Source organism: Myodes glareolus, chromosome 15, assembly GCF_982192425.1.
Source record: "Myodes glareolus chromosome 15, mMyoGla1.1, whole genome shotgun sequence".
NCBI classification, from domain to species: domain Eukaryota; kingdom Metazoa; phylum Chordata; class Mammalia; order Rodentia; family Cricetidae; genus Myodes; species Myodes glareolus.
This window is the reverse complement of record NC_142040.1, coordinates 76,921,605-76,993,693: the sequence shown is the minus strand read 5'-3', so window position 1 is coordinate 76,993,693 and position 72,089 is coordinate 76,921,605.

The following is a 72,089-nucleotide window of genomic DNA, read 5'->3' as shown; positions in this document are numbered from 1 at the left end:
TGCAGCAGAGTTCCTGCTCAAAGACTGGGAGACACATCGCTTCTGTGACTCCAATACCATTTCTGTCCTCGGCTGATTACCAAGCTAAATGGACAGTCTTCAGTGACCACACATAAAGACTGCAGATTTACAAAATTTGTTATGTAAAGTTAATCAACTGCCAGACAGCTTTAAAACACTATGAGCAACCCTGCCAGTAGGGGATCTAATCTCTAAAGTCTTCACATTAAAATATTTTAAATGTCTGGTCTGCTACAATGTCAAGCTAAAAGACAGAAAGATAAATGAAGAACTGTGGTCCAAACGTGGAACTAAAAATTTGTGTCTGGAATCTGTGCTGAGAGATCCAAATAATAATATGACAGCTCAATCACCCTGTTTTGGTTCTTGTTTTGAGACAAGGTCTCTTTATATAATCTTGACTCTCCTGGAACTCACTAGGTAGACAAGGCTGGCCTTGAACTCAGATATATCCCAGAGTGCTGCTTCCCAAGTGCAGGGGTTGAAGGTGTGACAATCATCTCAGCCATCACAATGATAGGTGCAAGCAATTTTGGAAGCTGTTTTTCAAGTATTGGGATAGGTAGAACTACATGTCAAATTTACTAAAAGAAAATTCTCTCACCAAGTAGAGAATATAAAATTATATATAAATTGCATAAAACTATAGAAATTATGAAGTTGAAAAGGAAGAACTATGACTCGGATGAAAAACTTGCTCAATAGAAGATCTGAGTGCTAATGCATGAATTTGAAGAAATGTTGACTGATATTTTCCAGGGCAAGAAAGGGTGTGATGGACAGTTAACAAAGCCTCAGAGACACACGAGTCTTCTGTGTTCCACTGGATATGCAAACACCATTTGACTCCATTAGACATAAAGGATGTATAGACTCCATCAGACATGCAGACAACCATGGGTGCTATTGGACACACAGAAATCCATGGGTTCTATTAAACATACAGAAACCTAAAGATTCTATCAAATGTTCAGAGACCTGTAGACTCCATCAAATATGCAGAGACTTGTGGGTTCATCAGACATGAGAGACTTGTGGGATTCATCAGACATGAGAGACCTATGGGCTCCATCAGACATGTAAACATGTACCATGTCATGTATAGAAGGAGCAGAGAGAGAAAATGAAGATAAAAGAGTAATGTACAAGCTGCTCTAAGAAGCTCCAGTATGAAACCAATTCCCTTTGGATCTACCTACTCTTTCCCTTGGGATTCTTTCCAGTCTCCTATGCAGCCCTGGTAGAAGACCAGCTCCTAATTGGTTCAGTTCCCTTGAGATTCTCCCAAGATATCTATCCATTTCACTACTGAGCCTTGGGAACTCCAGCCCAATGTCCCATACTCATACCAAAAGACACAACTGACAACCTAACTCCACAAGCCCAGGCAACACCACAAAAAGCATCAGCAATAAACAAGACATGGTGTCTGGCTCCTTATACCCACCTTTATCATCAACCACGTGCTGTGGTCTCAAGAAGAATAATTTTGATGAAATTCAAGATATAGATTTTTCTAAATTATAAACATGTTCAATGAGTTCACAAACTTTAAAGAAGACACAAATAAACACCTGAATAAACTTAAGGAGATCAATAATATACTCTTGATTCAAGCCCAAGAAAATATACAAGTCTGCAAGAAATAATGGTGCGATTTCAGGATACAGAAGTTGAATTCAATAAGGTGATACAACCACCAGAAAAAGTTCACATTGAATTAAATATTGAAATAAAAATTCAATAACCTTAATAAAAAGCTCAATGAAAAGCCTCATCAATATGGATTTCATAGAAGACAGAAAACCAGGACTTGAAGATGTGGTAGATGAATTGAATCATCCACCAAGATAAAATGATAAATTTACAAAAAAATATGAACTGAATATGCAGAAACTTTGGGAAAATATGAAAAGACCGAATCTACAAAGTAGGAGCATGGAAGAAGGAAAATAAATTCTAGATCAAAAACATAGAGAATATTTTCAATAAAATCATAGCATCAATTTCCCCAAATGTAGAAAAAGATAGGCAGAAGATTTCTTCATATATAAGAATGCTATTAAATATCAAATCAACAAGATGAGCAAAGAAATTCACCATGGAATAGTAGAATTAAAACATTAAAAATAAAAAATAAAGAAAATGTATTGAAAGCTGCAAGAGAAAAAGGCCAAGTCACATACAAAGGTAAACCTACCAGAATAAAAGCTGATTGTTGATAAACACATTTAAACCAAGAAGGGCTTAGAAAGATTTATTCTAAATTCTGAAAGATTACAACTGCCAGATCAGACCATTAGACACACACACACACACACACACACACACACACACACACACAAATCTTTTGTAATTGAAAGGTTAATAAAAACCTTTCACAATAAAAACTGACAACGGAATTTATGACCATTAAGTCATCTCTAGAGATGATATAGAAGAAATACTTTAGGCTGGAAAGAAGGATAAACACACACATGAAGCTATAGGAGAAAAACACCAGGACAGTTAACCAAAAGAGGTGCTTGAGACACCACAAAGTCAATAAAACGACAGGAATTAATACACATCTGTTAGTAATAATTCTATTAATGATTTCAGTGCCCCGATTTAAAAGATAAAACAGACCAGAAGATTGAATCAGAAAACTGGATACAATCTTTTTGCTACCTCCATCAAGCACTTTCCATAAGAAAGATATCTTGGCAGAAAGGATAGAAAAAGAAGTATTCTAAACCAATGGAACAAGGAAATAGCCATCCCAATATTCTAATTATCTGACAAAATAGACTGTAACATAACAATTATCAGAAAAGGTAAGGAATGTCACTTCATACTCATTAAGAGAACAATCCACTAAAAGTTATTACAATTCTAAACATGTGCACCAAACTCGGGTGCACAGAATTTTAGCAAACACTTCTAGCTGTAAATCATTGATCAACCCCATACAGTCATGGTAGGGGACTTCAATACCCACTCCTACCAACAGAGAAGCCATTAATGCACAATATAAACAGAGGAATATTGGAGTTAAGTGACATCATAAGTCAAATCGTCAGAACCAACAGACATATGTTCTACAGAGCATTCCATCTGAACACTAAAGAATACATAATCTCTGCATTTTACGGAATTTCCATCAAAATTGCACATTAGGACACAAAGTAACACATAAGAAAGTTGAAAAAGTGTGCTGTTTTCTGTTTTTATAGCAATGAATTAAAATTGCATATTAACAGCAAGAAAAATCACAGAAAGTGTACAAAGAGATGGAGCTTGAAAAACACACTACCAAATGATCAGTGGCCACAAAAGAAATCAAGACTGAAATAAGAAAATACCTAGGATTGAATGAGATGAAAACACAGCATACCCAAACTGATGAAGCACATTGAAGGCAACCCTAAGTGGAAGGTTTTCAGTCCTAAGTGTCTATGTTCAAAAAAAAAAAAAAATAGCTTGAGACATGGAGAAACAAGAATGAGCCAAATCCAAGGGCTTTAGGCGGAAAGAAATAATTAAAATTAATTAAATAGAAACAAACACACAAAAATGCAAAGAATCGATGAAATGGAGAGATGGTTCTTGTAAAAGATTAACAGTTGACAACCATTACTCAAATCAACCAAAATTAAAGAGAGAAGATTCAAATCAATAAAACAAGAAATGATAAAGGAGAAAGCAAAGATGAAGGAAAAGGGCTCAAATTATTTTTTTAAAAAAAAGAACAAAAACATCCACTACAAGTAGATCCTTTCTCATTTGTAATTAAATGAATAATAATGAATGACAGCTCATAATTAAAAAATTGGAGAATGAGTTAAAGCAAAAGGTGTATCAGTTTCCAAACTTATGTTCCATCTTCAGTATACAAAAGGCAAACTGAGAGCCACTAGGAGAGAAGTAACACATTCAAAACTCGTATTTGGAAACTGTGGCATTTGCCACACAAGCCAATGGAACAATCAGAGGAAACATTCAGTTCCGCTCTCAGATACCTGAGTCCATCAACACGCCCTCACATGCAGCACTGCAGGTAGGAACTGCAGAAAATGCATTCTCTCCAGGAACCACAGGACAGCCACCAAGCTAGGATGCATGCAGGACTGTGAAGCACACAGCTGGTGCCCAAGACTGTGTGGTGAACAGTGCACACCCTCTGAGTGCAATGGAAATCCGAGCCAACAAACGGAGCTGAGAATCCCCACTGAGGCCCAACGTGAACAACACAGCCAGGAAGAGCTGCCACGGTAGGAACTTCACACAGCACCTGGAAGCCAGCTTGAAGTAAAGCGGAGCCATCAGGTAAAGAAGTGGACTGACTATGTCGCTGACGCATCAGAAGTCTTGTCTAGAGAAAACTCACATTGTTAATCATGAAAGAAATGGAGGCATGATAAAAAAAAAAAATAGGAGTTAAAAGGATGAAAAGCAGCTTAGCAACAAAATATAAAGCGTTGTCATGAAACACTGGCTTGAATACACCAAAGCAATTAATAAACATGGTAGGATCTAAGGAGGGGCTTGGCAGTAAAGTAATTCAGTAGCGAAAAAGCCAGTATTGCAGTGATCTCACTGATATTAAAGATAATTAGAAGTATTTCAGACAACATTGGTAAACAAGTGCAAAAATTAAAAGGAATGATTAAGTTACAAGAAAATACAACCTTCTAAAAGTAGGAAAAATAGAGGATTCTAATAATCTTGAATTTACCATGAAATTAAAAACACAATGAAAACCAACAATGCACCCCAGGTCCCAGTAACCGTTGTCTGGGAATCTATTAACATAGGAAATATGAAATTCCACATGGAGTATGGTTGATTTCAAGAGGAGCTGACTGTAGTTACCATCTGAACGGAGAGCGATACATTACACCCCTCCAACAAAATAAAGGAGAAAATTTGTATGGACTCTTACAATGTGGGAGATATGGAAAAATTTAGCCCCTCTTTGAGGGACACTCTGCCAGGAACCTTCATAAAACTGGCAAATAAAGCTAATATACTGATATCCGTCTGCTCTTGGGGCACATGGGAGCACATACAAGCAATGGAGTGACATGTGAAAGAAGTAGAAAGTCCTTAATGATATGGTTACATGTGTAAAGAGTTAAAGAATCCCCAGCCAGATTATTAAACACAGAATCAGCCTGAGCACAAAAGATCGCCATCCAGGACCAAGTGTGTTCCTGCATACCGACAGCAGACATTTGTAACAAGCAAGACTGGCACACATATGCCTGTACTTGAGTGTTTAGGACACAGAAAGACAGCAACATAGCACAAGATGCTTGTTGCGGACATGTTTCAACAGAGGACTCTTGCCAAACATGCGAATACACCCGCCAAACATTTGTTTTCAAACTGGCAAGAACCGGACCAGGCTGGATAGATGTGGACTGATTGTGTACCTCAGCAGAGGGGCAAGGACACAGGCGGGGCAGGGATGCCTGGAGGGCCAGGATACTTGAAGAAAATTTGATGTGTGATCCAAGAGGGTACAGAGACACCTGGAAGTAGTCGGGGTACTTGGAGGCGGTGACAATTGGTGGGCCAGGGATTCCTGGGGGCTGTGATAAGGAGAGAGACTGCTCAGGGACAGGGACAGGGACACAGAGGGGCAGGAATGCCCGATGAGGCAGAGATGCTTGAGGACAGTAATGACACATAGTGGGAAGGGACAGCTGGTCTAGATCCTCAGGGGAGGGGCAATCTGGCTCCAAGTTCAGCACCCATGTTCTAGCATCAAACATTTCCACGACGCCTTTGTTAGAGAAACTCTCCTCCTGGGGACCATGCCTGCCTTAGCATCCATGGAGGAACCCTGATTCTTGTTTTTTAGAGAATCACAGCATCTTTTTATTTTCCCCTTTATCAAAATGCTCCGAATATCAAACATCTCAGGAGCATCCCAGTCTTCACACTTCAGGCAGACTGGGAGCGTTGGCTGCTATCCTGCGCCGTGGGCCCAGCCTGCCCTGTTGGGCTGAATGCTCACTTTGGTGCTAAAGTGCTTAGACGGCAGCTTAGCATTTCATTAAACTCTTCCATTATGTTGGGTTCGGCCAGAACAACGAAAACATTTCCAGGCAACTTGCTACGTGAACAATCAGGTGAGATGGCAGCCCGACCATTACTTATCAACTTGCCATTAAAGTTTCAGAGGGTGTTATTAATTATTGAGGGATTAATGTTGAGACCCAGCTGTGCGCCCCAGTTCCTTGCAGGCACACGGTGTGGATACCTTACAGCAGGATGTGGTATGCACGGTTTTCCCAGTTCTTCTTGCTACTTCAGTTTCTGGTGAAGAAAGGAAAGGAACCAAATTGCTTGTGGTGAAAATAGTGTTAGGAGGAAACAATGAAAATGCCTATAAACATTTCACTTACCAGGGAAGAACTACTTGGAAAAACAGGGAGGGTCTTGACTCGGCACAACTGTGTCCTTAACCCCAGCCCTGTGAATGCCTAACAACACTATTTGGATGGACATTGTAGCCAGCAACTCTCTCTCCCACTGCAGCTTCCCCCAAAGGGAGTGTCCCTCCCTTAGTAATCCTCTCTCAGCTGTGCTCACAAGAGCACTCCGCAACATCCCCAGCAACAAGACTTCAGACGTGACATTTGGCTTTTTACTTTCATTCTGACGGATGCTCCTCAATGCCTCTTGCCATCATTGGCTTCAAACTCCCTTCGTGGCTGACAGAGATGGGAAGTGCTTAGGCAGAAGTGAAGAGTGCCAGCATGCACTTGCCCTTTCTCATGCGGGCGAGGCCCCAGTCTCAGACACACACCAGCATCCCAGAGGCACAACTGCTTGACCCGAGATTGACTTTTAGCTTCTGTACTGGGTGGAGGGAGACACGGGTGAGAGCAAAAGTTGCCCTTGAGGGCTGCAGCCTGTGTCTGTGGTCGCCTCTCATTGCACCATTGCCCCCTATTGCCCACTGCCACAGCAGTCACCAGAATGTAAGAACAGATTACATTCGGACCTCGAGTATGGCTGACCTTAATCTCTGCGTCTCTGTGCCGTGATACGGAGGGCTCAAATGCCAGCATGTGAACATCGTTACCATTTTTAACGATGAATCACATCACATTAATATTTCAAACTCGCGCTCAGGTTGAAAATACAGTAACAGTGGCTCATGAACCTAATTGGTTTTGTTCAATAGGAGACAAAGGAGGATAAGATTGCCTACTCTGTCCTTGCAGTACCTGTGTGTGTCTCTAAGGTGGCCACCCCAGCGGGATGTCGCCTGCCACTGCTCTTCACTGATGGAAATCCATCTAACCACTGGTGGACTGGATGTAGGGTGAATTGCAGAAGGATGGTTGGCCGGTCATGGAGATGGCAGGCTGGAAGGAGGAATGATGTCACTGTGCCTCATCCATCCACTGTTGGGTCAGGAAAGGGAACAAGACAGCGGGTCTCTCTGCTTGATCATATACTGCCAAGGCCACCTGATACCGTTAAAAACCAATACATCTGCATCAGCCTAGCTCAGGCTGCTGACTGTGCAAGAAGTGGGGCATGTGTGTGTGTGTGCATGTGCGTGCAAATGTGTGTGTGTTCATGTTTGTGTGCACATATGTGTTTATCAAGGGTAGAAACAGGGTCACTCGCCTCTACATTGGCAAATGTTTCAAGGATGTACCTATCAGAAATCAACATCAATATAGGTACATGCAACCCAGCCCACAGAATGACTGCTGGCTTGATGTCTGCTTCTGAGTTTCACTTTACAGCCACGCTAGAAGTTAGTAGGCAGAGGCTGTAGGGTACAGGCTGCTGATGCCCACAGGCAAATCACAGAGCCCACAGAGCCTTTGTCTTCCTCTAGGTTTGACTGGGTAAGGGTTTACTGCAAAGGCCAGGACCTGTACAGACACGCAAAGTACTAAGCATCCAATGACAAATCGAGTAGGTGTCTTGAGGAGCTGATGGCATCGGAACTTGCTGGGTATGGCCCTTTGGAAGAAGATGCATATTTTTCTAAGAAAGTGGTGGCTTAATGGCACTGGAATGAATCAAAAGTCTGAAAAATAGGTAGAGGCTTTGTAGAATCACAGGGGATTCAAATAAAGAGAGAGACAGTTGGGAAGAATCTGCACAGTGCTCTTGTGTACAGGAGTCAGTAAGAAGAGTCAGCACACACTTGAGCTGCTGGTGACTTTGCAATGATGTTGGGTAGCTGCGGGGCCCTGCCTCACATGGGTAGCAGAGGATGAATAGAAAGTGTGCTTTGGGGTCAGTCCTGGACTCCTGTACCCACATGTATGATGGTTGTCAGGAAGTCATATGTGCTTCATGTGTAGGTGGTAAGTGGATTCAGGAAACCAAAAAGTCAGCCCTTTAAAAGTAGCTAGAATTCCCACACCACAGATCTGTGTAATTTCAGCCTCTTGTACATTACTTACAGAGCTGACCTTCGCATGTAGAATGTTGATATGTATACTTGCGTGTGAATGCATGCCTAAGACCACAATGAGACCAAATACTGTCATAGCAAACCACAGGGTTCATGCAGTTACTTCATAGGAATCAACCAATGTGAGAGTAACAATAGTAAGCATGTGTGGCATCTCCTATGGGAGCATGCCCATATAGGCCATGACTGTGTGTGCATAGCATGTGTGTCAGAGTGAGGATGCATGCAAGTGGCCTCCAAGTTCATGCACACAAATATTCATGTACACAGATGGTTTTGCAGACATTCATATGTTGAATGCCTAGGTTATGCTGTACCATGCATACATGTGGGAATGGGGGGTCTGCCTGCAGACAAGCAAGCTTGTGTCATGCAATCATGTATACAAATATGTGTCTGTTTGAGTATGCATTTTTATGCATGTATGTACATTGACATGTGCCTATGTGTGCACCTGTGTTGGTGACTGTCTGAGTGAATTCCAGACATGAATACACACTGAATAGTAGACCACGTGAGTGCCCATACTACTGTGTATATAGACACATTTCTGAAGGCATGCTTTCTCACGGACACATGTTTATTAGTGAAGAATGTGAAAATGCCTGTATGATCACACTTGTGTGTGTGCACATGTGTTTGTGTGTGACATGGTCTGAGTGAAGGCAGATTATACCTGCATGATACCATCTGACAAGCTGCTAGATTCTCTGAGCCTCACTGCCCTTAGCTGTAAATTGGGGGTACTGAAAGCCAAATTCTCTGCTCTTGGAACTCTGAGGCTGCATTGGATAAGTACATGTATGTGTGGTCCTTACAGGAAATAAATGTCAAACACTTATTCCTTGCACTAACCACTACGGGTGTGGGCTGAACTGTGGTCCTCCAAAATTCATATGTTGAGAGTCTAACACCAATGAGATGGTATTTGGAGTTGAGGCTCTGAGAGGTAAGAAGTTGGAGAAGAGAGTGGGGCCCAGGTGATTTGATTAAAGCTTTATAAGAAGAAATAGCAGACAGCTGTTCTCTTCTTTACATGAGGATAATAAGAAAGCAGCTGTCTATATGCCAGGAGGAGAACCCTCACCAGAACCCACCCTGCTGGCCCCTGACCTGGCATCTGTCTGCATGCCAGAAGGAGAGACCTTTCCTGAATCCTCTGTGGCAGCCACTGGTATGACCATCAGCCTCCAGAACAGGACAAGCCTGAGGCACTCGCTACAGCAGCCAACACTTGGTAAGACACCATATTCTAAAATGGAGCCCAGTTATCAAAACATTGATTTCCGTTTCTCAATGTTAGTTTTACACAATGGATCAATTTATATGTCCCATAAAACATAGACCTCCACGTTATCAATTGTCTGTTAAGACATGCTCACTGGTGCAATAGTGGCACAGACACCAGTAGAATTACCAACCACATTCTGATTAGATTTAGGGCCCATTCCACCAGATAAAACCCATATGTGGCACCACTGTCAGACCGAGAAGCCAAGGCTAGACATAGGCCCTAGGGGAAAACCTACTGCTATTACTCTGTCAAATGGAAATGATATTGATCTGAATTCTAATGACTTATCATTATAACTATAAATTAATCTCTCACACCTCATCAGAGAAATCTCTATTTGCAGTAGACATTGATGAACACAGGAACCAATAAACCAGCTAAGCTGCAGAGAACAAGAGACTTCAGATCACTCAGCCCTTAGTGGAACATCTATACTACAACCCCTCCTCCCAAGGCTAGAGGATGCTGTGGACAGGAAAGACAGTAGGAGCCCGAGGTCATGTATGATACATGGAAAGAGTGTTTCTGGGCACGGCAGGACAGTCAAACATAGGAACTCACAGCCCTTGTAATAACACGCATGAGGCCTATGCAACTTCAAGCCAGATCAGATCCCAGAATGGAGAGAGGATCTGTGAGGAGGGAGCAAAATCCCTTGGTGACCACACTCCAGTGGAAGACCACAAACCAAAAATATATGGGCAGCACAAATTGAACTTCATGTGGAAAATATAAAGGACACAAAGGTGAGTGGGAAATAAAGGGGCCATGGATCTGGAAGGCCTTTGGAGAAGAGATGAATCTAAACACACTGTATGAATTCTTAAAGAATAACAACAAAAAAAGAACCACTGAGATATTTTAGCTTCAAGTTTTTAATATGAACTAAAGAGAAATGAACCCACAAAATTTGCAAAAATTTGATGACAGACTTAAGAATAAGGTCATATCAAGGTAGAAAGAGGAGTCAGAAATTGAAGGCAGGGAAATCTGAATGCCAGCAGGGTCTGCCTTCAGCAGTTTGAAGTCCAGCTCTGCAAAGGGTCTCGACAGGGTCCCGACCCTCCCCGTGATAGGCCGTTCCCTAGCGTGAAACACTCTGATGAGCAAGCCTGCTTGCGAAGCTGGGTCCGGCAGCTGTGACTGATCCGCCATTACGCAGCTGTTAAGACCCCAGTAAAAGCCTTTTTGAGAACCATTCTGTCTTTAATTAGCAGTCACGAGCTGGCCTATTAAATCTAAATTAAGCACTTATTTGAAGTGGTTAATTTGGAGATTTAACCAAACGTGGACACCTGCAAGAGAGCAATTTCAGCTTCCAGGACCTTCCAGGACCAGGCAGTTCTCAGGATCGCTGAGGTTCGAGGACCTGGCTTTACTGTGAGCTGGAGGCTTCTCTTGATGGGATGGGACTTGGCGAGTGCACGCACTCACGCACTCACATATATGCACGTGTGCAGCTGTGTGTGCTTACATAAAGGTCCTAAAAGCAAACAGCAGCAAATGCTTCTGCAAAACAAAGCACGATTTAAACACGTAAAGGTTTTAGTTAGTAAACATGCAGGCAGTTCTGCTCTTTCACGGGGAAATGTTTTAGTGGCTCTGTAACCTTAGGCAGGGTCTCAGGAGCCTTCTAAGGTTCATGAGCTTCCTGGGTCTTGTGACTCTCACTCCATCTAGAGGAAAGCCACAAGATGGGAAGTATGTCCGATACACATGCAGGAGAAAGGCTTGTATTTGCAACTCGGTGCACCCATGATTTTGCTTACCAGCCACCGATTCCAAAAATTCTTCAAAAATTACTTTTGGGTTAAGTGGTTACTCAATATCTCGCATTCTTAAAAACCTGCGATGGTAACATAATTTAACTCAGTTTAGCAGCTAACTGCACGTTGTCTGAGGTTAGGCAGGTTTCAGTCTAGGACTTTGTCCTCCGTGGACATCTGTCACTCCACTGAGGATGGGGGTGAAAGAGACTAGAAATGGATGGAAATACAGACACGGACACAGCCTACAAATGCCTATATTGACCACCCTTCTAAATCAAGGTCAGCTATCTGTCCCTGGTCTGTAGGTCACAGACGAACTCAGGTGTCCACAGGACAGCCCGCCCTGCTTGGTGGGGTGAGAGCAGGCTCTGTGTGTAGGGGCAGCGGAGAAGCGGGGTATCAGGCTGACTGAGTCTCTGGCTTCCAGAAAGTCAAGCTCGTTTACAAGTAAAAGCCAGAAAGAACTCAGAGAGGGGTGACAGGTCACAAAGAATTTTATATTTCCAGGAAATTATTTCACCTGCTGAAAATGACTACTGTCGTATAAAGAGAACATTATAATTGAAGAGTAACTGCACCAATAATTCTAATCAATAAGTAGTTATTTTAATATATAATGTATAAATATAAATATATAAATGACTACTGTCATATAAAGAGAGTATTATAACTGAAGAGTAACTGCATTAATAATCCTAATCAATAAGTAGTTATTCTTAATATATAATATTAATGTATAATATATAATATTAATATATAAACATATTATATAATATTAACATATAAATGACTACTGTCCTATAGAAGATAGTATTATAATTGAGGAGTAACTACATCAATAATCCTAATCAATAAGTGATTATTATTAATATATAAATATATAATACTAATATATGTTATATAATATATTATATAATATTAATATATAAATGACTACTGTCCTATAGATAAAGAGAGTATTATAATTGAAGAGTAACTGCATCAATAACTCTAGTCAATAAGTGGTTATTCTTAATATATATTTTCATCTAAACAGCTTCTTTTAAAGTTGAGATGAATTAACTCCTGAGTTCTGGGTCCTGCACAGGAATGATTATTTTAACCCTCTACCCAGGTAACACAGACAATAGCCTGGTTTGCACCTCAAGCCACAGGTCTAAGGGGTTCTATACCTCTGTCTACATTTACCCAGAGATATGCCCAGGGCCCTGGGGTCTGGGTTCAAGCTGTCCTTGAAGTTTCTGTTTCTTCAACTAGGAGGACAATTCACCTCCCCTTCCTGCCCAGATCCCCTTTTAAACCTCAGAGACAGATGGATTCCAGAAGCCTGGCCAAGGAGCCTCATAGGTATTTTAGTAATCCAATTTTGAGAGAGAGAGAGAGAGAGAGAGAGAGAGAGAGAGGCCAGTGTTTGAGACTGTATGACTTTGTTAACTTAAAAAATTGTTTAATATATAGCCATATTATTATAGCATAATAATATATGATTTTAATATTTGTTATATATTAAAATTATATATAATTTTTGAAATATCTATTTTTATTCTCTAATTATGTGTTTGTCTGTGTGTCTGTGTGTGAGTGTGAGCACACGAGTGAGATGCCCACAGAAGTGCTGCATCTCTTGGAGCTGGAGTTTCCAGCAGTTGTGAGCTGCCTGACAGGAGTGGCAGGAACTGAACTCAGGTAGGTCTTAACTCCTGAGCATTTTCTCTAGCCTTGACTTTATGGAGCTCCTGAATGAGTTACTAGACTTTTGCTCATTTTCTAATCACAGCAATCGCTTAAGCTTATAAACACATACACATACATATATGAACAAGCATAGTAAGTGTATACGTGAGCATATGTGTATACACGCCTACCCGGGAGACACAATTTGTTGCATGCTTTGGGACTTACTGCCATTCTATGGAAAGGTCGTGGCCACCCTCCTTAATGTCCCTCTTCTGACCTTCGAAGGACAGTGTGTCCCTTGAATAGAGAACTCACCCAGTGCCAAACTGGTAAGAGTTAATACTGCACTGGATCCTGACTATTTTAACAGCTTTCACTAAGAGAGAGTTTTACAAGAACCAGAATGAATGTCTGTTAAGCTTTCATTGCGTGCGCTCACCTGGGCTGTCATGCTGAGGAGCCCTCTTTCTGAAGACGTTCATACCAGGGTTCGTTTGTCTATCTTCTCATCTCTGCTGCCCAGTGTGATGTGAAAACCTTTAGAGAACTATTTTCCCCATTTGCACACACATCAAAATGACATAATTTGGGTTTACTGAAACAAGTAAAGTACATTATTAAAATAAATTCTGTCTGCTGACTTTCACTTTGCAATTGGCTCTTTCAGTTAGTGCTCTTACCAAAGTGACCCTAATCTGACAGGTACAATGCAATGGTGTGGAGGAGGGAGATTTGTTTTGTCTCAGAACCCAGTTGTCTAGAGGGGGTCAGACTATGGTTGCTCAGCCATGTGTGCTTGAGAAGAGCACAGGGTGCGGGGGAGGGGGGGGTCCCTGACCTGCTCATCACCAGAAACAGGAAGTGAGACAGGAAGGAGGCGGGACCAGCTATCTCCAAGGACCTGATCCCTGTGAGCTACTTCCTCTTGCTGCTGCTCCTTCCCCACAAAGAGTTCACAGTGTAACATGGAGGGAGCCTGCTTGTTTGGGCTTCTTGGTTTTGCCCAACCCCCCCAGCTGTTTAGTCCCAGAGAAAAACCACACAGAAATCTCTATAAGTTATAATGCTGATTGGCCCCTTAGGTCAGGCTTCTTACTGGCTAACTCTCACATCTTGATTAACCCATTTTTCTGATCTATGTTAGCCATGTGGCTCAGTACCTTTCTCAGTGGGGCAGCTCACATCCTGCTGCTTCGGTGATCTGGGCAGGAGTGGGAGGAATCAACTTCCTCCTCCCTAGAAGTCTCCTGCTCTTCTTGCATCATTTTCACTTCCTGTCTGGTTTTCCCACCTACACCTCCTGCCTGGCCAATCAGTGTTTATTTAAAACATGATTGACAGAATATAGACAATTCTCCCGCACCATCACAGTACTTCCCAAACAGCACCCTCAGTTGGAAACGGGCGAGGGGGGGGGGAAGGAGAGGGGGGTTCTGATGCTTGAGTCTGTGAGTGACATTATTTTATTTTTTTATTAAGATCACTTACTTATGTGTGTATGTGTACTCACATGTGGCATGATGAGTTAGGAGGAAGCTTTCTCCTTTCACCGTTTGGGCTCTGGGGATTGAACTTGAGTCAACTGCTTGGCACCAGGATAACCCAGCATCACCTAGGTAAAGGGGTGGATTTATCTAGAGCAGGTTGGCATGTGGGCGTGTATATAAGAGATTGTCTTGATTGTTACTGAAGGAGACTCAGCCCATCCTGGGTGGTGCCATTCCCTAGGCTGTGGTCTAACCCTCCAAACTGCATAAAAAAGGAACAAGCTAGCTGAGAGCCAACAAGAAAGCAAGGATGAGTTGGTTCTCTCTTGGTCATGGATGTGAGGTGACCAGCTGTTGAGTTCCTGTCTTGACTTCCCCTTGATAATGGACTATTACTTGGAGCTGGGAGCCAATAAACCCTCTCTCCTCTGACTCAGGGTGTTTGTTACAGCGGCAACAATGAAACTGGAACACAGATTAAGAACTTTAACCACCGAGACATCTGCCAGCCCTCTGTTTATTCTCTCTAGGTTGAGGCATATGCCATGTTCTTAGGAGCAGATTTAGAATAACAGTTTAACAAGAGTATCTATTAATTTATTTAATAAATAAACTTACTTAATAAATTAATTAATTTACAAGTTAACTGAGAGCAACACATTCACAATGCCTGTTACACTTGTTGGTGTGTTCATAAGTCTTCACTTAAGTTCCATGTGTATATTAGTATGGTGCCATCCTTTCTATATTTGCTTGGTTTTGTTTGTTCATTTTTCCCCTTCATAGTTACAAACACATTGCAACATCATCTTTTCTTCTGTGGGTGCTATGTATCTGCTGGTCATCATGGTAGCATGTGTTTCGTATGGATTTGTGCTAATCAATCACCCCTCCCATTAGCTCTAATGTTTAAAGTTCAGTCTTTTGAATTTCCAGATAAATTTTTGTTGTCTTTTAGTAATACTAACAATATTATTTCCCTACCTCTACTTTTCATAACTCACCTATTTTCTTACTTGATTTTGCTAGCAGATAAAAAAGTAAAATTATTAACTGTGAGTTCATCTCTTTTTTCTTAAAGTTAATAAAAACTTCTCTAACCTTAGTTGTTTGTTTTAGGTAGGAAACTTTAAAAAATGATTAAGAAGTTGAGCATGGTGTCGCTGGACTTTCAGGTCAGCATTCAGGAGGCAGAGGCAGAGTCAGAGGCAGGCAGACCTCTGTGAATTCCAGGCCAGTCCGGTCTACATAGCAAGTTCCAGTACAGCCAGGGCTATGTAGTGAAACCCTGCCTCATGCAAAAGAAAACAGCCTAATACCAATCAATAAAGAGATAAAATAATTTCCACATGTATATTACTCAGAACTTTTTTAAAAAAAAATGAGCATTTATATTGTCGTTTATGTATACATTTTTACCAATCGGTTCATTGATGTGAGGTCTTGATTTGATCCCATTCCTAGTGTGCACCCCTGCACCCCTAAATGAAATGAGCTCACGTGAATCCTCCATGAGTTGTGTTCAGTAACAGCTGTCAGGATCAGAACTGCATGATGTGTCTGTGCCATCCACTCTGAACTGACTGAAATGATAGAAAATTCTGAAGTTTTACATCAAGCTGGCTTTAAGAGATGTGGTCTGGTGGGTCACCTCCAGAAACTGCACCACATTTAGGAAATGGGGGGAGGGTGGGTGTCACTCACCTCTTCTCATCCTTTAGTCCCATCTTAGCCCACCAGGGTGTTGCAATTCATAGACCAGGTGACCTTGGGACAACAGAAACATCATCTCCGAAGCTCTGGACACAGGAAACCCTAGGTTGAGAGGCTGGCATGTTTAGCATCTGTCTGTGCAGCCTCCTCTGTCGTGGACAGTCACTGCTTCTGTCTTCAGTTGTGGAGACTGTTTGTAAGGACACCGACCCACTTGTCAGAGCCCCATCGCCAGTACACCATCCCCTCTCAAAGGGCTCACCTCTTAAAAGCTTGGGGATTTTTATATTCCTGAAATCTTACTTCTGTTTAATGATGGGGCTGAGGGTTCCAGTTATAAATTGTGGGCATAGACATGCAGACACAGCACCTCACCCTTGGACTTAGTACCTGTGTAGTGGGTCCTTAAGTCCTTAACTCCCCAGGCTTCAACATGCTCTGTACAGGGTCACTTCTCCGTGTTTAAGCATGTGGACCTTGTGTCTGCTTTACACTGTTGTCCAGGTCCCTCACACCACTGCCACAGGGTTAAGCACCTCTGTATTTCAAGATGAGTTGTCTATAGTGTAACTTAATCTTAAAAGTAGTGCTTTCTACCATTACAGAGTATAAAAACAAGAGAAAGAGAATGTTGGGTATATGTTTAATTGTATATGTTCAAGTGGATATTAACATTTAGAAAAAATCAACCAATAAGAAAATTCAGATGTTTGATACATCCAAATTTTAATTGGGGTTACTAAATTCCTTATCTATCATTTGCGTTAGAATTCCCTCAATTTTAATAGTTCCAAGACTCTTCTGACTTTTGTAAGCAAGGGGCAGGATCTGGTGGCTTCTTTTCTGATACCTCCACTTACTAACTTAGGTTGTGCTTAAGTTAAACTAAAGCAAAGGCTGGAAGGGAAAGGATGATGGTTTCTCCCTGACTGTCAGAGAGCCTCATAGGGCCAGCCTTGTCGCCTGCTTCCAGTCACATGACAAGGAGGGCATCAGAATCTCCCGGGCCTTTCCACAGTCAGTTTGAATCCCCATTCATGCAGATAAAGTATTTACCATGCAGCTTAAATACTGTCTGATGTTTTTTTCATAAATTCCCACCTCCTCAGAGTTGACCTTGCTTGGTGTTCACTGATGTTTCTGAGCCACAGGATGTCTGTGCCCTTTTCCCTTCAGAGGCCCCTTTCTGCCCAAGAGTGGCACAAGCGTGAGCCTTCAACCAGAATTGCTTAGGTGGGGATCTTCAATGCTGATTATGAAACGGGACACAGAGGCACATGCTATCCAGAACTGTTCAGTGGCTGAAGGTCAGGTGAGAGGTAGCTAAAGGATGCAGAGTGTTAGAACCAGAAGAATCAGGGTGCGTGTGTAAAAATGACTTTCTTCAATGACATGCAGTTGCGCTATGGAACTTGCACAGAGTGGGAAGGGACTCCTGAGGTCCCACCACGTCTGAGGAGTTTGAAGCAATTGAAAGATGCTGGAAGAAAAAGAGGAACAATGATGTAGCCACTGAAGATGTCCGTGTTCTGGTAAATAGCCTCTTTCCCAAACTCCTGCAGACAGCCTTTCCCCCATGGTCCTGCAAACAACCCATCTCCATGCTTCTGTAAGTGACACTAATGAACTCACTGGATTATCTAAAAATATATGGGAAGGCCTGGAAACATGGGACACAGACGGAGAAGTAGAAGGAGATCAGTGGGGGTAAGAGGGATCTCAGAGTGAAGAACAGTAGCTGAATAGTAAAAGCATGTTATCTACATCTGTGAAATGTTATAATGCAACCATCATATTTAATAGAAACTCAAAGGCAAAACAGACTTCTTAAAAAAGACATGGCACATGTGCTTCCCTATTTGGGATTTGCTACACTGCTTTTTCCCAGTCATAGGAGAACCCAGAATTCCACGGAGTCTTACACTAGTGGGTAGCACAGGCTTTGGCTTAGTGGCCTGGGCAGAGCTGAGCCGTTCTTGCTCCTGCGATCGAGTCATTCCTGTACAAAGATGGGGGAAGAAAGGACTTGTCTCTAACCAGCCAGAGGAGTAGAGCAGGTAGGAGGCCTCTGCCTTCATGACAATAAGTTGGCTTGTGCACTAGTTGAAATCTAAGTTTAAATTTAGATTAAAATCTTCTTGGAGGTGTGAAATCAGGATTGAAGGTTCGTGGGACTGCAGGGCCCCGTGTTTTTCTCAGAGCTGTAGAGCAGAGACATTGATGGATGGGAGTGAGTTAGCATGCTACCCCTCCTGGGATATTTGAATGTTAACTGAATAGCTCTGATCTGTGACTACAGGCATGCAAGCCCCTGACACCGGACTATGGGCTGGCATGATCCTCCTGTCTTTCTCCACTTGTGTCCCAGGTAAACAAGCTCCGTCACGTTAATTGTGTGTTGCCTGTAGGATTTGAAATGTATTTTGTCTTTAACCAAACATTTGTTAGAGTTTTATGTTTTAGAGGATGATACACGCAAGATACCTTCCTGTTTGCACGTGTGTGTATGCATATTCATGAAAGCTTCTGCAAGGGTACACTGGGAGTGTGTGAGAAACACACCCCAACAGAAGCTGCAGCTTTAAGTATTGTTATTTTAACCAAGCAACACACCTATAGGAAAAAATACAATATACATTATTTTTGAGACTAACAAATTTACATGCTTGGCATGACACCTGGAGCTCAGTGATTTCTTGCAGCCCCAAACAAGACTGGGACATGGACTCCACCTCTGAAACACAGCCACGCCTCCCATTTTCCCACGAGGTACCTAGCTTAGAGCAAGGGGAAGGAGGTGTACCAGTGTTCAACACAGCAAGGCTGTGTCCACGATGCATTAGTGGCCACAGCTGAAGGCAGACCTCCTCACAAATGATCCCCAGTGTGTCAGAGGCTTCTCTGCACCTGGCTGTGAAGATTCCTGCACTCTGCTTTGTCCATGCTCTGACCTGTTCCAGGCCCTGCACTTGAGCTCTTTCTCCAGATCTTAAATGGACTCTTGGTGGGGTTCCCAGGGCAGGCCCAGAAGCCTCAGAGGCCACCCCTGGCTGTGGAATCTGGAGCCACCCCTTTGAAAATAGTCATTGTATCAGTTACTTCTCACTGCTGTGGAAATGCCTGACACAGGCCGCTGAGGGAAGGAAGGGTTTGTGTGCGCCCACAGTTTGAAAACACAGTTCATGATGGAGACAGCATGGGGGCAAGAGCTTGAGGCTGCTGGTCACATTCTTCCCCGGCCAGGAAGCTGGGGCCAATTAACACTGGTGCTTGGTTGTTTTCTTCTCTTTCATTCAGTCTGGGACTCCCACTAGTAAAACAAGGCTGTCTACATTTAGGGTGTTTTCCCAACTCAATTAACCTAATTTCCCTCCCTCAGAGGCATACCCGGGCTTGTCTTCTAGGTGATTCTAATTTCTGTCAAATTGGTCTTCAGCATTAACTGTCACAGTCTCCGTCAAGTGTCGTGCTGAGCAAGAGGAAAGCAAAGCAGGAGGCATGGATCACTTCTGGGGAGAGAAATTCAATTTTTGGTGTTCTATTGTCTAGCCTGTTCTCCCCATTTCCTAGAAATATAGGGATAAAGGGGACAGATTGACGCCAAAAGATACTGCATCTGGGGGCACGAGAACAACACAGAGAGATCCTAGGGAATCCCAGCCAAGCCCAGAAAGGAGAACACTGGCAGGAACATCCGCTATGGAGACCTTTGATGACTGAATGTCTTGTTACTGCAGTGAAACCTGACTTGTCCTGACTGGTGCATCACCACACAAGACCCTGAAGATTGAGGAGGTGACATATGGAGAGCCTGGGACTGGACCTTGCTTTATAGTTCTACCAGGACAATGTCCACTTCACTCTTTTGGGATACAACATTTCCAGACTAACTGCAAATTACGCTCTGACCTCCATATCCCATGACTGGCTTGTGGGTAAGCATACGCATGTGTGTATACACAAACACACACACTGATAAACATAATGAAATATTTAATTCTTGTTAATTCCTATAAATAAAACTGGCCAACCAAATACTTTATAAGCAGTGGAAGTCTGTGGTTCAAGATCCCTGCTGGAGGTTCCAGGCATCTCTGCTCCCTACCTTGGATAAGCACCTTGTATCACAGTCCTGCTTTCTGCTCTGTGGGGTTCCTTACTTCCTGCAGCTGGGCCTTCCAGAACAGAGGAGCTAATAGCTGCTCATTTTGTGAGCATCGTTCTTAACTACTTTCAACTGTAGCCATGCTACCAGGCAGATCTGGAAGACTGGAGACACGTACCTCGCCAGTTGACACTCTAGGGCACCTGGACTTGCCCAAATGCTAGATTGTTGGCCTCTGTGATGTCACCTGCAGCCAATCTGAGAAGATGGGGCACAGGAGGAGGCATTTCATGGGTGCAGGTGTGCAGGCTCAGATGCAGAACCTGCTGATCGGTTTCTCTCCTCCAGGTAGGAGGATGTGTGCTGAGCCTGGATGCTGTAAAGAGTAACTGTGTTTGCAGGTTTGCAGTAAGAGGGATTTCTGGACCTCTCATAGTAGCCACACTGACTGGAAGCTGAAAGACCAAGGAAGTGGAGGGGGCTGTGGAGGAAAGTTTGCAAAATTAGCTCAGGTTTTATTTGAGAATATTCAAATAAATGACTCATGAAGCTTGAACAAGGCTTCCAGACATGACACCATTTCAGCATCTTTTCTTGAAGGTCTGATACATCACACAAGCTTGTATTAAACCTTCTGCATTGTGGTGACAGAGAAAAATGTGTGCTTATAGTGTGGTTATTGTAATGCAAATTGCCGAAGAGGTCAGGAGGGCCCTGGCGTTCACAAGCTCAAAGGTTCAAGCCTGTGAGCATTTCTCTCCCTCTTAAGCTTCCTAAGTACAGCTAGGCTGCTTATGATAGCCCAGGGGACCATGAGCATCTACTAAAATACTGTGTAAAATAAATGATACAACATGTGTTTCCTTTAGAAACAAATCCAAAGACACCTGGTTGGCTGTACTGATTAAAAGCAAATTTTGGAAGCTGTGGACAAGCACTAAACAAACACAGGCTGTGCCTCCCTCTGGTCCTGCCTTCCCTCTGGGCTCAGCCTTCCAGTGACAGACACCTTCTAAGGAGGAAGACTCAGCTTTAGAGAGGATGGCAAGAGAAGAGCAGCGAAAACACCATGTTCTGACTGAGACGAACCAGGAGCAAGTGCAAACTCCTGACTAGAGCGTGTTCAGGGGTTGGGGATACAGCCCTGTCTTGCTTGTTCGGCATGCATGGAGATTCAGTCCTCAGCCCTGCATAAACCAGGTCTCGGAGGCATATAATTTTAGCACTTTGGATGCGGAAGTAGAAAGATCATAAAGATAGAAGTTCAAAGTTGTTGGCCATACATCCAATTTGAGGTCAACCTAGACCAGATGAGCTCTCATTTAAATAATAATAATGGTAATAATAATAATAAACAAAAGAGAAAAATTCTAATTTTATCCCCAAACCTGACCTGCTGTGCATCCTGGCAACTTCACTATTACGCTTTGCTGTTGTCTCTTGTGTTTTTGATGTACGCGTGCAGATGCACACGTATGTGTGTAGATGTGTGCGAAGGCCAGGAGACAGCTTCCAGTGTCATTCCGGAGACACCATCGCTTTGCTTTTCGACACAGGGCTTTTCACTGGCCTAGAACTTGCCAAGCAGGCTGGGATCCTGGCCAGCAAGCTCTAAGGGTCAGCTCGTCTCTGCCTTCCCAGTCCTGAGATTACAAGTATACACCACATGCCTACGTTTTAACATGGGTTCTGGGACTGGAGGCCAGTCCCCATGCTTACAATGAGCCTTTGATAGTCTGCCTGTATTCCGATCTCTGACAATGGTTTTGAAAGTGAATCAGCAAAACTTTGCTGAACAGCATTTTCCTTCCACTCTTGTTCCTGGCATTATCACCGCCCACTCTCAGGATGGTTTAGCTAGGGATAGGGAAACTCAGGAAAAAGATAGGGAGTATTCTTTAGCAGTAGCCAGGAGGATGACCCTTGTCAGGTCAGCCTTCGTGCTGATCCCTCAGTGACTCAGAGTAGACACAGCACACCCCGCAAATCAAGGTGTCCTGTGCCTCTCCTGCTCCATGCTTGTGAGCTTGGCAGGGACCTTTTGCACTTCTCTGGAAGATATTAGAGGGAGGAAGAAAATGTGTATTTGAGAAGTATTGGCTCTGAGTTTGGGTTGGGTGTTTTTCAAGCCCAAGAAGCTTCAAATAAATAGTTTTGTAAGGTGCTTTTTCCAAAGATGGCAGTAGTCATTTCTCTGTCTCCTGGAGGTCCTTCATCCTGCACTGCATCCTTCCCCATGACTTCCTAGTGCCTAGGATATGGGCTCTTGTCAGAGCCTGCTCTGGCAGGAATCAGCAAGGGGTACCTGGGAGGGGGGCATGAGGTTATAAGAAATGGCAGATAAGAGACATGAAGACAGAAACATAGGATAGACTTGAAGGACTGAAGGTAAAAACCAAACAGCCCCGAGTTTATTTCTCAGCCAGCACATATACGAATTACAGGCAAAAGGCAGAACAAAGGGCTAACAAAGTCAGCTGACCACCTCCCTGAGCTGTCTTTGGGAGGGAACTCAGGCAGGTGCATTATCTCAATATGCATTATCTCAATACAAGAATTTAGTTAGTAGTTAGGAGCTACCAAACTAAGGAGGAGTGCCTCTGGCTGGCCCTCACCAGCCCAAATTGTAATAGAAAAATGTACCCTTTCATCAGGGCAAAAAAAAAAATGCTCTTTCTATGGACTAACACAGACGTCACTCACAGTTCTCAAGGTTACTGGAACCCAGAGCAGGCAAGCTTGAACTCAAATGACTTCTTTAAGTCAAAAATGACCCCAGATGGAAACTGAGTCACACATGGGCTCCCATTGGATCTCTCTGTTTCTATTTTTCCAAAATAAAGTATTCACCTGAAGGCACAGTTTAAGCAGTTTATCCAGTGAACTGATCTTTCTGAAGGAAAGTTAGAGTGGGCTGTTCCAAACAGAGAAGCAACCAGGGGCTTCTACGTTGTAAATTTAAAGAAGCTTTGGAGAATATTTATAAGATGGGTTCCATATTCATGGGGTAACATTACCCCTCCAGCCTCAACCTAATCATGGTAGAACTAATCTCCCTTTTAGCATATTTCTCCCACAGTTCTCCAAGAAGCTTGTAGGGAGTGGTTGAAACCACAGTACAAATTATTAGAGTAAAGCAAGGGCCTTTTGAGAATACACACCCTTCCTTAGCGATGTTCTGCAGCAAATGGGAAAGTGCACTGTGTCTTAGCTTCTAACATGCAGAGAATCAGCCAACAACAGCTACAAGGATGTAGCTGAAAGGGTGGTCTGACCACTGACAGACAGCTGAAGTTTCCTCTGGCTGTTTTGTAGCTAACTCCCTGCCTGCCCACCCTGTATCACATGCATGGAATAAGAAGAGCAGCAAGTTACTTAAAAATGTTATTAAAAATGTTATCTGAGAAGGATCCCAGCACCTCAGTGCTTCCTCACTAGTGTCTGGAGGCAGGCTTTGTGAAAACCCCACTATATATCACTTTCTCGGATCACCTTGGCAGTCTACAAAACCTCCAAAGGACCGCATCTGCCTTGCTTGCTCCCTAGTGTCAAATATTGGGTACCAACGGTCAAGCCAAATAAATCAGAGAAGGTACATTGAGGAGCCCTGTTCTTTTGTCTGTAGGGAAGCAAGAAAAGGAGAACTCAGATCAGGGGTCAAAGATACTGTTTGCTTAGGTCCTGTTGGCAGTGTTCTCTCTAGGAGCTAGCGCAACACTATATAAACAGCACGGCAGAGATAAAAACTAGCCACTCTTAACTCTGTTTACCTTCTCCTTCCTCTCCTGGTACCTGTGATGCTCATGACTGCACTGGCCGAGGCACCAGATAAGCTACACACTAGGGTTAGGATAGGGATGGGGCACAAAGACAAACTGTAGAACAAACAAGCATCACACTCTACCAATACTCCTGCTGACCGATCTGTGACAGAGCCAGAAGAGAGTCAGACCCATGTGTGAAAAGTGTATAACCATTGCCGAAGACACAAAAGGTTTCAGTAAATTAATCACCGTGTCACATAAGTCAAAGAAAATCAACAGAGACTAAGTTTTTGTTTCTTTTCTTTAATTTGGTTTATTAATATAGGATGCCAAACTCTGGCTTCTCTACAGCTTTTTAACAAGATAGCTAGCTCCAATCTAACTGCTCTTTTGTTTTAAGAAGCACTGTGGTACCCAGAAGCCTGGTGCTCGTTACAAGAAAATTTGGTCCTGACCGTTGGGTGCCTGGTCACTCTCAGCCCTATCCTCCAACCCCATTGTGATTCTTTATTTCACAGATGCTGATGAAATGCATGTCCTCCCAGAACCTGGAAATCTGAGTAGCTGAGTTCCATTCCCTCAATCTTTGGTATAGACTTACCATTTGGATGGTACATCACCACCTCTGGTTCCTCAAACCCCGAGGCTTCCCAGGAATCAGACTTTGGGGCTTGTCCCAATTCCACAAACAGCTTGGAGAGAACCTTTCTACAGATCTCACCCTCAGAATCAACACGGTGTCAACCGATGTCCTTATTCAGAAAGCCCAGTCAGTCTTTGTCTTAAAGGCAGTTCTCAACGCTCCTAACACTGTGGCCCTTTAATACAGTTCCTCATGTTTTGGTGACCACACTACCCATACAATTATTTTGTTCTTACTTCACAACAGTAGTTCTGCTACTGTTATAGATCACAATGTAAATATCTGATATCAGGTTATCTGCTATACGACCCCTATGAAAGGGATGTTGAACCTCAGGGAGTTGGGACCCACAGATTGAGAAACCCTGCTTTGTAGTAAAGCCACATCCTCATGTCTTGTTTGTGTATCTTTTAGGTAAACATTCTTTTATTTAAAAAGCACGGTCATATGGATGTGGTAGTTTGAATGTAATTGACCCCCATAATCTCATAGGAAGTGGTACTATTTGATTTGGAGGTGTGGCTTTGTTGGACTGGGTATGGCTTTGGAGGAAATAGATATGTCACGGAGAGTGTGAACTTTGAGGCTTCCTGTGCTCAGGATACCACCTGGTGTGTCAGTCAACTTCCTGCTGCCTTCTGATCGAGATGTAACTGACACCACATCTGTCTGCATGCTGCCGTGCTCCCCGTCTTGATGATAATGGACTGGACCTCTGAAAGAGTAGGTGAGCCACCACAATTAAATGTTTTCTGTATAAGAGCTCTCGGGGTCATGGTGTCTCTTCACAGCAATAAAAACCCCAACTAAGACAATGGCTTTGGTTTAAATTAAATTTGAATTTAGGAAGAATAACTAACAGAAATAAGTTTCTAAAACATTGTTCTCACACATTGGCTTAATGGGGATGTTTGAAACAACAGCAAAATTGTTACAGGAAGCTCAAAAAAAATGTTGTTCCCAAGAGAGCCAGCATCTATACGGGAGTTTGGCTTTCCTTTGGAAGCCAAGACTAGCAGGGTCCATCTGTGATTCTAGGTGAAACAGGGCTGTCTTTCCACTCAGAGACCTTCTGGATATGAATTAAGTAAAATGACAAAGGGGAAATATGCATATGTACCTTTAAGTTAGCATAATCTCTAACAAAGAGTTCTCCCTCCTTTTCATGTGCTCTCCACACAGGTGGACACATACGGATACCCCACACATGCCCACTGCCCACACATGCATGCACCCCAAACACCTACTGCCCACACATGCCTGCTGCTCACACAAGCCTACTGCCAATACTTGCCCATTTCCCACACATACATGCACCCACACATGCATGTATCCCACACATGGATGCACCCCCACACATGCATGCACCCCACACATGCATGCACCCCACATATGCATGCTCTCCACACATGTATGCACTCCACACATGGATGTGCTCCACACATACATGCACCCCACACACCACACAGAACTGAAAACTTACTCCTTCACTACCTTGGGGTTTTCACTTTCCCCAGCCAGGAGTTTCATGAAATACTTGATGATGCTCCCAACAGTTTCCCATGGGAAGTGCTCATCGAAAAGATAGGGAGAGGGGCTGTGACCTTAAGGAACATCGAGCTAGATGCCCGGCCAGGAAGCTCTGCTTGGGGATTTGCTAATATTTGGCTTTGACTGAGCTGGCACCATCACAAGACCTCAGTTTCTCTTCTAAACTTGGAGGTGGGAGAAGATTAATCGGAAAATGGGTATCAGATCATGTAGCTCTCTGCTCACCTGGCGACTTATGAAATAACTCAGTGCCCCCTGGATTTTCAATGCCAAACCATAGATGTTAACTTCTCTCTACAAAGAACACGTTTTCCTTGGTTACCTATAATAGAATGGGACTCTGATAGCGATGTCTTGTATAACAGACAAATCCAGAGTATCACTCGTAGTTTAAAAGCCCATTGTTGGGAGTGGGTATGGATGTGGATGTCCCTAAGCCCTGCTTGTCCTTAGGGCTGACCAAGCTCCTGCCAGGTGACCAGTCACCACAGACACCTGGTCACAGCTCTGTGAAACCCCATACAGAACACCGACGGTTTGCTCTTCACTCAATGCACCAGCTCCAGTGTCCCCTTTATTCGGAGGGGCTGGGATCAGTCAGCATTATTATCCAGGGCTCTGTGACCTTGGGGGTTTTCCTGTTTGAAAGCTGTCTCTGGCATATCTCAGCTGGCCTCAAATCTTCTGTGAGGTTAATTGAAAGACGGTCCCAGAGGAGCCTGTGCACGGGCTACTCCACAGGCATCCTTGCAGGAAGGAATTCAAGAAAATGGAAATGCTGTTTGTTGCAACGCCAAGACGGGAACCATCAACAGAGAGGTAGGACCCAGGGTGGAGCCCGTGCCTGCCTGGCGAAAAAGGGAAGCCAAATGAAGGGCAGCAGGCAGTTTCTGCAGAAAGTACCAGGAAGGGACCAGCACATTTTCTCAGGGCCGTGGTGTCAGTGGGAAAGGATTTAGGGCTCTGAAGCTACAGATTTAACTGCTGCAGGCTGGTGTCCTGTCGCTGGTAGGAACATCTGGGCCAGAGGTGGCCACCAAGGCACTCATGTTCCCCACAGTGAATTTGACATGGGTGGCTAATTTACTGGATTATGAAGCATGTTTTTACCATGGAGTGCTAAGTAAATCACCAAGAATTACTATTTCTGGAACACTGAAACCCAATTCATTATGTTAAATTGTGTTTCTCATGGAAAAACATGACTCCCCTTTAAACACTCACGCTCTGAGCATACACAGGTATTCCCACCAAGTGAGTGGGGCCCCCTCTCAGTCAGGTAGGCTACCTGACTCGTGCTACCTTCCTGCTGTGGAGTCTCCTCTTCTACACTCTACAGCCAAACTCCTCATTCCTTGATGAAAACCTCAGCTTTCACATTCTCTAGAAACCACTGGCACGAAAGTGAATTCTCCTTTCCCAGGATGCCACAGAAGGGTGGTGTGCCTCCTCTTTGTGGTCTTCTTGTGGGAAGGCATTGCGTGTGTGTGTGTGTGTGTGTGCGTGTGTGCGTGTGTGTGTGTGTGCGCGTGTGTGTATGCATGTGTGTGTGCGTGTGTGTGTGCACGCGTGTGTGTGCGCGCGCGTGCGTGTGTGTGCATGTGTGCGCGCGTGTGCGTGTGTGCGCACGTGTGCGTGTGTGTGTGCGTGTGTGTGTGCGCGTGTGTGCGTGCGCGTGTGTGCGCGCGTGTGCGCGCGTGTGCGTGTGTGCGCACGTGTGCGTGTGTGTGTGCGAGCGCGCGTTATCTGTTTGTACTGTTCAGGGCTTGCAGTACTCTTACCCTCTGGATGCGACCACCCTCACATGCAGCTACAGGTGAAGCCGCCGGCTCTGTGACTCCTGTTTTTGGAGATCACTCAAAATGGTTTTCCTTCCCAAGTTCTAGCTTCGTTGTGTTCTGGGTTTGTAAGTAAACATTCAGAACTACAGTCTAGGAATTGGAAATGACTCGGTAGAACACAAAATTCCCAGTAGGGGAGCTCCATGGGACAGTTCTGGAGAGCCAGAGACAGCAGTGACCCTGAGGTGACCAATAAATACTTTGGAACTGCAGACAGGGGCCACACCCACTCCAGTGGGTGGGAGAGGAGGTGGAGGGGGTAGGGTATCAGCGGCAACACCTCTAAGGATCTGCAAGAACCCTGGGGGACTGGCAATGTGTCACTGACCCTGGAGTCTCTGAGTGGGGGAAGATTCTTACTCTCAGTGTGGGGAGATCAGAAGGAGAGACCTCAGCCAGTCAAGGTACAGGTTTGGTTCAGCAATCAGGAGCAGTGGGCTGCATTCAGCTTTCTCTCCATCATTAACCCAGAGTTAAGGATAGAAAAACCTGCGTAACAACCGTAGCTCACTTTTGGGGTGCTTGTTCTTGCCAATCACTGCTCACACACAACCTAGAAACCATGGCAGATACTGCATGGGCCAATCAGAGAAGAAAACCACTAGTTGTAACCCTCAAAACAGGGGTCTTCAGACCTGCCTGTCAGTACACTGCCTGTGGCTGGAATCCAGGGAAGTTTTAGCCATCGAGGGCTGAGTGTCCTAAATGGGGAGAGTCGCGTTCCCTTGTTTCATGCTAGAGATGACATCCTGAGGCTACAGGGTGGAGGTTCTAACTCGCCAGTGGCCAGCGGAATCATGGGACAGACCTGTCTCACAGCCTTCACAGTCTGCACTTTCTCCTGGTGATCAAACTCTTCTGTGCTCCAGGACCTCATTTTGGAGGCCAGGGAGGGTAGGGATCAAGACAGGAACCATTCCATCAAGGCAGTGGAGGGAAATGGGGAGCCATCCCTACTTGTTCTCACAGACATCCTTGGCAGAGGCCCATTATCTACACCACTGAGATGAGCGTCACAGGAGGAACTGGGGCAGTGGGACAGACTCATTGAACCCATTGACCCTCAGTGGTCCTGGGGAATGTCACTTACTGCCCCGTCCAGACTTCATAGAAAAGAGGATTCCTCTTCCACCTCACAACATCTTCCATGTGGCAGCAGAGGACAGACCGAAGGCTTCTGGAAAATTCTTGAGTCTCCCTTGCTTAGTGTGACCATGGCAGAAGAGGCCATGATGCATGATCAGAGCCTGTATCAAGCACGCATCCCTGAGATTAGCCATGACAGGACCAATCTGCACAGGAAGAGAACACAGAGCATCTGTATCCCAGGATAGATACTCATCCAAAGGCACTGAAAACCAGTACTGCTGTGTCATGGGCTGATGGGTAATGTAGGTAACATGGCCTCGTACGGATTTCTCCCTCACTTGACAACACAGGGTGAATATCCTACCTCAGCACAGGCTTCTTCAGACATATGTAGCATCCACAGAACAGCGTGCTACATGCTGTCTTCGAAGACCACATAGTCAAGGCAGAGGTTTGGTAGTGTTTTACGGCGGACACTCCCTAAGCCAGCAACCTGAGCCAGAATGCAGGTCACAAAGTCCCTTGCATTCTGCTGACTCATTTTCTATGCTGCATATATGCAAAACTTTATTGAGGGCTACTTTCAACTATGCCACTGTTTGATAAACTTGGGGCATGTCTGCTCTAAGATATCTCCGTACCCGAGGTAGCATGTATACCACTGCTAAAGTTTCCTGTGTTCTTATGTGGGTTTGGGGACACAGGGGTGACTTGCCATTTATAAATACTTGGTATTTATACTCTCAGTAGTGAATATGACCAATTTCATATATTGTTTGAAATTCTCAAAGTATTAGTAAAAATAATATATTTTAAAAACTATATTGAGAAGTTAAGAGCAGATAGAACCCAACCCAGTTAACTTTAACTCAGCATCAAGCTGTATCAAGGCCACAGGCAGTTCCTCCATCTCATTTCTGACACCGGAAAATCTAGAGTTCAGCCTTATCTTCCACTGGAGAAAATAAGATGCGCTGAGGCTTGAAACTGTGCAAAGAGAATGCTGGGATCACCAGGCCCTGGAGGGTGGTAAGGTCCCTAAGCACTTCCACTTAAGTCCTGAGACCAGTCCCTGCTGACCAATGACAGACTTGTAGAGGAAATGGGTTCAAACTCCAAGATGTGCTCAGAAAATATCTCTTTCCAAAACTGACCTCAGAATTCCTGCCTAGGGCAGTGGTCAGCCACTCCAATTCTTCCGGCATTTTATGGATGACAGGCAGGAACATGTGAGCTTCTAATAAGAGGCATTTAAATTTAGCTAATTTTATGGCTCTCATCTGTAAAATAAAAATGAGAAGAGCATATTTCCTCTGCGTAATGCTATGCAAATTAATTAGCTGCGGTTAAACATACAGAAAAATAAAAACGTCAATAAAAGCATTAGCACAGTATAAATCTCCATCCCATTAGCAGAAGTTCAATCTTCACTTGGAGGGTCTCAGCTCCTTCTCCATTTGCAAATCTTTCTAGTATGTATTTGTCTTCTGTATTCAAAGCCTTGCAGTGTAAAGCTGGTAGCCAGAGAAGGGGAAGAGGTCCTGTGGGATACTCCAGTGCAGTGTTCTCAGCAGCCCTTCGCTGACCCACAGCCTCTCCCAGCAGGCCAGGTGTTTCTGGTGTTCCTCAACCAGCCATGTTGATCTTCCCATTGCTCTTGGTCTCTATCCCAGTGGATCAGAGTGGGGTGGTGGTGGGGGTCAATCTGCTCTGAAAACAATATCCTATTCTCTGATACAATTGATCACAGGATAAAGCCTGGGTTGGGGAGCTACCTGCTTCTCAACCTTGCCTCCTTCATGGGGTATGCTGGGTGGCTCTTTCTTCCTTTAAGGACAGGAGCAGTGAGAGGAGCCAGTGTCCTTACCCATCACTCACTCCCCTCTGCTCCCTCTAGTACTCAAGGCTCTGGGGCTGCAGGATTCTATCCAAGGCCCCTACTGAGCCACTGACCCACACTTAGAAGGCCCTTGTTCCTCCCTGGGACGCAGACCACATCTCTTATCTATATGGGCTTCCTGGGATCCAAGGATACCTATCGCCTGCCTGACTGTATGACTATCCCTTGCCTTGAGACCCCTTCTATGGTCTTCATACCTCCAAGTTCTTTGGGGTTTCATCAGGGACAGTGTTCCATCTGAGTGACCAGTCCACAAATCTACAAGTACAAAACCCCGACCTCACTCTGCACTCTCATCACTAATCACTGAGCATGTACCACCAAGGCCAGAACATGGGGAGTGCGGGTTGATTTGAATTGAATCAGTCAGATGATTGATCCATGGATCTCACTAGGAATGAACATCACTGCCCTTGACTGAAACACTTGGTGAAGTCCACAGTGGTCTCTGGTACAAGAAGTGTTCAGGATAGAAGAGTCTTTCACTTAATCATGAATGATATGTTACATTTACATCCAAGTTTTGGGTTTCTGTAGCCACTAACCCCTGTGGGTCTAGAAGCTATTGCCAGTAACCTACCCAGGTGGTCACCAAGCTGGGAGAGCTGGTCCTGCAGTTCCTCTTCTCTTGGATGAATTTTCCCACACTGCACTCCTGGAGTACAGCCACATAGGCAATGAGTTTGTGTACTGGGCCACATCTGAGCTCCCAGGCTTCAGGTGCTGGAAGTCTATATAGTTCCTGTATAGTGATGGGTTTTCCAAATGTAAATAGAATTCAGAAGCTATGGGGCAGCCAATGAACTCCTGTGTGTTCTGGAAGGTAATGTTGAAAGTTATGTTTCACTTCTTGGGAGGAAAGGAGAATAGCCCTGTGCATGCACACACACCCTGCACACCTCATCACAATAGTCAGGCACACAGTTGGTGGTAAATGAGGTCCAGAAAATGCCATCACGTCTGTATCCCTACCACAGGCCTTTTAAGGGAAATAGGCTGTGCCTACTCCTCACACCTCCTACCCAGGACAGTAGAACCCCCTTCATGGTACGGCATGGGGATGACACTATTCTCTGCAGCAGGAGCAGCCACGGCAGGCCCTTGCAGGGTATCCAACCGCGTGCCAGCTATGAGACAGGAAGGAAAGAATATGCCCGGGATAAAGGCGCTGTCACTCTCCACTAGGGCCGCTTCTTCGATGACAGTACCAAAGACACCATCCCTGTGAGTACAGGCTGTGTTGGGAAAACGCAACGGATCTGGCAGGCTTCTCCAGCCCAGCCCCTCTCCTAGCAGCCTCTGATGTCTTTCCAGCCTACATCTCCTGCCTGGATGAAACAGATGACTTTCTGGGCTAGCGCCCGTCGCAGCAGGCAGGAGCAGCAGTGACTGATTGGCTGAAACGCGAGGATTAATGGGTATTTATATTTCATTAAATTTTATGCTCACTGGAGAATAATGTATCACTTGCAGATATTGAAACATATGTCAACCCTATCCACTTACATATAATTCAATTTGACTTAAATGCATTGATCAAATTTTATTAAAGTCCAATATATCTTCCAAAAAAGCCTGCTAATGCCGGGATTGTCCCTTCAGCGTCGCTGATGAGAAGGGGTGATTTTGCTCTCATTCCACTTGTGCTGGTGCTGTTTTTTTTGGGGGGAAGAAACTGTTGTGGACAGAATACTCATTGCTAAGCAGCCAGGGCTGCCTGAAAAACTTGCAAGTGAGATTGTCAGGCAAATTTCTCAGCAGGGGCCCACAGTCTAATGACTCCAAAGCGGGTCAGAACACAACATCCAGACCCAAAGGGAAAGAGGTTGCTGGGAATGCCTCCTGGAAACAAGCCACACAGATGCAGGGCTTACCCACCTGTCCACGCACACACCTCATGGTGAATTGCATATTGCTGGTATTGGCCAGGAAGTGAGTACAGGGATGCTTCTATCAGGGTTGCAAGATGTGGAATACCATTACCTTGGTGTGGCTCTAGGATCCACAGTTCCCTACCTGCCTCCCTTCCCCTGAGCCTACAAAAAAAGAGAAGTACCTCTTGCTGTAGCCACAACAAACCCAGACTAGTGGTGGCAGCAGCAGTGTCTAGTGTATGGACTGCACTAGAAATTTAGTAAGATAAACTGAATAGCAAACAGCCATATTCTATTAGACACTTTTTAGTACCACAAGGGTATATACCTTCTAACTATTGTATGTGTTGGGAGTATATGCATGTATTCTTAATAGATTTCAATTGGTAGGTGTTACAATATTGCTAATTAAGTCCAGGCATGATATCATACCAGGTGCCTATAATCTCAGCACTTGGAAGGCCGAGGCAAGGGTATTACCATGGGTTTGGGGCTATCCTGGGCTACAGAGTGAGTAAGCACATTGTCGCTTAGATTGATTTGACATAAAGGGGATCTCTGGATATTTCTATAGAAATGCTTCTCATCTATGGAGAGGGACAGCAAGTCAGTAGGAGGTCTCTGCCCAGGCCCCTGCAGTGTGCTGATTGGTCACAAGGACCTGGGCTTCAGACTGGGTCCTGCCACATTGTGTGCAAACGTGCAAGGGGAAGGGGCCCTGCCATTGTGTGCAAGGGGAAGGGGCAAATTTTGTTGCCAATGAAGAGGAATCAATCCTAAAATCACCTAGCACGATTTAGCATAATACTGGGTCAATAGCTACATCTGACTCACCCGTTGTGGGTAAAGCCAGGAACAAATTCTAGGGCTGACCTGTCTGCTACCTTGTCCACTGCATACAATGGGAAGACCAGAATCCACTGGTGGGACTAAAGGCCTGAGGCAAGATATATTTACATGGGATCACGCCGAAGCAAAGGACAATTGGAGAGAGTAGATGGCATACTCAGTTCATGCCTCCTTCAGTTCCCAAACACCCGACCTCTGGCTCTGTTGCAGGTGCCAAGTACAAAGGAAGTTCTAGGCCCTTTGCCTGTTTTGACTCAGTGGTCAGCATACTAATCCTGCCATGTCCACTATGGGAAGGGGAAATGCACACTGCTCCTCAGACTGCTTACCCTTTACTGAAGGGTGGAAGTTATCAAGGTAGACCCTGTTTAGCTTCTGACTGTGCTTCTGCCCATCGGTCTTTGCCTGATTCTGTGTTTTCTGCAGAATTCTGTGGTCTCCCCTATACTTCTTCAGCGAATAACCCAGATTTCTTGACTCTTGTCATTGCCCTTCAAGACCCCAGAGTAGCCACACCATCCTCACCTATAGACATCTTCCTCCGCCTACCTGTGACTCCCTGGACTTTGAACCACTTAGGGTTACAGCTTCTACATCACTTAGTCACTAAGATTTGGTTAAGGTGGTAGGTCACTATTCTTACTGGGCAGGGTTTGCACAGCTCACTGAGGGATTCAAGGGTATATACACCATTTAGGTGTCAGGGACTCCTAACCATTTAACAAAATTAAGAAAGCCTATTTGTGACTATGGACAAGAACCTTTCATATCTCTTAGGTGTTAGGAATACAAGCTGCCTAGACTGAAATCTCCTACAAAAGTCTCCTAGAATTTCCTGGTACTAGGGAATCCTGAAAACACCACCAGAATTCAGATTCATGAGGTATCACTCAGCTTTCCTTCCTGGACAGTAGGTAGGATACGGGGAATGAAAGTCAACAGGAAAAAAAGAAAGCAAGTAAACAAAAGCTACTTGAGAACAAGTCAGTCCTGTTTGTTTCAGTTGGCTCCACCACCAACCACCAAAACAAACAGTGCAGACGCTCTGCTCAGCAAGACCTCGAGATGATAAATTATTACAGGATAGAGGGACAAATGAATGGTTGGATGGCAATACAAATGGATGGATAGAAGAATTGATGGAAGGAAGGAGAAATGGAAGAAGATGAACCGATGATGGAAGAGGGGAAGGATTGTAGATGGATGGATGGATAGGGGCTATGGATGGATAGATAGAGAGATGGGGGAAATAATAGATGGATGTATGGAAAGAAGGGTGAATGGGGGATGTGTGGATGGAGAGAAGAAAGAAGAGGCAGGGTGGATCTGAGCAAGAATGAATGAGTAGACAGACAGATTTGATAAAGGAGTGGAAGAACGGGTAGATAAGTGGATAGATGAATGGATGAATAGTTTGATGGGTGAGTGGATGGATGGATGGATGGATGGATGGCTAGATGGGCAGTGAAGAATATAACACTATGTGAAGACACTGAATATAATCTCATTTTACTCTTTGACCCATGGAGGACAATAAGAGCCTGACCTATTGTCAGGAGGGGAGGGATTGTTGAAGGCGTCGGGAAGGATGCTGGGTGCTGGCTTCAGCTCTGCTCAGAGGAAAGCCATCAGTGCACATGGCTAGCTAGGAGAAAGGGAAGGTGTATGAGGTGGGGCACACAACAGACTCCAAAATGACAAGGTGGCCACATCCTGTGCTTTTCCTTATCCCAGTATTCAAAGCAGCTTCAAATCGAGTGCTACAGGGCTGCCAGGTGATGCTGAGTGTGGGAAGGCTGTGGCAGGTCTGGGAGAGTAATCTTGTCAGTCGGGCATCTTTGATTGTGAGTGATCGCAATGTTCATCACTGCTAAGCACCAGTGAACCTGTGCTAATAATAAACAAGGTCTTCATGTAGAAAGATACAGGAAGGCAGTTCACGAGTTGATGGGCTCACACAATGAAACCCAGATGCTTCTGTGGGTGCGGGGCTGGTCCGAATGCTCCCAGGAGCTGGGGCTCAACATTCTCTGACTGCAGGACACAATGTGAGTGAGTAAGAGGGTACTGGACTGGTCTGAACCTGGTCCACGGATGACACCACCCAAATCAGTGGTGCATGAGATGTCACGCCAGCTGTCCTCAAACTTGGCACATATTCAACTAACTGGAAATTTTTTTTTTAAATGAAACGAAGTCCCCAGCTCCTGCAGCAGTAACTTCCCCACCTGGGATAGTCTGTCCAGTGCAGGTCATCAGGGTCTCCATAGCAGAGTCCTGAGGGGATCTCTGACTCATGTACCAATTCCAGGTCAATGGGATGCCAGCTAGGCGCTTTCTGTGGCAACAGAACCAAAATCATTGTGCTCTAAAATTGGACAAAAATCCCCACTCAATTCAAAGAAGCTTTATGTTACCTTTAGTCCCATATCAGAAGCCCTACCCAGAGTTCCAAGTGTTTGGCCAGCCAGTGGAATGTTATGGTTTATGAGTTGGTCTCTGGGGTTCCCCTTTCTCGCCAGTCCTATGTGAGTCCTACGAGTCACTATGTGACCTCAGCAGTGTGCACGCCCTGGCGGTGGTGCGGCTTCCTTGTCTATACGGTACTGACTGTTCACCGTCCATCAGGCCCTCTCGAGACTCAGAGAACCCAAGTGTGTGCTTTGCTTCGCAACAAGTCTTGCAGGCTTTCCCTGCATATTGATGGAGCTGATCAATACTCTTCCTTCACCCAAGTTTGAACTGTTGAAAGAGATGGAGAAGGGTGATGGAGGCTGGAATTCAGCCTCTGTGGATAGAGCTGACAGAAAATGCTAAAGCAGGGTAGGTTGCAGCCGCAAGCTTCGTCATGTGAGCCTGAAATAAGTAGCTGTCCCTACTCATCCTCAGACCGGAAAAGCTCATTATTAAGGCAGGACAACCTTAGTGGATCCAGATGGAAGCCCCCCTTGCCTGCCTGGGTTCTATCCCAAACTATATCTAGCCTTGCTGTCCCATCCAGACTCAGAGATGGACGGGTTTATGAAGGTCCTCCGACAATAAAAAACTCAAATCAATGAGGAAACCCCTGGAGAATGCAGAAGTCTATATATTGAGAATTAAATTTATTCTCTGAGTCTCTGGAGAGACAGCCAGAGCTTGGAGCAGTCTTAGTCCCTGTGTTCTGAGCCGTTTGCAGAGCGACTGCAGTCTCTGCAGGCCTCTGGGGGTGTTGCAGATAGAGCAGAATCCACCATGCACCTCCTTCTCTGAAGAGCTGCCAAAACCCCAACTAGCCTATCACAGGCTCTGCGCCCAACACAAGCAGAACACCCTGGGTGCCACAGTTCCCCTTGGAAATGTATGTAATGTAGATATTAGAGTCACTCAAGAACAACTCAGGGACCCCAGATTCATGGTCAACTGACTGGCATCTATGACGGCAGGTGAGGGCTCAATCATGACATTTATTGCTGTGAGGAGCCAGCTAGGCGTTGGCTTTCCCTGTCTGGTGGGAAACAGCCTGGCTTGCTTCACTTCCTACCAACATCTAGGAGTGTGCAGGGCCACCTGACCCCGAGCAGCTGCTCTCCCTGTTGTCAGCTCACCCTGAGCCTCTCATTGCCATTCCCATCCCAGCTCTGAGAGGAAATGGCTGTGTGAGGCTGTAGAACATTTCAGTTCTGGCCATGGGGGTTCACTGTTGTCGAGGAGGGACGTTCTGCCCATCCCTTCCCAACCCTGGGAAGACAAACTCAAAGAACTGCTGCAGGGTTCATTGCTATCCAGGAGGGATATGCTTGCACTTCCATGCTGTTTCTCCAAACAGTTTTCATCTGAAGCTACCCGGATGGATGCTGTGACATCACGAGTAGGAAGTCAAATTCACGGCAAAGCGTGACTGCGCATGACATCACCCAAGATCTTATGTTCTTTAGTAACTGGTTTACCAAAGGCTTGTTCCAGGGTCACTCGACTTACTGGAACCATGTGCCCTGAGTCTCCAGGGGGATATGGGAGTGAGATTCTCAAAAGCACTGCACTCGGTTCTGTGTCCTGGTCCTGGAGCTTTGATATAACGGTTCGATTTAAGGCACCTGTCCTGGGTTTATTTACGTACACAGGAACATGAATTCCTTCCTGAGGTGCTGATCAGAAAGGACACAGACAAGGGGCCCAGAAAAAGAACCCTTTGGCTGTGGCCTGAGTCCCTCCCGCCATCCCAAGTGGGGGCAGCATATGGTACAGCAGCTGGGGACCAGCGTGGAGCGCCGGATAACGAGGCCCCTTTGAATCATTAAGTAGCCTCACAAAGGAGTCCTTCTACCACTCTGTGCTGTATTTAAGCCTGTGAGTCAATTAATACTTAAAAGGCATAGTGGGCCTCAGCTATGGGCAGTCAAAAGGTATAACTGAAAGAGTCCCAAAGTCAGGGTGACCTGGCTGGGAAGGTGAAGTCTAGGAGCCACCCCCATGGTCAAGTCAGATAGCTTCTGCCCACCGTAAGCCGCAGAATGTTTCTCTTCAGACAACCAAGGGATCCAAATACACAGAGCCCAGCCCGGGGCTCTAGAGACTTGGGTGGTAATGAAACAGTCCAAGTCATAGGATGCTCATGCTCCATCTGAAAACACGGGCAGCAAGGGTGCACTGGTGGTGATGGTGAGGAAGAACAGGGCATCGTGTGCAGGGCCCAGTTGTTCCTTCCCATCGCAGGCAGAATCATGCAGCTAAGGATGATTCTTTTGGAGTGGACAGAAGCATGGGTAGTGCCAAGCTCTTCCTAACCTCCCCCACATCCGCAGGACACAGGGATCAGGTGTGAAGTGAGCACTTTGATTTGCGTGGAGTGAACCTGGCTGAGACTATATCTTGCACACCTGCAGCCTTCCTCCAGCTCTACTGGCCGAGACCAAGGTCTTAGCATTCACCACAGGCAGTTTTTGTGTTACACCCTCATTACTGCAAGTGTCAATAGTTGGGTTTCAGTCAAATATCTGTCGGGCTTATGTAAGAACCAGAGGTGTGTCCTGGCTCCTTTCCTCTTCGCTCCCATACTCTTCTCAAAATCTTGGTCCCACAGTCACAGTCCACATCACAGCCAACCCCACCACAAGGATGCACACTCACGTGCACAGGGACATGTCTACTCACAAGCACATATACTCACATGCATGGGGGCATACCTACATACACACACACACACACATGCACAAGCACATAATCCCCCCACATAAGCACACACACACATGCATAGGTACACACACATACATGCACATACTCACTTGCACAGAAACACACCTACATACTCACATGAACAGACAAGACACCCACACACAAACAAGTACACACAAGTATATGCAAGCACATATCCCCCAAACACACGAGCACACACATGCACATACGTGGGGATATACCTACACACACACACACGCATACACAAACATATGGACAGGCACATACCCACATGCACAAGCACATACTCTCCCACACACAAGCACACACACATTCACGCATGCACAGGCATATACCCACATGCACGAGCATACACACAAACACACACACTCTCACATGTACAGGAACATACCCACAGACACACACTTACACACACAAGTACACACCCACTCACATAAAGAAGCACATACTCATATGCACAGGCACACATACTCATGTGCACAGACACATAACCCATGCACACACATTGACATGCACAGGCACATGCAGAAAAAGAACACTTGAAGCCACAGAGGATGCTACTTCTCACTGCGGATGTTTTGCAGTTGGACTGTTCCTTAATCCTTTTGTTCAGTTTGACTTTAAACAAAACAGCAGCAGGGCCCAGGAAGGGCAAGGCTTTGGGGTGTTGCCCACTTCATCAGGCTATCTCAGGAATGGTCACCTGGGAGGGGGGATTCAGAGCAACAGTCTGATGGGCTGCTCTTCCTCGATGGTCATGTGAAGAACCCAAGTACAGTCCAGTTGAGAATCAGGCCTGGTTCCTTGCACTGCCATTGAACTAAATACTACGGCTGCCATTTTGAAATGCTGAGTTTCATTCCACTTCAGTTCAGGGACAGCCTGGCATCCAGTTTCCTAGTGCTGTGGATAAACTTCCCAGTGACAAACTGAGCTAATAGCCATATTCATAACTCCAAATGTCTGTGCAGGGGCAGAGCTAGTTGAGTTGGGTGGTCCTGTCCTCAGTACATTCACAGAGGATGCTCTGAAGTCAGCTGGCAAGTAGTTCATCTGGATCTCAGGATACTGCCGTTCACACGACTAGTTTAGCAGGCTGGTGGGAAATTCAGCTGGTGCATTTGACTGGAGCACACATGTGAACCTGGGGTGGCCGTACTCTAAACCACTGGACTCCCATTCCTGGTGCATGCCTTTAATCCCAGCACTCAGAACGCAGAGGCATACAGATCTCTGAGTTTCAGACCACCTTAATCTCAGAGTGAGTTCCAGGACACAGAGAAACCTCATCTCAGAAAACAAAACAAAACAAACAAACAAACAAACAAAAACACTCGATTTCCAGCATGCGGCCATGCTGGGGACACTGAAGGGAAGAATCTAAGATATATTCTTTGAGTCTCCCCTTCCAAAGCCTACCCTGACCTACATTCTTAGGGATCAACCTGGGAAATTGTTCCCTCCTCACAGATACAGCGTGTGGATTCTCGTGGGATCTTCTAGGGTACCCACGATGTCTTTTGAAATAGGTCAGAGTCACGGTAGTGATGGCACTGGCTGAGCGGTGATGGACGGCGTGACCACGGTGGTTCTGAAGGCAGTCGGGACGCTTGCTATTCTGAATAGTTTGGCTGCAGATGCCAGGAATTTTCATAAACTAGAAAAGTAATCGATGAGTTCACTGTCGAGTTTTTACAAGCTTGGTATGGACATAAACCCTGAGGCAGGAGGCTTGCCTCAATGGGTGTGAGTCTGAACCTTAGAGACCAGGTAAAATCCAAGACAAGATTTATTATGGTTTGGGATTTAGTGCTGACTGAGAGAGGAACCCAGTCATGGTGTGGGCTATATATGTATATATAATACAGGTCATTGTGTGTATGTAGTGGGCTGTGTGTGTTGAGGGCTTTATTGTGCAGTGTGGGTCCCGGTCTGAGCTGCAGGCTGCGGGGTGTTGTGAAGTTGGTGGTGTATGGCCTGTTTCCATCTTTTAAAGCTCAGAGGTTCGTGAGGCACCGTCAGCCAGGTGTGCCAGGCAGGTGTCTAGTGATTTCCTGGCTCTTACCGTACCATAATTAGGACATGAGCATGCAGCTGTTTTCTGTGAACCCTCGTTCCAAGTGAGTTCACTTTAGTTAGAAACGACTTTGAGAAACAATGAGAGAGGCAGGAGAGACTCCAGCGAACACACTCCACTTTGTTTGTTTTACATTTTCAAAACAACAGAGGGCAGGAGTCTCAAACTGATCCTAGAGGCTTCTGAGCAACTCCTCTTAATCTGAGAATGTTTTCCCATCAGTCATGCATTCACCACCACGCTCCGAGGAGCTGGGTTTTCAACAGGATTCCCATCATCATTTGCAACATTGTATTGCACAAGGGTTTGTAGATTTTGCACAAGAAAGTGAGTTAATTTCTTATTATTCCCAAACCTCGCAATTTTTGTTTGTTTGCTTGGTTGTCTGCTTTGTTTTGTTTTGCTCAAAAGTGGGACAGTTGTCTGGGTTGTTTTATTCTATCTCTACAGATAAACAGACAAGCAGACAGACAGTAAATCTAAACCTAAGTAAGAATTATTATCCATTATATAATGTCAAATGTGTTTGAATGTGACAAAATTGGGTTGGACCCTCCACTGAGACAATAGGTGGTAAGGCAGGAATAATGTGAGCTGGCTTGACTTTCACACTGGTTACTTGTGTGTTCTGTGTTCTGTCTCAGGGTTCTCCACACACAAGGAGACTAAACTTCCCACTGCGCAGAGTCGAATCCTATGACTCAGGGTTCTGACACCCACTTACAATCCTAATCTGGAGGATGGAGAACAGGCCTGCCTCAGAGAGTGGCCAAGCTTAAGTCAGGGCCCTGCATAGCTGTGTCTGCAGTTGAAAAGAGGCCCAGGCAAGAAAGGAGCCATGCTGTGTGTGCTCTCCCTTCCCTTCCATCCCCAGGCGGAGAGCCACTGGGAACAGTGACAAACTGGTAGCTGTGTGGTCTGTGCCCTATGGTGCGGCTCCCTGGCCATGGGGTCACCCACCTTAGGGACTTTAGAATGTGACAGCTCTGTTCAAGGTCCCCCACTGAGGGCTGATGCCCTAAATGGACCTCACCGTGTGCTCTCACACCTGGAACTAAGATTACACCTTGTAATGCGTGCTTTCTGTAAACGCGGGAATCAAAGTTTTTTTTCCTCCAAATCTCCCTTTCTGCGATTTCCCAGAAAAGGGAAGCATTTGCCTGCACTGATGCTGCCTAGGATGGCTGACTATTGTTGGTGAGAATAGGGCATCTTCTAGCCTATTTCTTAGCAGAGTTCACATTGCACCTGTTCCTGATGTGGACTCCTTGAAAGGCCCTGGCATCCCTCTTCTGCGAACCCGGAGACTATTCCATAACAACACCTTGCCAACTGTCTCAGCTACAAACTACCTGGATATTTAGATACCGGAGTATCTAATAGGACACTATCAATCTTTTATAGAGAGAGAATACATAAATTATAAACAAATATGTCCTTTGGTCTGGTCGAACAGCACAACGATTAAAGACACACAATAGCAATGCATTTGTTTCCACGGGCGCCGTCTTCCCCAGCTCGCGGCTGTGCTGATGGACAGCCGGGGAGCTGTCGGCTTTTGTTCATTTGTCACAGGACACTTACCTCCTGTGGTTTTAAGTAATCAATATGGGAGCTGAAATCACCTACTGCTACGTCCGCTACCTCCTATTTTGTCCACTCATGAATTATGGACGGCTGCACAACATCAAGTCTACAATTTCGATTGCATTTGCTAATCATTGATCAATAATTCAGAAGCTGCGCCTTCTTCAAGGGCCCTGCTCTCCTACAGCATCTGGCACTGGCTGACAGCGAGCGAGAGAGTCCCTTATCACAAAGAGCAGCAGAGAAAACAACTTGTTTAAAGTCGCCCCTGTACCTTCCTCTTCGTATTTCTGATGAGGGCCACTGTTTCCATTTGGCGCCTTCCTCCGGCTTCAGAGGCTTTAATGACTGGCACTTGGTTCCCACAGTGTCCTGTGTGCTGGGTCAGGGAAGGCCTCTTTCTGTTTGGTTTTAAGTGTCTATCTGGGGGTGCATCCGGTCTCATTGGGGCAGGGAATATGTTTTGTCCACACTGTGTGACCCTGTGGCTGTGGAGGTACAGCTGGGACAGCGTACCCTATGATTTTCTCAGACCCATGGGTACACACCACAGATTCACAAAAGACTCTGCCCCAGTAAAAGTCTTTGGTAGGATGCTCTTCAGGGCCTGGCTCCTTCAGGGTCCACACTCAGCTTTCCTTCGGTTAGTTTTAAGGTATGCTTTATCCAGCTTGTGGTGCCAAGCTAAGCAAAGTTAAGCAATGATAATGTGTTCACAAAGCACCCTGCTTTTGAATGGAAGGTGTCCTTTTATCTCAGCCTCTTTGAGGGCAACAAGCTGGAGCCCTGCCCCTTGCATAAGCCTTTGGCTGGATGCTGGTCCTGATGCAGATGTGGGAAGAGGGCAGCAGGGAGGAGGAGCAGGGTGCAGGGCGAAAGCAATCTGGAGCTGGGGTTTCTGAGAAGTCATCTCCACAAAAGGCAGGATGCTGTGGAAGTTGCCTGGCCTGGGCACAACCTACTGCCCCCCTTGGAAGGAGCAAAAGGGCAAGGGGAGAGCCTTTGTGGGCTCCCAGGGCTCATGCCCCCTCCTTCCCCACTTGCTGGAAGCTCTCCTGCAGCCTGCTTTCTATAGATGCCTGGCCTCACCCATTGTCACCGCCCCGCAGGAGGGCAGCAGCCAGGAGGCTCTCAATAACTTTAACTTTCAAAAAGTGGGAAAAAAGAGCAGCGGGGAAGGGCCAGAGAGGAGAGCAAAAGGAAAAGGTTTAAGACAATCTGTGCCAGAAGCAAAGGGGGAAGGGCAGGCAGAGTGGGTTGACGGGAGGGAGGGAGGGAAAAAGAAAAGGAGAGGATGGGAAAGGGTTTTTAAATCTCTAGTGAACTTATGAGAATGAGGGGAAATAAAAACCTAAGAAAAGGCAACTGTCACCCAAGGACACCATCAGCTAGAGCAGCCCTGGCCCCGCTGTCTGCCTTTCTTGCTAGGATATCGCTGTTTCTACAGGCTAGGTGAGCATCCTACCTCTCCTCCTATTTCAAGTTTTAATCCTGCAGGTGACCTAAGTAGCCTCTGAAAGACAGGCTGTGGGTAAACTGAGGCAAGGACAACGACAAACTGAAGCTGAATCTGAGAAGGATGAGCAGGTGCCCAGAAATTGGGACACACACCTTTTCCCAACACAGACCACACACTCCAGCTCCCTAGCACAGGATCCAAGAACCCACACAGTAGGCCTGATGAAGAACCGGTATAGGTGATGCTGGCACCCATATGCTGAAGTCTCTCTGGTTTGTTAATCACTGCAGGATGCATTTCGCTTCAGTCTTTTCCTTTTTCAGCAGAACTAGTGAGTCCATGTGCAGGATGGCTACGCTTCAATAGAAAAAACATAGATACTAAGACAGATGCACAATGAGTGAAAGAGAGGAACGTGAATTGGAGGAATTTTGGGGGTTGAGACAGTGTAAGGAAAAATGGCTTCTGGAACATCTGCAGAGGAGGGGGGTCATCTGGGGGCTTCCTCTACCTCTGTGAGCTAGCAGGCTTTGCTCCAGTGTCTGGATCACAAGTCTTTATTTGTAAAAATCAAACAATTGAGATTTTGCTAAAACATAACACCTTGCTCCTGGTGTTTGTCACAGCAGCAGACACGTAGCTAATGCCCTCACCAATAAGCTCTCTGTCCTTCTTGACTGTCTCTTTGGCACTAGCACCCGATAATCTATTTTCCAATTGAATATGGTCTCTTTAAAGGGAAACAGGAAGAGGGGTGAGCATGGGAAAGGAGCATCAAGGTACAAAAGAAGCCAATCAAAAGGTGTGGTCCAAATGTGAAACGCCAGTCTGGGTCGGCTCATCACAACAGAGGACCCTGACGCAGCCTGCTTCACTGTGTTGTTATCCCCTATGGTTCTGGTGCTCTTGTGGCCAAGGCTGAGACGGCAAACAGGATTCTGTTCTGACTCTTCCTGCCTTACAGACAGCTGCCTTCACATTGTATCCTCCTATTTATGGGTATGGGTAAGGGAACAGAGACAACCACACACAAAGAGATAAAGACAGATGAGGAGATGCAGAAAAAAACAAAGACACAAAGACAGAACCTACTGAAGACCCCTTTCCTCAAGGATGGTAAGACTGCCACAAGCTCCCTATCTGCTTGACTTCTTAGCATAGTTACCACCCCAAAGCTCTGTTGTGGCTTGTCACCTCCCAAGATCATAACCGTATTTAGCCGACACTGTGGCAGAGGCAGAGTGGCCTCTCTAGCCAGGGACTGGGTCAAGGGCTGTGTTCTTTTGAGATCTGGATTCTGAGGAACAGACGTTGAGTCTCATTTTACTCTATTAGTGTTGCGTGTGCTCCACTGTCTACCATGGAAAGGTGCTGCATGAACTTCCCTAGAGGTCAGGACTTTGCCTGCGACTTCTGAGCCCCAGAGATGTGATTGATGTTAACCTCTGACCTCTATAACTTGCTCCCAGCACCAGTTAGAGCAGTACAGAAAACTGAGGCCGTGTCATAGGGGGTGGAGTCAAGGCTGATACGCAGGAGTTGCGAACATATGTCTGCTCCCCCAATGTCACAGCTCATTCTCTTAACAAAATGTAGGGTACAAGAATGGCTCTGTGATTTGATTAGGACAGGGGAGTCAGAGCGTTGAGTTGTAGTTGTATCAATAAGAGAAAGAGGAAATTTTGATAGTCTAGTGAGAGCCATGCTGCTAAAAAGAGCCCATGGAGGTGGGTCCTGCCTGCAGAATCACGTGAAGAATATGATTCTGAGTGCCCAGAACCCCCACAGGCAGCTCTAGGTGGTTCTGACACACCCTTCTCCCTTTTCACACGACACCACACAGCCACTCACAATGACAGCAGGAAGAGACGAAATGCTTCGCTATTCAGGAAGGACATAAACACACTTCACACTTCCTACCCAAGAGAACTGAAAATGTGCGCCTACCCAGTGCTTGGTCAAGAACAACTGTGGCAACACTCTCCACGACTGCCTCAAAGTAGAGAGAACCTATGTGTGTCTCTGCTGAGATGAATGCACTGTAGTGAATTGATTCCATGTAATTCTTGGAAGTGAATGACAAGGAGCGACTGGGCTGCCTGAAACCATGAATTTAAAAAATACTCTAAGTGAAAAGAGACTAACACAGAAGGCTCACCCTCAGTAATTGGATTTATATAAACTGGCAAAACAGAGCCATGAAAGACAGATTCGTGTTCTCCAGAGCCACGCCTGGGGAAATGAGTCTTTTCAAAGAGACATGATAGAAGCATCTTGGGATGATGGAGGGGTTCTGTGATGAAGGACTCCTGAGTGATGGAGGGGTCCTGGATGATGGGGGGTCCTGGATGATGGGGATCCTGGATGATGGAGGTCCTGGATGATGGTGGTCCTGGATGATGGAGGTCCTGGATGATGGGGGTCCTGGATGATGGAGGTCCTGGATGATGGAGGCCCTGGATGATGGAGGTCCTGGATGGTGGGGGTCCTGGATGATTGAGGTCCTGGATGATGGAGATCCTGGATGATGGAGGTCCTGGATGATGGATGGGTTCTGAGCAAAGGAGGGATTTTGCTTGATGTGGGTCCTGTATGATGGAGGTCCTGGACAATGAAGAGGAGTTCTGGATGATGAAGAGGTTCAGTGTTGCTGGGGTGATGGCCACCCGGTATTATGTCATCAGTCACTCACTTAGATGCACTTAGATGCGATTTTATCTCTAATCAATATTCCCTCCACAATAACTACATGAAGTGACTTAGCCTGGTTGAAATGAGCAGAATGTAACTAAAGAAAAGTACAGAGTCTCGGAGGCTACATCCTTTGTGCGCCTCTGATGTCTGCTACACCAGAGGTGATGGGTCATTTGATCAGTGACTCAAGTGCCTGACATAGAAACAGACCCTTGGATGGGATCATGGGGCATGGTTCAGCTCATGCCTATCACAGTATCCTAAGAGTCCCTTAGACAAAGGAATTAGAGCAGGTTTCTGCCTTCTCTGAGTTCCATGTACACATCTCTGAGTGACAATGGTTTCCACAGTACAGAGTGAAGCCCGGGACAAAACCCTGGCCCCGGCAGGTCTCTTAGAGGTTTTCCTTTTGCAACTTTGAGTTTATTCACAGATAGACTTGCCACTTGTTTCCCCAACTGGAAGGGTGAATATTATTAGCTTGAGAGAATCTAGAATTATCTAGGAGGCAAATCTCTGACTATGTCTATAAGGGAGATAGATTCTGGACTTCATTAATCAAAGTGGGAAGATCCACCTTAACCTAGTGCAGCACCATTGACAGGGTGGAGTCCTGGCCTTTGAATGCAAAAGAGAAATGAGGTGAACCTTAGCACTCATCCTTCTGCTTCTTGCCTATGGATAAAAATTGTGGCATCTCCTGAAGCCACACTTTCCTCCCCATGATGGACCTCACCCTTGCAACTGTGAGCCATAAGATACCGAAGCCATGCCCTCCTCTCCATGATGTATTGTACCCTTGCACCGTGAGCCAAAGTCAACTGTTCCTTCTTTGAATTGATTTTATTGGGAATTTTGTCATCTCAATGAGAAAATTAACACGAGGTCTTCCTCCTTTCCCCCTTTGCAGCCAAACAGATTATTTCTTTCCGAGATCCATCTAGCAGGACTAGACTAATGTTTTGTTTACATCTCAGTTGTTTTTCTGGGGGGAGAGGGTTGTCCTTTCATTCCCTCTCTTGAACGCCCAACCAGTGCGTAGAAGGCAAGAATGCCAGTTCCCCACTTGTACCTCACCGCACTCTACACAACTGGCACTGAGGCTGGTGCTGGCAAGCTGGGAACAGTTCATCTGCTTCGGGAGAAGTTGGCTCCCTGGGATTAAATTACGATGTAAAATCAGTTTCTTTATATCTTTGACACACCACAAGGTTGGTGGCTTAGTGGAGGGTGAGATAGCAGATGAAGTGTAAATGCATGTGTCTCGTCTCCTCACTGAGTGTTCACTGATAGCCTGGAGTAACTCTACTCTACCCCAGCCATTTCCACTTTATGAGCTCCTAGCTGATAACTCATCTAACTCATCCATGAGGTAATTAGCATGGGAACAAAGATGTGTTAGAGCCACTAGAAATTGGAACTGAGAAAGTTTACCTTGTCCTATTGTGGGCTTGATTGTGCTTTTCTTATGTTTAAGTGATGTGACCTGCCCTGGGGTCATACTCAGGGAAGTGCAGCCTTTTCAGGGATCCCCTTGACTCCATAGGGGGTCAGAATCCATGCCCAAAGTCATTAGAAACAGAGGAACTGCTAGGAAGGGTTCTAGTAAGGAGAAGCCATGAAGTGAGGCGGGGATAGGCTGGCCTCAAGGCTCAACCCAAATGAATTCAGCTGTGTCAGGTGAAAGTAGAGTCCAGGGCTTGCTCTTGGCACACTCATCCGGCCATTCCTCATTACACACACACACACACACACACACACACACACACACACAGTGCACTCTCTCCAGGGCCTGACAGCACAAATACCTCTAAAGGAGGTTCTCATAGCCTCCATGCTTGTGAAGCTCCATTCCAAGGAGGCCCTAGGCCCAGGTGGAAGTTTATAGGTTAGCTAGGATAAGTCTGCCGAGGATAGCAGCTTTGAGGAGGCAGCCGTGGAGACAGACATGGCTAAAGTACAGGAGAATACAGAAAATAACAGAGCCACCTATGAGAGCTCCTTCCAGTGAAAGTCAATCTCTGTTCTATGGCCCCAAGGGCTGGCTGCTGTGCCTATTAGGATGGATATTATAGGTGAAAGAAAACCCTACTGTTCCTACAAGAGATGCTCTGTCCACTGTCATTCCATGGGAAGAATTTATTATTATTTATTAAATATAATTTATATAAATTGCATTTTATTTTTATATGCTGTCATATATTATAATTTATATAAATTATAATTTATTATTTACATCATAATATCATTTGTATAAGTTATAATTTATATTATATCATAATTTATATAAATACTACAGACTATACTTGTATACTTTAATATAACAATAATTTATATAAAATAAATATAAATTATAATTTCATGTTTACTTAAACACAAATAAAGTATCAATACAGAAGAAAAGTGTAATTTTAAGCTTTGCCGTGAATCTATCAGTTGTTTCCTGAGATGGACACCAGTGTGGCCGTTGAATTCATTTCCTCTTCTTGTCAGAGCATGCACGGACTATGTAAAGCTACTCTTTCCCATCAGGAAGAAGCAGGGGACCCATGTAGAGGTGCCCTTTCCTAAGAAGGTCAAACTTGGTCTCTTCCATGTTCTAAGGCATGACTCCACATATAGCCTTCTCCAAAGGCTTCCTTGAGTCGAGGTGAATCCTCCAATTGCCCATTGTAGATCGGCTGTGTAGCTGAAAGAAGAATCAAAATGTCACTTTCTAATTAAAACTCATGAAGGAAAAATTAAATCTTACCTTTTAATGGTGTCATTTATTGCCATGGATACCAGAGGGGGAGTATTGTATTAATGAAAGGAATGAAGGAAATTCTACATTTAGTGGAGGGTTTCTTGGCTCATCCCAACCATCACTGTATTTGGCTAGGCCTGAGCGGTGCAGGTCTTATTTTATTCTGAATTATCCACCAGTGATTTCTATTAAGTCAGGAAATAAGTGATTTAGAATCTGTTCTTTAGATTTATAGAAATTTTTCTAAAAATTCAAAAAATTCAACTAAAAGTGTGTTTCTTCAAAGACAGGTTTGTGAGGGAGAATGGCGCCAAGGAGAACCCCAAGTGAGACCTTCTCTCCTGAGCCCCCAGTCTGAGCATAAATCATGAGGGTACCTCAAGTCTCCCAGCTCCCCGTGGGAAGCATCTATGTGGATTCACTTGGAATTAAGTTAATTGGGTTCACTGTAAGGTTGTCCTCTCTCCGGCAGGAAACTCTCCCCGTCTTCTTCGGTGCTCCTGGTCACCAGACTGGCGGCCATCGTGTTAGTGCAGACTTTAATTAGCTCTGGCATCCTCTTCATAATGATAAACGCGGAGATGATGAATGGAAATGCAAATGCCAGTGAAGTGGCTCAGCCATCAGCGGGAGCATCCTTAATACCCTTCCCACTGGTGAATCGATCACTGTCGCTCCCGGGTGCTGCGATCCGCGGGGCTCATGGCTGTGGGCCAGGACGCCTTCCGGAGCGCACGCAGGCCGGGCTTGATGGAACCTTCCTTCCCATACGCTTTTACTCATCTTTTGCTGAATATTTGCTTGGCAGCCGGGGTTCCAATATATTTCCAGCTGAGACGATAACTAATTTGGGTCAATAAAGCAAATAGCTAATTTACGGCAAAATAAACACAATAAGAAGCTCTTCTCTGAGCAGTGACTTCTGCAAGAAGGTTGACGTATCGGTTCTGATGGGCCCTGGTCATCGGTGAGCTTTCCGAAGCGTTGTACCATGGGCAACATCTGATCTCGCAGAAAACGAAGAGCTGTGCGACTCAAGATGAGTAGACACAAAAGCTGCTCCAGTCACAGCACAGTGGCCTCTGGCCATGTAGTTTTGTGTGACTGAGGTTCCTCTTTTCAACCGGGAGCCCAGAATGGTGTCCCAAGCCTCTCTGCTGATGGTTCAGAGCGTCCTTCCAGGTGCCAAGCACCGGTGAGTTCAGTCTTGGCTCTAGCAACGCTTTAGAGGGGATGTTTTGCATTGGTCTTCAGTTGCCATAAAGTCCCAGCACCAAGTGGGTCTTCACCCGAGCAGAGACACTGATGGGGACCACCCCTTGTTGCCACACCTCTCCGACCACACGTGATTTTTCTCCTTTACTCCACACCACTGTCTGTTCCACACTGAGAGATCATGTGACATCCTTCAAAGAACACCCGAGTCCTCAGGTGAACATCTTGACCCCTTCAGGTGGAATGGAGCACATCCTGGCAACCATGCCAAGACCTTCCCTGTCCTGGCCAGAGGAGAACTGAGTGTTGATGATGTGACACAGTGTTGCTACTCGGACCTGAGAAGCTTTCTTGAGGATACTTACTTTATAAGTGCAGTCTAGCCCACTTGGAACAGACGGCTCTCTGACGCCAGTCTGCACTTCAGTGAGTGCAAAGAGAGATTCCCATCATTTTTCTCTGCCCTTCTGCATTGTGGGTGGCCACAGGTCCCACTTCAGAGATATAGCCACTATCACCTGGATACTATTGCAACAAAGCTAGAGGCTTTATATACAGGTCGTGTCTGTATTCTTTACCCCACCCACCCCTTGCGTGTGGCATACCCATCCTTTCTGTATGTTCCAAGCATGGTATACACTGTCTCTGCTGTCTACATCCTCAGCCTTCCACGTGGACATTATCATTGGGGCCTTGCTCAATCTCTTGGTCTCATCTCTGCCCTAGTCCACCCTTAACACAACAGCCAGGGGCATCTTGGAAACCTTTGTATGGCCACGGAATCCTCATGCCTAAGGAACTCAAAGACTTCCTTCCCTGAGAACATCCGAAGGTCTGAATTCCAGAATTAGGCACCCCATTTCAGCCCCCCAGTCCTGGTAGCTAAGTGTGAATGGTGTCACCACATCCCACAAGTGGCTCTTCAACTAGCTTGCAGCTCCTCTTCCAGCCTCTGGGAATACAGTTTATGTGAGGTAGGGATCAAAAGTTAAGGGCGATCTTGACTCTGCCTTTAGCCCTGTGCCATAAGAAGGTCAACATCAAGCAGCCTTGATGCTTCCAGATAACTGAACCACCATCTATATCCTTCTTCTGCCACAGAAACCCGCCTTGGAGAGCTGGCTGTCTGATCCTGAGTGAATCCATTCTAGCAACAGCTGATGCGATAGACCAAGAGGCCCCAATGCCAACTGTTCATCAGAACCAGACCACATTAGAATGCTGGAAGCTAAAGCTGGGTCACTCCCTTGAACCACTAAGTTTTGTGGAGAAGCAGGTAGAATAAACACACTAATACTGTCTTGATGGTCAGTGGGGTTAGCTCACTGCCCCACTGTGACTTTTCCTCTTCCTTCTCTCTCTCTGCACAGGACTGAACTTCCACTGGAGACGGGAGGCAACTGCTGTTTCCTACATTGCTGGAAAAGCCCAGTGCCTAGCAGAACCTTAGTAAACCTTGGTGGAATAAATGGGTGGGGATAAATTTTAATCTCTGATCTCTGATGACATTGCCTCTTCTCCTAGCGAGCTGATAGCTCTCAAAACTTGATGATGCTTTGGAAGCCCAGAGGGCTAGTGCAGGGTTTTGCTGTGGAGAACCTTGTTGAATACAGCCAACCCAGACCCTCCAACCCAAGTATAGGCGTGGCTGGGCCTGGCCAGAGTTAGTCCAGTCTGCTGCTGGGGGAGTTTTAATTTCATTCTAAAAGTTTATATTGGAGACCAATTAAACTTTGCAAAACAGAGCTTGAGTGGTAAAGAAACACAATTAAATTTCAAGTTCCATTTTAAGATGTTAATATAAATTTTTTATCAGGTTAGTAATTTATAGTCAGACCAACCGAAAGGGGCATTGAAGATAAACAATTCTCCTTCCCCTTAAGCTGTTAGTTATAGCTGGAAGGGATCTTGAAAATGTGTTTTCTTAATTAAAATTATCACCTTGAATTTACATCTTATGGCAGCATTTCCTTCTTAATGAGAAATCATAAAAGCATCTTTATTTAAGGGAAAGTAATTTCTCTCTAAAATAAATAAAGGGAAATTAATTTCCATCCGACTATAGGTTAAATATTTTATTTGGTTAGTATAATGACAACAAAAATAAATAAATAAAGGGCGAGAAAATGTTTGGTTACCGAGGTACCTATTAAGGGTTTGGCGCTCTTTCTAGAGTGCTAGCCAATTTCAATAGCATCAGGAGTATGAGGAAATAAATTAGACATTTTAATTGTGAGATTATAACATACTGATGGAAGAGTTGGGAGGGAGCCAAAACAAATTTTAATGACAAAACAATAATCTAAGCAAAGTTGAAAACATTAGAGTCTATGAGCTTTGAAAAGAAATAAGCAACGCCGGCTCTTGCCAAGCTCGCCAGGCTAACCAGAGGATACGATGGCTAACAAAGGTCTCCAGACAGTGACGGCTTCTTTAAACAGTAAATCAAAAGTGTAATTGGGGGAATTTTCAGCTAACATTAATAATTGATCATTTAGGGAATGGGAACTGCTGGGAAATTAGATCTCTAAGGAAATTTCAACTTCTTTTTTTTTTTTTTTAAGGTGTCATAGTGCCCAGCCATCTGCGACCATTGCCGAGAAAGAAGATTGTTTAAAGATCTTAGTTGGGAAACAGGATCATGGGTGAATCAACCTTGGATGAGAGAAGGGCTTGTCAGATTCCTAACAATAGGACTATTCTCACTGTGACTGGAGACTTGGCAGAGGGGCAAGCCCACGGGAGATGTTTGTTCTGCTCAAATCTGATTAGCTGTGATTGCCACCTTCCTGAGACATGGGGCCACAAGGCTCCAGACAGCTATGAGCAGCAAAGGGCAGCTGCTCTGCCTGGCTCTTGCTGCCCAGCTGGATCTCTGTAGAAAGCTCGCTCCCTATTTGAAGTCTGACCCAGGGCAGCATGGCATAGAACATAGACTGTGAATAAATAGCCCCGACTAAGTGATTTAGGGCAAAGATTTTAAGCCACGGGTCATGATTCCATATGGGGGTCTTGTAACCGAATGTCAGGGTAGAGTGTGAAAAATCTGGCAGCAGTAAAAAGCTTCTGGATGTTCAGTGACCAAAAATTAATTCAAAATCAAACTCGCGATGAATCCAAGGTGTTCCTGGCAGCATCCCCCACGTTACATCATGTAACCACGGAAGCCCTGGTTCTGAGCACACAGCAGGAACACTTTGCACTGCTCACACTTAACCACACCATGCCAATGATAACTACAGGGCCCAGGGCGTTGCAACCTGTGACATTTGCACTGAACACACATTCTCCAGCTTTTACAAAATAATGGTGGCTTCGCTGTGGAAATCAAAGACCTCCGCTAGGTCCCCTGCCACTGTGCCTTAGCGTGAAGCATCAAGTCGCCTCTTCGGATGGGTGGCCATGTGTGGCCCAAAGGAAGCCTCCAGATCCATGTTAATACCACCCAAGTGAATTAGTATGTCTAGGATTGTGTAGTATTGTGGTGTTGGTTTAAAAAGTGCTCTCACCTCCTTGTTATACAGAAACGTGTTTAACAGCAGCAAAGCAGAGCTTTCGGATTTCTTGACCATCATGGCTGTAAATACAAATCTCCGTCTCTTAAGCATAAACAAACACAACTTCCTAAACCAAAGCTAGTGTGTTTGATAAATTAGCAGCCTTTATTTGTAGTTTGTGGCGAAAACATGTATGATATGGATATTTCACTGAATTTAGGGAGAGGACCTGGAAATGCCTACATGTAGCAACCTTAAGTTAACAACAGGAAGAAATATGGATTTCTTCGCAGTATGGATTTGTTTTTTGTAATCTTGATGATGAAAAATAAAACTTTGCTTAAATTGTTCTGTCATTGGCATTAAAAGCTTGAAACCAGACAATTTGAAACAACATTTTCTGGGGCTGGAGACATGGCCCAATGTCTAGGAGCTCATATCTTTCTTGCACCCACGTCAGGCAACTGACAGCTCTCTATAATTCTTGCTCCAGGGGATTTGAAGTCCTTTTATGATCCTCATAGACAGCTATGCATATACACATGCACATACACACACACACATGAACATCTATATTTAAATAAAATTTAAAAAAATGAAAATATATATTTAAAATTGCATCCTCATACCGAGCATGCAGCTGGTGCACCCAGTTGAAGGGATGTTTTGAGCAACTTTTAAAATCTTCAAATGAAGACAAGCAGTGTGTTGAGACTCTGTGCCACTGAGAAACATTTGCTTAGGTCCTAGGAAATGGCCTAATGGCCCAAACTGAAAAGCGCTGGGTCATCAGGGATGAGCGTTTGTTACTTGCTGATGTTGAAATGTCAGAAACCGTTCGTGGGAAAAGGAATGGGATGAAACTTGTGACAGGTCTTCAGTGAGCCATGCTGCTTCTAATGCCATCTCTGGAAGTCACATGGGCCTATGTCAGCAGCTTGGATCTGGGCTCAAGGATAGCCCGGAACTCGTAGTTCAGTGTCATCCAACAGTAGTGTGTCTAACAGGACACACTGTTACTGTGTGTAAGACTTTATATATATATATATATTCTCACTTCCCGTGTATGGAGGCGGGTGTATGCATGTGAATACCACACTGCACAGAGGGAGGTCAGAGGTCAACTTTCAGGAGTTGCTTCTTTCCTTCTATCATGTGGACATCACAGTTCAAACTCCAGTGGTCAAGCTGAGTAGCAAGTGCCTTTACCCACTGAGCCATTTGGCTGAGCCCCAAATATGCTTCTCTGAAGGACCTGAGGAAGATGTTTATCTTAAAACCCATAGTTTTTCTGGAAGGTTCAGAGTGGAAGACTATGTTGGTGCTTGTCCACGGTGGTGGTTGGGGATGTTAGTTTGTCGTGAAAGCCAAACTGGTGTCAGTAACTATGCCCACTTTAGTGTCTCAAAGGCCACCAGAGCCTTTGGAGGCCTAAAACCAACAGAGGTGAGCTCCATCAGAATCGGTGACGTCATGAACTGCTGTGCCCTGAGCAACAGTGTGTTTCAAACATCTCTGAAGACATGGGTGGGGACCATAAAAACTTAGTGTTACATGCAGAGTTTGGTGGCTCTCAAGAGGGCCGTGTTTAAAGAATGGTAGGTACTAAGAGATGAACAAACATCTCATGTGTTTTATTGAGTAGAAGCCCAATTTTGTTAATTTTTTCATAATGACTAAAGGCTTTCCAAACAGTGTTATAGGTCCAAAATTTCTGAAGAAAAAAATTAAACATGTCATTTCAAGAGAGCTATTGGAACATAGTATTAAAAGAGAAAATTGAAAGTTTACTTACAATGTTAACAAATGAAAAACAGGATGAAAAATGTTCCTGTGTGAACGTTTACATCCACAGATGATTTTATCATTAAAAATAACCTCCCCAATAATTCGGCTGCAAGACGTTTAGCTGATTGTCCAACGTATCAGGAGGCACAATTTCAGAAACATTCTCTTTCAAATTTGATTTGAAAAATCTATTGGATTGGTAAACTAATAATTCAATTGAAATAAGAAAAAGATATAAGTCACTTACTGTTAAAACATCAAGAGGGAGGGGGAGGGAAATGGGAGGTAGGGAGGAGGCAGAAATTTTTTAATAATAATATATATATTATTATATATATGGAAGGGATATAAGGAGAGACTGAGAGGAATAGAGGGAGGGAAAGTTTTAATCCAAATATATTAAAAAATAAATAAATAAATCAAGGAAAACTTACTGAGCTATTAAGAAACACAGGATTAGAACTTGAGTTTCATAAAAAAATTGCTAAATAAATTTTGGCAAGATTAGGACAGAATTTCAACAATCTGAGTGTCCATAAACACACTTGACATTCTGCCCTGTGTAAAACACAAGTCATAGTATTGATGATTATAAGATCAAAATATCAATTCTGAAAATCATAATCATGTATCAAATGTTCATTCAAGATTAAATTTCTTATATAAAAATAAAAGGTACCCATCTCAATGTTATGTATATTTGCTTTCATCTTCAGCAAATGGAAACATTGTATAAATATCAGAGAATTGCTTTCAGACAAATCTGTTGGAGTTATTACTGGCAAATGGTTCCTTTGTACACCTGTTTTATATATCTGTGTACCTGGAGTCCTGTAGAGATTTCTCAGCTGCAAAGGGTTGAGTAAAAGGAAAAGCTAACGCCATGGTTTAGGGGACATTCACCTGCACTAATAAAGTTTTAATCAGTTGGGTGATATACAATGAAATCTGTGTTAAATGATTGGGCTAGCAAGTTATGACAGATGTAAGTGGCTGAGAAGCCAGTTCAGTGAAGAGGTTGGTCTTACCTCTCTCTCAGGAAAGACTGTTCGACCCACTCCGACAGTGGTCTTCCCACCAGCTTCTGCTGCACAGCTCCATGGGTGAGGGACCCTGTTGGTTTACACTTTAGTCTGGTCCCTCTCCCTCAACACAATCTTGCAGAAGTTCTCTATGCTGCCCTTGGTAGCAAACCTTTACTTGTGTTGCTGGGTACCTTCCTATTCATATGTCACTACAATAAATTTAGTTACCCATCTGTAAAGGAGTTCCTCTAGCTTGTCACAGTTGTGAATAAAGCTCACTTAAGGATTTGAGACAAGTCTTACTTGAGGATGCTTTAACATTGGAAAGAATATATTTATAGTTGCTTTGCAAATTAGATATGCCATTTTAAACTCCCAGCAAGACATGAGGCTTTCTACCTTGTTTGGGACAGGAGCTCCTGTTACACCAGGCTAGCTGGACCACAGGTTTCTGGGATTCTCCTAGCTCCAGCCCCTATTTTCCTGTGGAAGTGCTGATGTCACAGACACTGATGCTAACACCACCAGGTCCTCACATTTTATCCACTGAACCCTCTCCCTAGGCCCGTGCACTAATTCTTTCGGTGATATGTTTCTTGTTATGAGATTGTGTCATGGTTTGAGTATTTGTGTGTGCCAGAAAATAGATTCATATATTACACAAATAGGCATCATGCAAACACACACATATATGCATCTGCAACTGTATATATGTGTGTACATACGCACTCATTCAGAGATGAATATTCTTAGGAAAGTCTCTGGTCACATGTGTGGATCTGACTATTTCCCCACCGCTCTGGCTTGCTTGTTCATGCCTCTCCTATTGTCTTTTGAAGACCCTAGCTAGCATTTTAGAGCAGATTCTACCCAGCTTACCATACCAGCCAAAGAGCTTACTGGTGATAATTTTTGCAAGACATGTATAGTCTCTTCTTTCAGTTTCGCTTTTTTTTTCCTTTTGTCTGAAATACATTTCTTACAGATGGACTGAGTTTTCTCTCTTCCTCTCCCTCCCCTCACCCCTGTCTCTCTTCCCAGCCTTGGTCTCTGTTCTTAGAGTTTTCAGGGTGAATTCATGAAGACTTAAGTCCCTGCAGATATGGTCAGGCAGATTCATTCTGCTCTCCAGTTACTCTTTCCTTTCGGATTTGTTAAATGTATCCACCCGGTAGTCATTTTGTGTTAAGCGGCTCATTGCGTGTTTTAATTTACCCCACTGTCTTCTCATCTTTGTTGTTTCCTGAGCTGCTCTAAAATAGCCTTAGGCTCTCTTTAGCTTGTCTAGAGTCTGTTCAGGTTCATCACTGGATTTCTTCTCCCTTCAGAGCTCTCACTTCTCAGCTGGCATTGGCTGTTAACACCTCCACATGACGCGATTCCTCAGAACATGCTTTAAATGGCCACCCTGCTTCGTTTTGATAAGTGTCATCTTATACTTTTGTAGAGACAAAATCCTCACACAGGGTTACTAATTTTCCTTTGACTAAAGCCTTTCAGCCTTCGAAATAAGTCAGAAAAGGAAAACCAAGTATTTGGATTCACCTCTGGCTCCCACTTCTGCAGGTCCAGGCCAACATCCTGTATAAAGCCTCGAGCATGTCTTGAATTTCTTATCTTCCTTTAATAAACATGATCAGATTTTAAAATCCCAATCAGACCCCTTCCCTCTTTTCTTTGTAAAAGATGTTACTATGGTCAACGGAGTTTATCTTTTTTCTTTAATGTTAGGCTATTGCTCTGTTGTGTCTTGGAATACCTCAAGCTGTGCACTCTCTCTCTCTCTTCCTCTCTCTCTTTCTCTCTCTTACACACACGCAAGCACATGCCACACTCACACTTTACCCGATATTCTTAGATTTTCTAGCTGAGGTCTTGTGTATCATAACCACACTCATTTTGGCTGTCATTTCCTACTTCCTACTGCTTGAACACTGGCCCCTTCCCTACACCCCAGCCTCAGTCTCACCCGGCCATTTCTCTCTGCATTCAAGATGACTTCCTTTTCACCCTCCTTCCTTACGTGAAGTTGCCTTTTCTCCCCATCTCTATGATCTGCTCTTAAGAATATCCACAAGATTTTATCTTGATTACTTTCTCCTTCCCTTCTAGAATGCCCTTTTGGTTCCCACTATGCAATCCCATTTATCTGCTAAGTCTATTTATGGCACCATAGCTGTGTTTTCCTTCATTTCCTTCATATGACTGTGTGTGATCTCTTAAGTACATTTATAATAGCTGCAAAGAATCTTTGATTGCTAAAGCCATTTTCCTGTTTTTATACTTTCGGTGATTGATTGATTGATTGATTTGGGTTTTTTTTTTTTTGAGACAGGGTTTCTCTATTTAGCCCTGGCTATCCTGGAACTCCCTGTAGACCAGGCTGGCCTCAAACTCAGATGCTCCTACGTCTGCATCCCGAGTGCTGGGATTATAGGCCTGTGATACCACACCCAGCTAAGTTTTGGTGATTTCTGATGGAACACTGGGTGACATGTATAATGTCCTTAGAAATGCCAGCCTTTAGCCCTTCTCTGTAGGGCTTAGCACTTCATCTTCTAAGGTCTAATGTCTGTCTAGTCTCACTTTTGCTAATTGTTTCATACTTCATTTAGCAGTGGACTTGGTTCTGTTGATGGTCGGAAGACAGCTAAGCACAGCCACTACAGAAGAAGGACAGCCAAGGCTCGACAGACCCTTCTGCTTCCAGGGCTGGAGCTAAGATGCTCTGTGGAACTGCAGGGTCTGTTCTCTCTATGGGTTCCTTCTTCACCTAGCTTCCTTCTTCCTGGGTCTGCTGTCCCCAGGTCGCCTGTCCCAGGTTGCCTGTTCCTTGTGTCTCCTCTCCCTGACTCAGCTCTCCCCTTTGTCTTCCTTCCCTGGATCAGCTCTTCCTGTCCCCTGGGTCTCTTCTGTCGGGGGTTGGATGTCCTCTGGTCATTTTCCCTCTGGGTCAGCTTCCTGGGTCTTGTCCTGGTCGTGGGTCCTCGGCAGCTGCTCAGACTTTGTCTGGCTCACCTACAGCCCAGCTTTTCCAGTCAGGGACTTACAGGGGATCCCACATGGGATTCTGGCTCTTTCTGTGTAGGTTTCTGCTCTCCTCCCTTAGCTCAGAGATTCCTACTGTTTGGCATCCCAGACTCTGGCCTCTAGCTTGGTTTCTTACTAAGAGAGGAATGCCTGGTTTGATCATACTGTGACTTGCCTCTAGGTAAGCAGGAGACACTTGCGTGTTTCTAGTAGCAGAGGTGGCAGTATTTGCCTAGAAGAGGCAACAGGAGAGAGGGCAGAGAAAAAGTAACAATTAGTGGCTTTGTGTATTCAGTGCAGATAAGGGATAGGGATCACCGTGTTCTCACAGTTAAATCTTTGGCTTAAAATCATCAACTTGCCTGTTCTTGATTAAATAATGAGATATTTTACCCCATCTCCACCCGATGTAGCACCGCATAGCCGTGCTTTAAGATACTATCTTCCTATGAGGAAATAATTATAGTTTCGACCTAATTTCCTTGTCCCTCAATTATTGCCCCATGTTTATGTGTGTCATTAGGAAAATTACTTCTGATTTAACAACCTCCCTTGTCCACACGGAATCATCCTTTAGATGCAGCTTGATTGTTCATGTGTATGTTTTTCAAGTTTCAACTCCAAATTTTCATTCCTGGATGTACTTTGCGGCTTCCCGGTGGGGTGTGTGAAGAGTACAGGGAACCCTTGGGAGTGGAGTCCTGGAGAGCAGGATCTGGCGCAGAATGCTTGGATTACAGTGTTGCCAGAGTCACCTGTGCCTTTTAGTTCTGTGTCACGTAGTCATAGTCAGGGTCATCAGGTAATAGGGAACCTCAGCTGAGAACATGCCTCCCTCATATTGTCCTGTAGATATGTTTGGGGGGGATTTCCTTTATTACATGATAGGCCTGGGTTATATAAGAAAGCAAGTTAAGCAAACAATGAGGAACAAGAGCAAGGAACACTCTTTCCTGGCTTCTGCTTCAGCTCCTGCTTGGAGTCCCTGCCCTGACTTCCTTTAGTGGTGGTGGAGGATGTGGAAATGGAAAAAAGAAATGAAACCTTTACTCCCCAGGATGCTTTTGGCCACAGTGTTTAACACAGCCACAGAAAGCACATGAGGACTGGCAGGAAACTCTATCCCAACTCTCCGCTATGCCCTTGACTCCTCCAGGCTCAATCTCCTTTTAAATTTCGGATGAAGAACAAATACAGGAATGACAACAGTGTAGTTTTCTTTTCATGCAGAAGCCCAAATGTGTCCATTACTGAAAGGGTTTATCTGGCACGGGAGGAGCTTGGCTCCTGCTATCACTTGCCAGGGACTCCCATGAGAGAGTGATCAGTCCTGGGGTATGGACTCACCAGGGTCACCACCTTCTAGAAGCCTCATCTACACAGCAGGGTCCCTGTGGGAAAAGCACATGCTTTTGGGATCAGGAAGTAAAAGGTCTTGGTAGGACTGGGAACTGGCCTCCAGCTTTGTGTGGGAGGTGACAGGCAAGCTCAGGGAAAATACAGCAGGTTTTGGGTGCTGGCTGGAAGGACATGGAAGGCTGAGGAAGGGAGGAGAGAAAAGGGGGGTTGGGGATGGGAAAGGTCTGGGTAAAGGAACTTGAAGAAATGGCTCCTGAATTCAGAATGAGGGCTGACTGAGTACAGGAGTTTAAAGGTGAGGATGTGACGGTGACTGGACCTGTGTCCTTCACGGCCGCTTCAGGCAGCTCCTCTGCTGGCTCCGCTCCCCTCTGAGTCCTCGCTTCTCCAGGCAGTGAGGAGGTAAGGGAGACCTTGTAGGGTCTCTGTGGGGATAGGGAGCTGGCATGCGTCTTTTCGTGCACAATAATGTCAGTTTATTTCACAGATCTTACCTCCAGTAAATCCTTTCTAACTTTGCAGGTCTGATGTAATCTGCTTCTTGGAACAATCCAACTAACATATGTAGTCACTGAGGGTCGTATCTCATGGGGGTTGAATAGTAACCCTACTGGAGCTGGAGAGTGACTTAGTGGTTAAGAGCACCCCCTGCTCTTCCAGAGGACCCAGGTTCAATTCTCACCTTGCACAAGACTGCTCACAGCCATCTATAACTCCAGTTCCAGGGATCTGATGTTCTCTCCTGTTCTTTGTGAGTATCTAGTACACATGCAGTATGCAGACATACATGCAAGCAAAACACCCATACACATGTAATAACATAACAAAACAGCTAATACTGGTACCCCACGCCCAGTTCACCACAAGGAACTGAATGTGCTATTTACTTCCAGTACCTCACCAATACCACAGTTTTACAAAGATGAGAAGCAACCATCAACATCTCAAGTTATTTTTGACATAACTAACCCGTCTCTTTCCTTATTTATTTAGCTGTCCCATGCTAAGGTTTCCCATAAGGACCCTTTCAACAGTCCATCTCTGGAGAGGTCTTCTTGCAGCCCATGGCCTTGCCCTCACATCTTCTCCCTTCCTCTTATTCTGCCTGATCCAACCGGGCATGTGGGCACAGTGGGTGGACGGGTTGGCTAGCTGCTTTCACGGTGAAGATGTAAGCAGGTAACTGGGTTCTGGAGATGGTGATAAGGCACCCTAGAGAGGGAAGCCTGTTGGTTACAAGACACCCAGGTGGCCTCAAGCCATTGGAGTGGGAGTTCACCCCACCCCTATGAGTTACCTGTTGCTTCCAAAGGCCCAGCTTCTGCTGACTGCCTCTCACACACCTTAGTGATCAGCTCTCACCTCTTTCCCAGGGCTCAGAGCAGGAACAGTGTGACCAGGAAGTTCTAATCTGGTATCTGATGTCCTTTCTTCCTTAGCCCAGCTAGGCAAACACACAGCACCTCTTCCTGCCACAGACAGAGACTTGGCCTCGGTCGGCCTTACCCGGACAGAACCAGAAATGGTCAGGGGTAAACAAACAGTTAAAGCAGGCAATGAGTACCCTCCAATGCTGGAGACAAAGCTGAGCATGACAGGGAGATGGCATTGTTAGCGTTGTGAACTGTACATAAGAAAGAATAATTTAGGAAGAGGTTGTCTATACTGGGCTACTGCGCAGGGGGCATCTGTATGTTAACTGATGTGAAAGACCCAGCCCACCGAGGGTAGTACCATTTCTTAGGCAAGAGGTCCTGAACTGTATTGGTAGAGATGTTGAGTGCAAGCAAGCGAGCATACATGTGTGCATTTCTCTCTGCTCTTGACAGAATATGACCAGCTCTCTATTCCAAGTTTCTGTCATGCTGACTTCTCCACAATAGTAAACGATAACTTGAAACTGTAAGGTCAAATAGACACTATCTCCCCAAGCTGCTTTCTGTTTGTTGTTTTATCACAGCCACAGGAACCAGGCTGAGACAAAGACCATGACCGACATGTCCCCTCTTGTCCCCTTCATGGAGAGACGCGTTATTCCCTCCCCACTCACTGGGTTTGCCTGCATCGCCCCCTGTGTTCAGGCTTTGCCCTGCCCTGGCATCGCCAACATCACCACCCTCATCTAGATTGTTGAACTATACCACACAAGCCTGTGGCACTCTGACCTGTGACCTACAACCATCTTGCTCGCCGGACATCACTCTGTTTCCATTTGCTGTGTGAACTGCAGGCCCCACCCCTGGAGCACATGCATGGTAAGACCAGTTGTTCTTGTGGACAGGGGTGCAGGATCCCCATGGGGTGGCGCTGCCAGTAGAGGTCACACACCTGACAAGGCAAACAGACAGGATGCAGGGGCTGATGAGAGGGATTGATTGGCAGTCAGGAATGCTGACAGTGGATTTCTTAGCATCACTCCGCAGAGTAAGAGGTGAAATTCCAGCAGAAGCTTCAGCGGTGGCAGGTGGTGAGTGATGTCAAGGGTTGAGAGTGACTCTTGGGAGAACCCGGAACGCCTGTCTGTGCCTTGCTGCGGCGGGCAGAATAGTTCTGTGCTTTCAGGTCTGGTAGCTTTAATTCACAGAATTAACATCCAATTCACATCTGAGAAACAACTCTGCTGATTATAAACAAGTGTGGGGGTGCTGTACTTGGATCTTCATGTTGGCTTTTTTGATCTTTATTAACATGTCTTAACTGCCCATCACTCTGGGTCGCTGTGCTATTTCCTACCTGCATGCTATATGCCCTGATCAAACCTGCCTTATCTTTATCTTCACTCCTACTTGGCTCAAACAAGTCAATCATAAATCTACATTGAGGCTGAATCTCTGTCGCACCCACTTGTGGAGAAAGCACTAAGTCCTTGTCTTTCCGTGTTTGGTTCATTTTGCTTTACACACTGCTGCTGATCCCTTTCATCTTACAACCAATTTCACTGTGTGTAATGAAATACTATTCAGTCATAAAGATTTTAGGTTCTTTTCTGAGGAGTCAGAATACAGTGGTGTAGCTCTTTGGGGGGAGCAATTAAAATCTCACCGTACAGAAACTAAAGTGCGTAGAACCGAAGAGCCCGTGTTTGGAATGAAGAGCAAGAACACAAATGCCTGGGTTGCATCAGGGTTCGTGGTGCAATATCCAACTCCAAACAAAGCCTCTCAGCAAGGATGCCACCAGCAGCGCCCTCTGGAGGTGGGTCCCACACCCTGACTTTACATGCACCTCGTCCCGTGGCAGAATTACCAGCAGTTATTGTTTTTAAAAATATGGTTCTTGATTTTCTTATCAATTGCGATAAGCAGACATTACTTCAACCACTGGAAAAGTAAAACTTCTTTCTCACCTTGAAGGAGACAGGAGACTAACTGCACAAGAGAAACCTGTATTTTTTTTTAATCTCTTTATGCTGGCCCAGTGAAGCCACCTATCAATAACTGCAGATTCCTGACTATCCCTATGAACTTTGAGAAAGCGCCCCCAGCACACTTCGGAATTCCGTGCAGCGTGTCTATGTTCCTATACGAGTTCCTAGGACCAACCAAACTTCGTCGTTAACTTTACTTAACAGCAAGGAACAAGTGACTTATTTAAGAGAGAAACATTGGGTCCTTTTATTCTTTCCTTTGCAAAATCCTTCTGTTCTCAGGAGAGGAAAGCAGGCGACTTGTCTAAAAGGCTATTACTCGCTAATCAGACCTCTCATTAACAATTAATTGGATCAAAAGTTCATGGCCCATTGTTACTGTGTCAATCAGATGTGCAGGGCCTGCCTGGGAGGCTGAAACGGAATGACCTTCTCAAGTGATAAATAATTTCCAGGGACGACTCGTCTTACCACTGCTGCCCCAGCCGGGGTCACTGTCCTGGCTGCAGTGGCTGCACAGGGCACCCTCTGGACAAGAAAAAGATGCGTTTTCTCTTATCAGACATGCTAATTTAAGCTTGTAACCTAAACCGTGTGAAACACCATCTCCGACAAACAGAAGCTGCCAGGCTGTGTCTCCACCTGGGCTGCAAGTGACTGTGTGCTGTCCTTAAGAGGAAAGAGGACCAAAGGACCTGTGTCCCAGGGAGATCATGTGACCCTCTGGCCTTCAGCAACCACCGCGAACTCAGGAACAGCGTCTACTGACCTGTCTCCTGTACACGTTTGAAACACCTTTTCCTGATCATTTCTTTCCTGTTTGATTCCTTCATTGGATTTCTGCTCCATATGGGGAAAAATGCTGGCATGTGTGGCTGGAATTTCCTGGCACCATCAAGATTGTCATTCCACACCAAACTCAGTGTAACCTCTGGGGACATGTGCTGTCTCTGGACAAAAATAAGATAGAAAAAAAAAGCTTAAGTAATTGAAAACAGAGATAGTGTTTACTATAAAAAGTTCTAGAAAAATATATAAATATATAAACACAGCATTTTGGTCTCATATATATATATATATATATATATATATATGTATATATATGGTCTCATATATACATATACACACAGCATTCTGGTCAAATATGTATACATGTGTGTGTGTGTGTGTGTGTGTGTGTGTGTATACACACACACAGAGCATCCTGGTCAATTCTGAAAGTCAGACCCACTTTTTTTTGTGCACCCTTCTTTGGGGAGACACCATATTCTAGAAGATGGGGAAAGTACCATATTAGCTTTCTGTTCTCCACACGGTCCTGGTTTATGTATGCGGATACCATTGGCTGAACTGAATACAATTGGAACACAAGCCACCATGGATATAATTCAAGACGGGCTAGTAAAATTCCTCATGGAACTGTGGGGCCAGTTACTTCTTTATTCAGAAGCCCCTTGGTATCTCCCTGTGACTCTGGGCTGGGCTGTGTTCAAACGTCAGCATCCAGCTCACCTGAGGAGCCAGGACAGACTCTGTAGGGACTGTGATGCCACCTGCTGTCCCATCAGCCGGGCCTCTCTGCGAGCTCAGCAAACAGCTCCTCGAACACAAAGAGATGCCCTGCTCTTCGGTTTTGGAGGGCTCAACATACCGTTGGCCCAACTTCAGTGGGCCTGCAGTCGGGAAGGTTCCGGAGAGGAAAGCTGCCTACCTTGTGATAGCCAGAGAGGCTGGAGGGAAGCAAAGAAGATAGGCATTCAGAGGAATTACTGTACCCCACTTCCTCCAGTGGGCCCACCCCCTAACAACCCAATCAGCTGTCATTTCAGCACTGGGTTAGTCAATTGCTGAGGTCCTTACAATCCGTTACCTTGTGGGAACCAAGTCTACCTATGAGCCTGTGTGGAAACTTTCAATCCCAACTCCAGGATTCCCAAACCCCAACGGCTGAAAACTCTCCTTCCTTCCACCCTCCCAGTAACCAAGAAGCACCAGCCCTCCTCATCTCCCTCCTCAACCAAGGCCAAAGGTCCCTAGGGCTGACTGGGAGACCAGAGGGTCATCTACCCTCCCCCAGTATTGGGGAATCCAGGAATGCAGGTGCATAGAAGATGGCACAGCTACTCACTTCCCAGAAGCCACCGACGAGAAGCCCACCAGCACTGTCCCTTCCTATAAACCCCAGCCCAACCCCTTTATCCATCAGCACTGCTGGTTTTTGAAGAGTTCCCTTCCCACCCCTCTGCTTGTATCACAGCTATCTTGGCAGCAACTGTCAACCACCACACTGAGATGGAATTATGTTGCTGCAAGAAGGAAGTCACACAAGGGCCTGCAGGTGGGACCACAATTATGCTTCTCTGATAAAGAGATGAGGAACAGCTGAAACTCTCTCTGGACGCTCTCAACCAATGGCAAAGTTCTTTTTATTTGCTGGTGTATGCAGAACCAAAGAGAATGTGATCATCCATTGCTAAGCAGAGTCCAGGAACCTTAAATCAGCAGTGTTGGCCATCTCAGAGCCTTCAGAGGCAACCATGTCTGTGGTCATCGGTCCCTGTCAGTCTAATGTCTGCCTTGGAGGATCATCAGCTGCTGGGTATCTTCCTGTGGCTGCTAGGGCACACAAAGCGCTGTCTGTAACACGAGGGGCCGGCTTGTTGGGGTTCTGTCCCACCCAGTACCCCGCAGCCGGCAACTCCCAAGGAAAATCAATCACACAGAGATCTCTATAAGTTATAAAGCTGATTGGTCCATTAGGTCAGGCTACTTATTAGCTCTTATAACTTATGTTACCCCATTATCCTTATCTATGTTAGCCACATGGGCTCAGTACCTTTCTCAGTGTGACAGCTTACATGTTACCTCTTCGGTGGTCTGCGCAGGAATGGCTGAGGAACCTTTCTCCTCCCTAGCCTTACCCTATTCTCATTACTCCGCCTATACTTCCTGCCTGGCCAATCAGCGTTTTATTAAAATACATGATTGACAGAATACAAATAATTCTCCCGCACCAGCTGTCTATACTGATGCGGGCTTCACCAGGAGCAGAATGTTCAGGATAAAGACACCCAAGGCTTCTTGATGGAACAGTAAGGACGCAGGGCACGGGACATATGATGTCTCCTTGGAATACGAGAAGCAGAAACAAAAATAGAAAATGTCCTTCAGAAGACAGACAATGGGGTGCCTGGGTGAGGCATGTGATGGTCTTCCTTCCCAGTGGCACTCGTCCATGGGCAAGGTTGGCATGCATGTGGATTGACTCCTCAAAGGCATGCAGGTAGATCACCACACCTAATCGTGCGTGACCTTGTCGTCAAGCTTCTTCCTCAGTCAGCAGACTCTGAAATCCACATTTACTCAAGGCCTAAACCTCTCCCTACTTCATGGGGTTAGAAACAGCAAGAGTCGAAGTCCCTGTGTGATGAGGTCTGCTGGGCAGTTGACAGTGCACAGCACTGTAACCCTGCATCAGTACTGGCTGACCGGAAAAACACCATGGCTTGTCATTTGCACAATCACCAGTATCCACACATCTAGCCAACACAAAGCCATGACCACCACCTGTGCCTCTACAACAGGGACTCAAACACAAGCATACACATGAAACATTATCTTCGAAGGTTCAAATTTTCTCCTGTTCTAATTTTGTTGTATTGTGAATTTATTTCTTTTTTCTGGACATGGGAAAATAAGGATTAAAAAGTACTTAAAGCATTTTCATCAGCCTGAACTATCTGTCAGTCAGTGGCCTTGGTATCTAAGACATAGAAATCCCACTGTGAAGTCAACACTACATTTGTTTGTGAAGACTCCAACTTGAACCTCTGCACTGGATCCTGTTCCCAACAGCCAGATGTCATTATCCAAATTTGAATCTCTCCAGCAGTTCTGCCTTGTGTCCCTGATAGCATAGCACTGCTATGGGTTAACCCTTCTGCACACCATGGATATTTATTGCTCTCATTGGTTGATAATAAATGCTGCTTTGGCCTATAGCAAGTCAGAATACAGCTAGACAGGATGTCAAACAATGCAGGAAGAAGGAAGGATGGAGTCGAATGAGATGCCAGTCAGCTGCCTGAGGAACAAGACATATTAGAACACAGGTAAAGCCACAAGACATGTGGCCAAACATAGACTAATAAAAATAGGTTAATTTAGAATAATAAGCCTGAGCTGTTCAGCCAAACATTCTGGGACTAATATTCACCCTCTGAGTGATTATTTAGAATTGGCTGAGGGACGGGGCGGGGCAAAGAAATCTCTGTTTACACAGCAGTCTAAATGCTTACTTCGTTCTCTGTATGGTAGAAGATATTTCACAGAGAGGCCACAGTGCCTAAGGGTTCCCAAAACTCCAAGCCCAATGCCTTCCCAGGTCTAGCAAGTGCACCTAAGGCCCCATTGTGGTGACGTTGCCCCATCTCCATGACAGCCTGTCTCCTACCTATGTGTGTATGAAAGCCATGTCACAGAAGATACTGGCAATGTCGACACGTTAGACTGAGCTTTCTCTGTTGGGGAATATTATTTTCAGCTGTGTGGCTTTGGTTTATGCTGAATTTGTCTAACTCTGTGAAATTGTGTTACTGTGACTGTCTAAAACACCTGATAGTCCTAAGAAAGAGATGAGTGGCCAATCTTGAGGCAGGAGCAAGGATAGGTGGGGCTGGCAGGCAGAGAGTAGAAATAGAAGGAGAAATAAGAAGAGAGAAAGAACAAGAGAAGGAGAGGATACTAGGGGCCAGTCAGCCACAGAGTAAGACTAAAAGTAAGGTATACAGAAGTAAGAAAAGGAAAAAGCTCAGAGGGAAAAGGCAGTCAGGATAATTGAAGTTAAGAAAAGCAGGCAAGAAACAAGCCAAGCTAAGGCCGGGCATTTATAAGTAAGACTAAACCCCCATGTGTAATTTATTTGGGAGCTGGGTGGTGGGCTGCCAAAAGAGTAAAAAAACAAAAACAAAATGAAACAAAACAAAAAAATAACATTTTGGTGTTCCAACATGGGGGCTTGGATATCCACCTAGAGCCTGAGAAATCTGAAAAAAAAAAATATGACTCTTTTATGAGTTTGTGCTTGTTGGCCAGCCCTTGAGCAACAGTATGTTAAGTAGGAACAGAAAAGAAAGAAAAATGCCTGCCACAGCACAAGCACCAGCTCTAGAGCTCTAGGAAGGCTGGATGCAGTTCCTGGTGGCGTACCTTTGACCAGGCTGCAAGTGGGTGGAGCCAGCGGCTAAGCATGCGGAGAATCGAGGTAAAGCTTGACAGTTTAAAGTTTGCTCATGAGGTCAAAAAGGCTAAATGATATGCAGTGTTTAAAAGAGGTTCAGACAGAAAAAGCCTCTAAATAGGTTCAGTGTGCTTTTTAATGTGTGTAAACTTAAGAAAGAAAATGGGTCTAGGTAGTCGTAGAAAGAAATAAATAGATTAAAATTAATAAAGCCTTTAGAGAGACAGTAAAAGTGCTGGGCGGTGGTGGAGCATGCATTTAATCCCAGCACTTGGGAGGCAGAGGCAGGCGGATTTCTGTGAGTTTGAGGCCAGCCCGGTCTACAATAGTTAATTCTAATTTGAGAGAGAGAAACAGTAAAAGTAACGTAAAAGAAAAAGCACACAGGGAGTCTTGTGGGATAATGTTCTTGTACACTGTAAAGATCTGTCAATCATATTTGTTTAATAAATGCTGATTGGCCAGTAGCTAGGCAGAGAGTATAGGCAGGGTAACCAGACTAAAAATTATGGGAAGAGGAAAGGCAGAGAGATACAGTTATCAGACAGACACAGAGGAAGCTAGATGAGAATGCCTTACTGAGAAAAATGTACCAAACCATGTGCCTAAACAAAGACAAGAATTATGGGTTAGTTTAAGTTGTAAGAGCTAGTTAATAATAAGCCTGGGATAATAGGCCAAACTCTTTATAATTAATACAAGCCTCTATGTATTTCTTCAGGACCGAACTGCTACAGGACCAGGAGGAATAAAAATTTCCAGCTACAGGGTCTGGATACTGTATAGTATTGTGTTAATTTTGAATTTTTTGATTGCTTAAATGCAAAGGACAATTGCTAAGAATCCTGGAATTGAAAGAGGGTCTGTGGAAACAAACCAGAATAGATATTTTAAGAATGTCTTAACTTTTAAAAAGTCAAAAAAATATATTTGTCAAATGGAAATCAAAAATGCTTTGGAGAGAGGTTTTGTTTTTGTTTCTACAGTAAACAAGAGGTTGTGGATTTGTTCCAGATTGATTTGAATCTGGTTTAATCAGGGGAGATCTCCTGAAACTTGACAGCAATATCTATTAACAAAGGTTATAACTGGTCTTCCCAGAACTTGGCCATTATCTCAAATTTTCTCTCTGGGACCCTAAAAATACTGCACCCACATTCAGCAGTAAGGAATCTAGGGAACCCAATATCCACATTCTCAAGAGAAAGGGCTGTGTGAGTGATCTTTGGTTATTTTGTGGGTCTGGATGTTTGTTATATTTAGGAGAAAATAGAAATAGAGGACAAAATCTGAAAATAGGAATGTAGGAAATAATCTCAGATGCTTTGCATTGGCATGAATTTTGGTATATGGGTACAAATTCAATTTTGTTATATTGTTTATATGTTTTTACTCTTGTTTAAAGGACTTTTACATATTGATACAAATATATCTTTCTATTCTTATTTAAAGAGTTTTGCATATTTATAAAAATTTAAGGTTATTTTTGTTACAATATGTTGTATATGTGTTTCTGCTCTTGTTTAACATAGTGTACCTACACAGTTTATTTGAAAATATAAGATAAAATTCTAGTTTTTTAAAGCTATTTTTATGAACTATTTAGGATAATAAAGACACCCAGATCAGTAGTTAGTCATCTATAACAGTCAAATTTGTATATATTTTAGGTATGTTTTCTAGATTGTATAGAGATTTAGATAGACAGATAGATAGATGGTCTTCAAAACTTTCAAAGACTTACAGAATATGGCACTTAAAATGTTTTGTTAATTGAGGGATTTCATGACAATGAGACAAGATATGTCTGCTCCTGG